This window comes from Castanea sativa, chromosome 8, assembly GCF_040712315.1.
Source record: "Castanea sativa cultivar Marrone di Chiusa Pesio chromosome 8, ASM4071231v1".
In the NCBI taxonomy this organism is placed as follows: Eukaryota; Viridiplantae; Streptophyta; class Magnoliopsida; order Fagales; family Fagaceae; genus Castanea; species Castanea sativa.
The window spans coordinates 22,229,813-22,301,901 of record NC_134020.1 but is presented as its reverse complement, the minus strand read 5'-3'; the positions used below and the strand labels follow the sequence as shown (position 1 = coordinate 22,301,901).

The window sequence follows — 72,089 nt, the reverse complement described above, 5'->3', positions numbered from 1 at the left end:
TCTCTTCCATCATAGATTAAGTATCCGTTTGGATACAGATTATTCAGCGTTGTGTTTTCTCTGCTACATTTTTTTTTCTAGGCACGCGTTTCAGGAGTTCATGCACTGTGCATGAACAGTAGCCGCAATAGTGGACCAATTTAACCGTGAACAGTGCACTGTGTATTGTTCATGGACCCACAAAATTCACTTTTCAACAACTTTTTCATTAAAAATGGGTCTCATAGTACTATTCACATATTTAAAAATTATTTTATTACAGTGTTTTCAGTTTTCAGTTTCAACAAAATAAGTTCTATCCAAACGGACCCTAAGCCCGCATACACCGAGAATTGCAGCCCACTTTAACTGGGAGGTTGTTCTTCTTGTCTATTGACTCCTCTTGATGACGTCTATCGTCTATGTTCGCTATGGACAAAGATACTTGACAAACTTATTGTAATTAATTTTTCTTCTTTTCTTTCTACTAACTTGAATCAAACTCGGCATTATAAAATTGTCAATTAATAGTAAAGGTGACCTTAAGTACGCTATTTTTATTATTAAAAAATTAATTACAATATTTTTTGTATCATATGGCGTGATTTACTTGGAATCCATTAACAAACTCAATTGAGTGGGTGCAAAATCATTTAAGAAAACGACCATTTCATATTTTAAAACCCATTTAAATTTTCTGTTATAAGACATACTGAAGTTTTAAAAATGATGGTAAAAATGATACTTGAGCATGCCACTCTTAGTTATGTTTAGAACAAATTTGATTAAAATGACTTTACAAATGAAATTAAATTTAAAATTTCTATTGAAATTTTATTTGAAAGTGTCAATTAATAATTAATATAAATTTATCAAAGTTTGATAATTGAGATCCTTTAAAAGTTTATAACATAACTCTCTTCGTCTCTACCATTAAATTTTTGCAATTTCAACCATTCATATTAAATAAGTAGTCACACCAATTCCCATAAAATAAAATAAATAAAAGTAGTCACACCAACAACTACTTTTTTTTTTATACTAGATAGTTCAGAGCAAGGAAATTTGAAGATTCTGAACGCCATAAGTTGAAATTCTCTTTTAAAAAAAGATACTGAAGTTTTAAAAACGATAGTAATATGATACTTCAGCATGCCACTCTTAATTATGTTTAGAACAAATTTAATTAAAATGACTTTACAAATGAAATTAAAATTAAAATTTCTATTGAAATATCATTTTGTTTGAAAGTGTCAATTATGAATTAATATTAATTTATTAAAATTTGATAATTGAGATCCTTTAAAAGTTTATAAAATAACTCTCTTTGGCATTTTTGCAATTTCAATCATTCATATTAAATAAGTAGTCACACCAACAACTACTTTTTTTTTTTTAATGCTACATAGTTCGGAGTAAAAGGGAATTTGCAGATTTTGAACCCTAAATATCTTTATTAGAAACATAAAAAAAATGCTAAATGAGCTACAATACTCTTGGTCACACCAACAACTACTTCATTAGTATTGTTCTATGCAGAATAATATATTGTTTTAAGTTGTTGACATAAAAAAAAAATTTAATAGTTTATTTCACATAAATTATAAAAATTTTAAGAATTTCAAAGTAAAGTGACAAAAAAACTCTAAAGACATCTGAATGAAGAAGTTTTATTTGAAATTATATGAGAAAACAAAAGCCACAATTTTAGAATATATATCATTTCCGGAAACATCTATTAAATAGAAAGTGCCCAACAAAGAGAAAAAAGAAAAGAACATACATGTACCTTGTTTTTGACACAAGTCATGTTTGTTAGATAGGGAAAACGGAACCCCAATAAAAGAGTGTGAATCTGTGCATTCTCTCTCCCTCTCAACATGCATTAATCACGTTTGATATATCTCATCTGTGTCCGTTACCAAAACGTAAGCTTGGAGTGTAGCAATTTAAAACGGATCTCATTTATAGCGCCGTTTTCCTATTGCTCTGTCCATATTATTAAACCGGCCGGACAAAGAACAGTCCGTTACCAAACCCTATGTGACGTACAGGTGCAGCTCTCATGCCTCGCGTGACCTCCATTAGTTTCCCACATGCTAAATATATATACAATCTCTTTCTAGTTTAGCGGGTTAAAAAAAGTTTACTTCTACACAGATTTAGAGCTATCTTTCTCTAATTTACTATGTGGTGATTGAAGTTTGAAGTTCTCACATCCCAAATATCCAGTCTTTTTTCGATTTAGTGGATTAAAGAAAATTTACCTCTAAACTAATTTGGAGTTATCTTTCTCTAATATATTGTGTGGCGATTATTGAAGAAACTTTAATTGAGTAATTAACAAAACATATAGAACATCACTTGAACAAAAAGCTTAAACATATGAGTTTTGTCCCAATTATAATATAATTAGTGTGGTTGTGGTTCCATTTGGACCATTCCCTGTCTCAGTCCCCCCCTTTTTGTAATCAATTGTTACAACAATAAGGAGGTGGAATTTGAATTTTGGATATCTTTGTTTGAAATATCAGAGATGTTAGTTGAGTTACAATACTCTTGACTTCTGTTAGTGAATTAGCAAGTTATGTTGTTCCATAGTTTCATCTCTTGTCTTGGCCTTCAAACAACAATTTTTTGATAGATAGGTGTTGTTATGATCATGTTGAGAAAATTTCAATGAATTGGTTGAGTGGTGCATCGTCCCTAACCTTCTTGTGGGTGGTGGGGGGGGGGGGGTTATGTTGTGGTTGATTATACCTCAAACACAATTTTTTTAATCAAATTATATCAAGGAAACTCAAAACAAAAAAAAATAACTTTTTTTTAGAGACAAACACACATATACAGAAAGGGAGTGGGAATGAGGTTTTAACATAATTGCACACCACAAACTCTACTCAAAAGTCATAATAACTTTTAAGGGAGGGTAAAACAAGTTATACTACTCGTAAAATACTCTCTATGAACATCCACATCGGTGGAGCTAAAATTTTTAGCATTTAACACTTAAAACAGCTACTTTATCTATTTTAATACACAATTTCACAACACACCCTAAATCAATGGTCTTATATTTACTATCAACCATTCACTATTCATTTTCTTATTAATTTCTTTCTCACTTCCTCTCTCTTCCTCTATGCCATGAAACCTAACTAAGTGATAAAATAATTTTTTTATGCCTTCTTGTCACAGTGAACTGCCTACAAGTGAACTACTAGTCTTGGCAGTTCACTATAGCAAGAAGGCAAAAATATTTACCTTTGGCTCCACCAATGTTGGGCACTAATTGGAGTTTGAGGTGGTAAAATAGCTAAAAAGCTATTTTACCACCACCAATGGTGATGCTCTAAGTGGATTGTTATCATTTTTTTTAGCAACAAACACACATACAAGCAACAACAATAAGCAACTTAGTACTAAAAGGAGTATTAAATTCAATTAGAATATCTTATATAAATATATCATGAGAATATTTCATGTGTATCAAAAATTTCTATTTCTTTAGGTGTATACAATCCCTTCTTCTCATATTCATTAAGTTATTACAAGAAAAAATTCTCTTGAGAGTGGCCCCAAAATTTTGATAAGAGATTTTGAATACAGATTTCATAGATACCATGAAATTTTAGGAATAACTGAACAACCCCTTGGAATTATAGATAACATTTTTTAAAACTCATATAAATATATTGTATATTACTATAGGTATAATTCTTGATTTAACGAACCCTACTAAAACAAATATTTTTAGAACAACTACTACTTCATTTGGATTATTGGTAAAAATTCCTTGAGCATGACCCTACAAAATTGATAAGAGATTTCAAACACAATATCTCATGATTTTTATTTTTTATTTTAAATTGTCACTTCTAAAATCTAAACTTAATTGTATCGTGCCGCTGTTTGCTTGGAAACCATCAACAAACTCAACTAAAAGTCTAAGACCTAACCCAAAATTAAGATCAAACACTTATTTTAAAAATAATTTAGACTAATAATTATGGTTGAACTTCTTTACTTTAAAATCCTCGAATCCCAATCTATCCCGATAAAGGATTTTTTTTTTTTTGATGTCCCCCTCTATGATGGTTTTTGTTTTGTCTTGTTATGAGAGGAGAAGATTGGATTATCCTTTGCTTCACAAGGGAGGAGATGTAAGGGACCCACCGAAAAAACCCACTAGCCACCCTCCCTCGAGGACTTGACAGTGATGGCTATTAGCTAGCTTAGAGTCTACTAGTCATTGCTAATAATATCCATTGCCAAAATCTATTGCTATCTCTATTCATTGCTACTTGTTGTTCCTAGCTTGTTCCTTTCCTCGTAAACTGTAATATTCGTCCCGTAGCCGCATTTTCTCTGCCACGTGTCCGGTCAGACATCTGGCATCTACTGTGGTCCCCAGTTTACACCGACCAAATCACTCATCCCTCTGTCCCATCCATGTTTTTTGTTTGCTACTTTGCTTTGCTTTGCTTGTCATAAACTATTACATAACTTCTTTACTACCATTATGACTTGGCAAAATCTAAGTAGTAAGGAAGAAAAAATAATAAATAGGTAATCACGCGTAACTTATCACATTTATTATGTCAAAATTGTAATAAAAAGTCGTAAAATAATTTGTGACGTGGAACAACTTGCTTTCCTTTCCTACTAGCTATTTTCTAGTCTATCTTCTCGCCCCGCTTTAGTTCACACTACTTTACACTTCACGCTTCTCATTTGTCCTTGTGTTTTATCTTCTTAGTACATTCGTACCAATAATGGAACGAAATTAAAATCCCTTATACCATTATGATCATTTCTGTAAAAAGGTTTCCAACGTTTCAGTGATATAATTGAGTCTTCGAATCACTGAACTACGAGTTTTTTGCTGTACGGGACAACAAGATCAGTATTTTTAGCTTTATTATTACTTTTTAATAAAAATTTATTTTAGCATAAATTTATAGAAGAAATCTTTCTTTTTATCTTATTCATATGACTGTTTAATGACAAGACGACAAGCATATGCTAAATTTTGTTTGTATCAAATATTATACGTCAATATGTATAAAGGTTACTCATGTTGCATGTGATACTAAAAAAATTTCCCTAAATGGGATTAGACGTCAGTGGTTTGGTTGATAATGTGCACAGTGCACTACTGCTACCAAAGTGTTTAGTTGAGGTGAAAATATAAAGGATGAAAAATATGGTGGAGAATATTATTTTCTATTATTTGGTTGAGGAAGGAAAGTAGGAGAGACGAAAAATAAGAGAGAAAGTTTTCCCTCCTGAGCCCACTTTTTTATCTTCCCAAATTGGAAGTAAAATGAAGAGGAAAAAGTGATGAGAAATTTATTCTACACAAATATCTTCTCACCTACCCCTCATATATTAGGTAATAAGAGTATAATAGTCAATTTATATAAATTACATTTTTCATCTTTCTATTTTTCTCTCTAACCAAATAAAAGAGTTTTCTACTTTTCCACTTTTCCACCCTTCCGGCCAAACACACAAGAGGGAAAACCAAATATTTTCTATCCTTCCACTTTTCCATCTACCCACAATTTTCTATCCTCCCATTTTTCCACTCCTCCAACCAAACGAACCCTTAGAGTATATGAGTGAAAACAACCAAGTTTTTAATAATATTTCTCTTGTTTTTAACGTAGAAGGTTTATGTTTAACTTGTTGTAACCTTGTTAATATTAAATATATTAGATAAGAAGTTTTTCCTACCATTTAGCAAAAATAAAATTAAAAAAATGAAAACATGGAGTCTAGTAAGAGTTTTCTACACAGCTTTTCTTATAGAGTAAACTGTAGTAAATAAAATCATCGTCCTTCACAAAATAGAATACATCATGAACTGAGGAAATATTATTCACTCACAGCAATTTTATTTTTACTGACAGGGTTTCTTTCAAAATGAGGCAAATAATTTTATCTTGGAATTCAAAGTAAAAATTATATTCCACTCCATTTGAGATTAAGTATGCACTTTAGCTAAATTTATTTACTTAAAGGTAAAATAAATAGTGAATTTAGACAAATAAGTTAGCTTATTAATAATGTATGTCATTGCCAAAGGCCTTGTAACTTAATTGGCATCTCCCCGTGTACAAAGTGCTTAGGAGTTTAGGAGGAAAATGGTTCGAGCTGCGGGATTAGCAGCATATTGTAATTATCTCTAAAAAAAAATGTATGTCATGTACTGTATTAATGTATTTAACCACCACAATGAAGCCTACATAAGAATTATACTTTTTTTTTCCCCACAATTATAATACTGCTCCAGACATGTCTTTTATTATATCTTAACGATAACTCTAGAAAAGACATTATAACCAAATTATTGAGTCTACTATTGTAGTAGACTCAAATTATTGTCTGTTTTAACCGAAGGTCATGGTTGCTACTTAGCACATGCTACATTAATATTAGTGCCCAACAACAATAAAGTACCATTATACCTCCAATCCACACTCTAATCCTTCATTTAACTATCACAAACCACACTCTAATCCTACATTGAACACAACATTGAGAAATTAATTTTTTTTATTTGTTTTAAATTTATGGGAGAGATATTAGTTGTTAGTACTAAGTATTGTTCCAAAATGTTGCCCCGTAAAATGTAAAAAAAATGCCCAGTTCGAGGATTTATGTCTGAAATCCAAATTCCTATGTGGCCAAAGAAAGATAAAAAAGAGAGACAAAATTGAGGGTTGGAACATAGTCCGAGGCTCTGAGGCAAGTCAGTGCTGGTTGAAGAACCGGCACAATCTTAGATGTGATACTAACCTCACCTCTTCTTAGATTCTGCAGAGTGGGAATTGCCAGATTCTTTTCTTCACAGAAGAGAAGATGCGCTATGCGCTATACTTATCCACCATATACTATGGAGTATGGTCCTATGGGGGCACAGCTTCCTATTCTACTTTCACTTTTCTTCCCCTATGTGTTTTTTTCTATCTTTGACTGATAATTTTTGACCAGTCAACTAACTTGACTGATCCCCATAATGTTCAAATGGCCCCCACAATTCATTCATCTTTGCCTTGGCCCACACCACAATTTTTGCGCCCAAAGTGCGGTGCTGCTCTTGATTATCACAAATTCCTCTCTTTTTACATTAATTAATTCACATTTCACACTGCAAAAACAAAACAAAATGTCGTTGTTTTCTTTTGAAATGGAAGTTGGAAGAGGAGGAGGAGCTGAGCTAATAAAGCAAAGATATTCATAGGATCCAAAGGGATCGATATGATATCAGAGTGGGATCAATCATTGTTTGTTTATTGTTCTCCTACTTCTCTCATAGACGATGACAGGTTAGAATTTTGGTTGGCAACATTGAGTTTCCCGCCAGCTACTCCAAGGATCTTGGCCCATAAATGGTAATTTTCGAAATATGCAAAATGGTGCATGGGAGTATTAGCTACTAGCCGTGTGATCCTAATATTTTTGATTGATTGGATTGATTGGCTGACCACATTATATCGAGTGGGTTGCATGTGGATTACATGTTCTTATTTTGTTGAATATTTTTTTGGGAGACATTTACCTAAAGAATGTCACGCAATGATGCGTTTTATTTTATATGTTATTAAGGTTATCTGCTGTACTAATTTTTTATTAAAGTTAGATAGACTTCAAATTATGGAAGAGAAAAGCTGTTTCCAACTGCTAAGTGACAAAGGCACTATGAATGATTAGTCAGGCCCAGAATTGGAGATATGAAAAAAGAGAGAAAAACATAGAGATCATATTCCATTTTTTACGTGACATTCAATTAATCAAACACGGCTTAATAATTATGTTGGTGGTCTTGATTAACAAAGAAGCCATCTGCATGTCTAACTTGAAATTATAATTGTCTCTCCCTAAATTCTCGTCCCAAAGATATAAATTATGATGTTTGCAAACTCTCGTGGTTGGTACTACCGTACAATAGAGATATAAGTTTGATTCTCACAATTGAGGCATTTGTCATGTTGAACATACTTTATAGTTTATATAAAAGAAAGAGAGAGATTACAACTCAATTTACTTCTAACTTAAAAAATGGGCGTGAATCATTTATATAATATATTTATCAAACAAAACTTAGATATAATAATTAAGTGTAATACGTTAGGTCAGATCTCAAAGGGAGTTTACATCTCAAATTGCTTCCAAACTGACAAATATATATATTTGGCAGGTGCTTTTTTTTTTTTTTTTGTGCGGATCTTATTTCAATGAAACTTAATGAGTTAATCCGCCTACACATCTTACTTTTATTGTTATGTCAGGAGTTACTTCATATATTGTCTGATGTAAAACAAATTGGGATTTATTTCTATCTTTTGTTGAATCTTTAGCATAGCTTGAAGGGGCGGCAAATGGGCAGGTTGGGTCATAAATGAGTTGGGTATGTAATTACCCATTTATTAATTTAGAATCCGTTTATATATAAATTAATTATCCATTATCTGCCTAACCCATTTAATTAGTAACCCACCCATTTAATCCATTTAATTTTAATATTGCCACTAACGCATTAGCACAAGTGTTGAAACACTTATCTAACTCATTTAGTGCTTATTTGGTAGGCCATTTTAAACACACTTTTGAGCATTTTAAATACACTTACACACATTTTCACACACATTTTCACCCACACGTATATCAAAAACACTCAAACAACATTACTTAAACTCATCTACCAAACACCCTCTTAAACTTTCCTTTCTCTCCTAACTTTCTTGGAATCCAAACAGAGCGTAAATTTTTAATAAAAAGAAGAAAACATGAAGACATGTGAGCTCGCCTGAAATAAAAAGAAAGGGATTTGAGCTCGCCGTCGCCGTACCTCAACTAGAGCGCGGACACAACGGCGCAGCAGCTCGAGCAGGAGGACAAGATCAACGAGCTTGAGGAGATCGAGCCGCCTCCGGCTGTCGTGCCTTTCTCCAGGCTCTTCGCTTGCGCTGACAACCTCGACTGGGCGCTCATGTTCGTCAGCTCCTTCGTCGCCGCCGCTCATGGCACCACGTCCCAAACCCCTCCCCAGACGACATCGTTGAGCGTGACTCCCTCGTCTACAGCTCATACATCACCCTCGGCAGTTACTAGCTCGTCATTCACAAGATCGACACTTCTGCTCCCACTCCTCTTCAAGCCGTCAAATCTTGCACTCTATCTCTCTTCCCCCGATAACAAGGTACCAACAATTCAGACAAATATTAGCCTCTCATCTCCACTCTTTTTGTTGCCCAATTTTAGATCTCGTGGCTTAGATTATGAATTTGATTGTTAAAAATTTGGTGTGGATTGATTGGGTGTTTTTAAGGAGTCGGCGATCTCGAGTTTGAAGGAGTGGTTGACGAATCCGACGATTGAAAGCAACCTGATTCTGAGGTTTCAAGGTCATCGGCTGTGTTTTGTTGTGTATTTTTGGTTGTCGAGAATGTGATCGTGTGCTATTTTTGGTTTTGTGTTTGTTAGGATTCTGTTTGGTTGATGAGAAAATGTGGGAAATGTCAAAGAGTAGGTGGTAAAGTGTGTTTGATTTTAGAAGGGTACAATGGGTTTTTGCGGGTTTATTTAAATTTAAATTTTAGATGAGTTTAGTGGTTATAAGTGGATTTATCCATTTAGACCCATCTAATTAAATATCTAAATGAGTCTTTACCCATTTAACCCAAATATTCAAATGAGTTGGGTTAAGACTTATCGAAATAAGGTAGGTAATGGGCAAGTTCATGGATATGGATAAAAATTGCCACCCCTAATAGCTTGATAGATAATTTAATAAGCCAATGATTTTTTTTTCTATATTTCATATATATATATATATATATATATAACTTAGGTATTGTTTAAATTTTAAGTGCAATACATTATGTTTTGTAATTAAATTTAAATATATAGTTTTATTGATAAATAAAACACAAATATTTTTCCTCTTTTTAAGGAAAATTAATTGGATAATACATAATTTTACCCTTGTTCATTAATTTCTTTTGGGATTGAGAATTGAATTAATTTGAATCTATTTATGATTGTGCACTCCTTGGTGGTTGCATTCATCACTAGGACAGGACACGTTGTCATAAACATTATACCAGCTTTTAGTGATGGATTCCTTCCTATGTGAATGCTTTATACATGTAAGTTGACGTGTTTCATTTTTGAATCGAAATACATGTATATGTTTGCTTTGAATATATATATGCATGAAATTGTGGTCTAACACAATGAAGTGATTTAAAATACTTAGTTTAACGACATACATTATAAATCCAATTTCCTACCTCCAACCCGTTTCACCATCTTTTTGTTTTGCCGGGGGTGTCACATACAAACCCAAATGTATTTGAAGTGTTACCCTTTGGCTATATAAGCTTTCGGGTTAGTCTTTACCCAACATAACCATATATTCTATGAGATTATACCTTACACCGCACTCGAAGAACACTTTAGACATAGATTTTTTTTAATAAAAAAGAAAAAAAAAAGAAAAAGAACACTTTAGACAACAACATGGTCTCAAGTCCAAAGTGACTATAGTCGAATGATTATCATTATTTTGGTTAGCAAAAATATTATATATGGGGTGTAGTGACGAGGGGCATAATGCAGATTTTTTATGAGAGCTTTTATTTTGCTTGTTTGATGTACATCTTAGTGAAAGTGAAGACTTTTTTTCGGCAGTCTTATGCTTTTTGTCATTTCATTTTCTTGGCTAGATATTCAACCCTTATGAAACACATATAAAAAGTTAGTCAATATTTTGGGGTCAAATATTTTTTCCATTCACATAATAAATAGTGAATTTCATTTTGAAGTTCACTTATGCATTCTATTTAGACAAAATTAAAGACGAGGGAAGAGAGAATTCAACACAAAGAATTTACATGGTTTAATAGTGATGATGCACAAAATCGTCAGTGAGTTGATTGTCCACGCGGACCAATGAAAATACTTGAAGAATAATAAAACGAACAACCAACAAAGAGCACCAGTGGAATGCCAGCCAAAGACTCTCTGAAGGTTAAGTCAGAGATAGAAATATTTCCAAAAAATTCAATAGTGTGAGAGTTATGAATTTTCACATACCTTAAAGAAGAGGAGGTTTGATACTTATATAGTGGCATAGAGAGAGCTGACCAAGATCCCTCGAACATGGAGGCTTTCCTTGTAGGGAAGATTTGTAGTTAAGGCACCGAGATCTTAGGGCTTCTCTTTCCATATAGGGAAGATATGAATGTGTAGTAGGGTCTTTGTACGTGTTGTGCAAGTTATTTCCATGTAGGGCCACATGAGTTGAGGATACATAAAGGCTTGTGGGACCTAGTAGATCAACCATTGGCGTGCCGGTCAGGATGATCCTCTATTCGTCGGAATACCCACCCATCCATCATGATGATCCTCCATCCGTCCATATCCGAGCAAAGGATGAAGTGCAAATTGCCCATCGGGCACATACACGAGCTACCCGATAGGTCTTCAAGAATAGCAGAATACTGAATCGTCGAGATGTTGAGGACTTTGAATAGGGAACTTATCACAACGGGTCCTTCGTTTGTGGAACCATTAGGAGTGACTTCTATCTTGATGGGTCAAAATGTACTGATGAATTTTTTTATGGATGAAAATACCCCTATCAGTATCAGGTAGTGAGCTTAACTATGTTCATGGGAGTGAGTGACTAATAATCCATTATATGAGAAAATAGGGTTGCAATAGTAATTCACTATATTGCTCTTTTCCACTCCTCATTGCGCTCCACTCCACTACACCCATAAGGTCCCCAACTTAGTGACCCAATAACAAATAGTAAAAATTTTTACTCTAAATCGATTTGAAGTTATTTTCCTCGAATTATTATATGGCTATTGAAGAAACCATTAATGTGTAATTTTAGTCACATGACTTTTTTAATGAGTCATGTCACATAAATAATTTTATAACTCGCCATGTAATAGGCTGGAAAATATAGCTCCGACTAAACTTTATCCTAACAAATATGAGTTAATACCAGTACCAATATATTATGTGAGAATAGAAAATATTTCTTAAAATAAAATTAGTCAAATTTATCCATTATTAAAAAAAAAGTCAATATTTTTGGATGAAATATTTTCTCTTTCCATATAAATGGTGATGGATGAGTTTCTTTATGAAGTTCACGTATACAACATATCATGTGAGACAAGAAAGTATTGCTCAAGATTGAGTAAATAGGTGGACATGACTAAACTCAATGATAAGAACCAGTGACCAAATGCAACAAAATGATTCAGGCATTACAGAATATGATCGTGCCGGCACACGTATCACAAAGAAACTGGTTCCTATTCCTCCCTCAGCTAGCAATGATGCAAATTATAAGATCATATTGTTGTTGTAATAGGAAGATACAAGGGAATTAAAGGGTATACATCAGCAACAGTTTATTGCATATATAAAACATTGGTATAGTAAATATTTATTGGTACACATTCCATGAGTTGGATGACATACTTTCAACTGACGTAGGAACGCACTAAATTGCAAAACAAAATGATGATGATGACTATAGACTACAGACTATAAACTATAATATTGTTTAGAAGCCGGGACTAAGTAAAGACCATATGTACACAGTACACACAAATCACAATGTTCTCAGCGGGACCACTGTCAAACCAAACCAAAGCAACTACATTCCAGCCCTGGTGGGCTATCTAGCACGTGTATGCATGTGTAACACAAACTAATGTTTTTTTTTTCTTATTTTCCCTTCCATTTTTAAGAGAGAGTATTTGGTTCTAATTGAGACATTACTTTTAATTTGGACTTTTTATAAACGCCAACTATTACAAGCAATTCTCACCATATATCAAGGTCAAAAAAAATCTTTATTGAATAAAATTATTACGTTTATTGAATGGTCCTTCGACCAATAAAATATTATCATTTATGTAAGTGTAATATCACTTTGGTGGTATTGTTTTGCATTAATTAGAAAGTTGACTTACATACTTGCATAAATAATTGCGTTTTATTAGTTGGGAAAATTATTTTAGCAATCCTCCTAATAAATTTAATAATTTCTCATTTAGTATAGAGTTATAAAAACATAATATAAGAACATGAGAGGGAAATTTGAAATTTTGCTAGCGCCGGTCTACACACTAATTGACTTCACAGAATATGTTGAACACCTACCTGCTTCATGTGGAATGCTTTAATGGGTTTTTCCAATCAATGAGGAAAGATTCAAATGATTTGAATAGCTGAACCACAATCAACGCATCTAGTTCCACAAAAAGATTATCAATCACAACGCATTTTACCATTAAAATTAATTTGACTATAAATGAATTAAGATGAATTATGTGAATAGAATTATTGAAAAATATTAAGAATCTAGAACTTGTGGGTGTAAGTAAACCCATGTAAGATAGATGAGGAACGAAGATGGTAAAGAGATCAAAGATCCTCTGTCACTGTCATAAGTGTCCCCCTGCCTGTCCTAGTCATCATTACAAGTCCACATCATCAGAACCTTCAACAACAACAACGGCAAACAAAAACCTATTGAATCAATCAACAATTTAACTTGTTCCGTGGCCCCCAACAAAACACAACAAATACAACAATACAAAACAAAAAACAGTACAGTACTGCTACTACAACTCTTTCTTTCTTCTCTACTTATTAGACCAAATCTCCGTTTATCATTCTTCGTCAAATTCTAGATTTATACTTTAAAGCAATACGTTTTTTATTTGTAAGTTTTGGGAACACGAGAATTGTGATTGTGGGCGATGTGGTTCGCAGAGGGATTAGCGAGGAATTGGGGGGTGGTGGTGGTGGAGGTGTGGGGACCTAAGGCTAAGGCCTAAGGAAGGGGAGGTGGGTGTGGGGTCCACAAAATAGTTGCATCCACGCGAGAAAGGGACCCACAAAGACAAAGACTGTGTGTGGGGGCCCTGAAGGGTTGCTGGTCTCTCATATGAAACCGTTGCAGAAAACAGATCACTTGGGAGAGAGAGAGAGAGAGAGAGAGGACTCGAATTTTCTTAAATGCTTTCTCTGCGTGCAAGGCTAAGCCAACTCTCATCTCGGCCATCCCGTACGGGAACCCCATCATTACTCTCTCTCTCTCTCTCTCTAAAGAGCTCTCTCTTTCTCTCTCTCTTGTGGTTGCTTTATATATTCAGAGTAGTGGCTCTATTTCCTCACTTTGCATGACTGCTTAATCCATCTCTCTCTCTCTCTCTCTCTTTACTCTCTACAGAGTCTACACTCTTTCTCTCTTAATCTCTCTCTCTCTCTCTCTCTCTCTCTCTCTCAAATACACACTTACAAACGCAGCCAAACACACATAGAGATACACAGATCTCTTCGAAATTCAGCAGTGGTGTTTAATTAATTGCATGGGATGGATCCTTCAAGTGGACAACACCAGGTAGGATATTAAGCAAACTAGTTTGTAACAATAACATGGCTGTTCTTTTTTCAAGTTTTTTTTTTTTTTTCTCCCCACTTAGCCTTTGCTCTCTCTTTTCCTTTTATGGTTCTTTTTTCTAATTTGGTAAGTGATTTGGGGTTCTGGGTCTTACTCTAAAAGATGTGTAGTCTTCAGTTTTGGTGTTGTTTATCAGTTTCTTTGGGTACAACTAAACTAAAGGGCTAGTAGAAAAGATTAAAAAAAAAAAAGGATTTTTTAAGCTTGATTTGTTTTCGGTTCACTGTGTTTGGTTAATTTTATGCGTACAAATGGTTTGCTTTTTTGAGTTACAAACAAGTAAACCATTCTTTCCACACTTGTCTAAACAAGAAAAGGTTTTAGTTTTGATTTTGTTCCTTTTTTTTTTCCTAAGAAGGGAAACTTGTGTGGGATTGGGGTTTAGATTTTCAATGAAAATTGTACTAATCAAGAGAATATTTCCTGTTTTCTTGTATATGATCCATTTGCTGTCAAGAAGATCAAATTAAGAGAAAACACTAAAATTTTTTTTAAAATTCCAATCTCAATTTTCATATTATCGTTTATTTTCCTCAGTTTTCTAGGAAATCAATAGCATATTCAATGCAATAAGAGTAGTAAGCAAATTTTTTTTGCTAATTCCTCAAGTGAACTAATATGGGCAGTAAGAGTTAGGGAAAATATTATAATTGTTTTCTTAAAATTAGATCAAAACAATATATGGAGGAAATAAAATAAAATAACTTTCCTTGACGTAATTAGAGATTTTGTTCTTCAAAATTTTTTGTTTGATTGTGTTTGTTCTATTGAACTGATTACTATACATAAAAAAATTGATTGACACATATCCACTATGTATTCCTTCTATGCTTTTTTATCCTAGTTTAACATGTAAAGAAAAAGAAGCACTCTTTTAAGAGATTTCTGGTTATAAGTTTATGATGTCTTTTTAAAAATATATATGTGTGTGTGTATTTAAAATCCTTTTGTTGGTCTCCTCAGGAAATGCCTGCTAATTCACTAGAAAACATGTTGGCTTGCTCAAAAGCACAGCCAGAGAGGAAACCAAGGCCTCAGCCAGAGCAAGCTCTAAAATGCCCAAGATGTGACTCCACTAACACCAAGTTCTGTTACTACAACAATTACAGTCTTTCTCAGCCAAGGTACTTCTGCAAGTCATGCAGGAGGTACTGGACAAAAGGAGGAACATTGAGGAATGTTCCAGTTGGTGGAGGGTGCAGGAAGAACAAGAGGTCATCATCTTCATCATCAAAGAGGACCCAAGATCAACCACTCACACCCAACAACAACAACCCACTCACTGGCTTCCCACCCCTAACTTATGACTCTACTAATGATCTCAGTCTTGCATTTGCTAGGCTCCAAAAACAGTCATGTGGGCAGTTGGGGTTTGATGACAATGATCTTCCTATTATGGGAAATGCTACCAGTTCCCATTGTGATATCCTTGGAAACCCTGGTCCTGGCTTTCTTGATGCCCTTAGGACTGGCTTTCTAGATAGTCAGAATAACAATTTTCACAACATGTATTATGGGGGATATGGTAATGGGAACATGGGAGGAGAGGTGGATAATGGTGGTGGTGTTGGGGTTAGTGGAGAAATGGTGCAGATGCCATATGAAGATCATCAAATGAGTAATGCAACAACAACAGCTGTGACAGTGACAACTATGAAGCAAGAATTGTGTAATGGGAGAGAAAATGATAATAGGGTCTTGTGGGGTTTCCCTTGGCAGCTCAATGGTGATGCAAACATGAGTGAGGTTGATTCAGGAAGAGAAAGCTGGAATGGACTTGCTCCATCTTGGCATGGGCTTCTTAATAGCCCTCTAATGTAGATCAGGAAGTTCTTAAGTCTGAAAGAGACAAAGAATGCATAGAATTTCCTTTCTTATTAGATTCAGTTTTAGTTCTTTGGGTTTTGCTAAGAGAGATTTGATCCACCTGAATCATCTCTAATTTTACTTGTATTTTTTTTTTTTTTTTTTTTGAAGTTCTAATTTTTTTGTTTCCTTTTATTGGTTGATAAACAAATGAAATTTCAGATTTGTTTGCTAACCAACTCACGAGGATGTTGCCTAGGTTGATAGTAGTTGATAAGATACTATTTCATTATTGGAGGAAGGGAAGAGAGAGAGAGAGAGAGAGAGAGAGAGAGAATGAGAGCGATGTTTCATGGTTTGTGCAGTCTGAACTCTGAACTCTCTGAAGTATTAAAAGGTTCATGGTGCAGGACTCCAGATTTTTAATGAGTGGTTTTTCCAAGATATTCTGCCATGATTGCATCTTATTTTCAAGTAGATTCGAAGAATATAATAATAGAATATTAAATTGGAATAATTATATGATAATGGGGTTGATGGGCTTCTCTCTTCATCCTAAGCATTAGAACTTCAGTGCAGCATGTGCACCAAATTCGGGATGGATTTTCTTTTTCTTGGCAGACAATATCCAACTTAGGATTTGAGCGTGAGAGAATAGTCAGTAATCAGTTTGAAAATTATTGTATTGTACATATGTTTATTCTTTTCTTGCTGGATCATTATCTGAATATTTTATTTACAGCAAACACTAATCAAATTTAAGAGCAACAAGGGTCAATAATTTTCATTTCTTGGTGGACAATGGTCAATAGCCAGTGAACACAGCTTGGATTTTTTATATTCAGTGACCCAGATGGTAGTTCCTCATTGGCTTATTGGCCAACTGCCTTATTCGTTTACTGCTAAAATATGACTTTTTTTCCCAAACCCAGTGTTTATTTATTCCAATTTGCCAATTCCACAAGTTATTTTTAATTTTCTTAACTGTTCCCCTGAGAATAGTTGTATGCATTATAATTTAGTTGGATGAAATGACAAATTGGGAACAATTTTGAGTGTTGTTTGCTTACTTGTGAAATGCTATGTCATTATCCATTATGCTAAAGTTCGAAACGCATGGGACTTCAGTGTATTGTTAGTCAATGTTTCAAAATATTACATTTTGTTTGTATATGGAGTATGGACATTAATGGGTATCTGATTCTCTTAGAAATTTGTCAATGTTTTTCCCTCAAAAGAAGACCTGAAATACGCCAAGTCTTCACTCTTCCATACCATCTTTGGATTTCATTTGGCATGTGTCTTCCACCGAACGAATTGTTAAATTCTTACTAATAGTGACATTTCACTTTGTTTCGAAGGGATGGTAGCAAGTATCAACTTCATGCTATATATGTTCACACTGAAGGTCTTAATTTAGAACTTTGTTTAGGCCAAGTGGTCATGCCCCCTAAAAAGTTTATTCATTTTTTAAATGGTTATATGGATGTATAAATTTTCAAATTTTGGCCAATATATATCATTGGCCCTTCAAAATTGAAACTGGTCACTTCATGATTCCTGTGGTCAGTGGTCCTTACCAAACTCATAAGTAATCCCCAAATGTTATTGGTATCAATTTTTTGGTTTTTAAAAAAAAAAAATAAAATCAGATCACTTTGTATTTTTCCTTTTGTCTTTTTACTATGACTGTGTTTGAAATTTTGGTTATTTGCTATTTGAAACCCAAACTTAGTTTGGAACTTTGAAATTTAGGTGTTGACAAATTAACAATTCATTTGAGTGTTTTTTTACTTTTTTTTTTTTTTTTAGAAGTGTTTTTTCAATACTTGAAAACACGTGGAGAGAATATTAGACATATTATAGAATATAATTTTGAATGACTGAGTAAAAAATAGTTCCTAACTTTTATTTGTGCGTGTATGTTTTAATTGAAAACACTAATAATTTTTTTTAAAAAGTTTTGGACATATAATGGAGATAGCATATAAAACATTATTTGGTTTTATAGATAATAGGAAAGTCATCTATATTATTTTTCAAAACTAAGTTTTATAATAAAATTAAAAAATGATTTTTTAACTGACACTGATAATGTGTACATTATGAGCAAAATTATTGTCAACGGCATGCATAATCAATCATAGATTATTGTTAGGATTTAAAAAACATCGAATTCTATTTTAACATATGAATAAAAATGTCGTAAAAAACATTTATTTTATGTTTTCTATTTTATGCATATTTTGTTCATACTGAATATATGTTTCTTCAGATTTTTATGTATTAATTTAGTTTTGATTTTTAAGTTTTTTTTTTTTTTTAAATTCTTAGACAGTAAAAAATTTTAGTTCATACTTTGGCGTTCCAATTCCAAAAGAACGAATTGTGATACCGTAATCACGCATTTGCCTATCAAGATTCAAGTGCAAGTTTACAGCTTCCATTTTTTTTTAATTACTTTTATCAATAACTACCTATAATATACATAAAGAATTATGATAATCACAATCATGTTAAGATTAGGTTTAACAATTTAAGACTCCAGTGGTCTTCACACCTAAAACCTAAGAATATTTGAAATTCTTAACCTCAAAAACTCGTTGTGCCTAATGAGAATTGACCTGAGACAACTTAAACATTATGAAATCACTATTCCTCCTCCTATTTGTCACTTGATGATGAGCTTTTAAGCTACACAAAAAACTGTTCACTGTAACACGTGATTCATATTCACTCGATCGATGATTCCAACCTGCAGAGACATCTGAGTCTCACCATAATGAAAATGCTACTCTCAATTGACCAGTTCTTTTCATCGGATCCGACCCATGTGATTGGTAGGACTAGGGAGGTGATCAGATTCCAACCGTCTTCCAAAAGTTAAAAATTAAACCAACTTTCATGTCAACTGAGCAGGTTTTAAATTGGTAGCTGACCAGGTCCCAATTACTGATGATGGTGTAACTCAGAAGTTCAATTCCCAGTTTCATTTTGCCAACATTTGATCAAATACCATCCCACAAAAGCCAGGACACCCTCCATTATGTACATAACTCAAACTGATGTACTGTTAAGCTACAATGTATAAAAAGTTTCCGGGTTAGGGGAAAAAAAAGTCTGTAAAATAAGGCCCAGTTATATACAGTTATAGGCTTATAGCAGTGCTATGAAAGGTTCAGCTATAGCATAGTCCTAATGAAGTTATAACACTACAGATAAACAATCAACATGATAGCATCAACTTCCCGGATCATTGCTTGCTATTTGTTTGATCTGTTGAACAGGTTGGGTCTATTAATTGGATGTGGGTTTGATCTATAGCAGGTTCAAGTTAAAAAACAAGTCATCCTATATAGGTTGTAAAACTAATGATTTTTACATAGGGTATGTTTGGTAGACTGCAATAGGAACGGTAATATAATAGTTATTTATATGGTTTAATTATTCAGTAATTTGGTTATATTTTTATTACAAATAATAGTTATTCGTTATGAATAGCTATTTTTTAAAATAAAGAATAACTATTGAGTAATGCTACAGACATAAACTATTTTACAACATTTTTACAAATGGCTATGTCGCTTTAGCATTTTCCAAATAGTTATTGTAAGTAAAAATATAATTTTAGTGATGGGCCCATATTAGAACTAATAAGAATTTGTAACATCAACAGTTTGTAAAAATGTTGTAAAATAGTTTATTTGTTGCATTACTCATAACTATTTATCTCTAAAATGGTTGTAAAAGATATTCCTTAATAGGTGTATTAAATTCTAAAATTAATATATTTCCAAATAAACAAAATTTTCATATGCATATAACAATTATGTAATAAAAAAGTCATAAAAAATTAACTAATCTCTCTTTCAAATTTAAAAAATATTATTTTTTAAGAAATATAATTATATGAGTAAGATATTTCCTAAAATATATCTTAGGTTTGATTTAAAATGCTTTCATTCCATTGTCTTTAAAGTTCTATTATTGTATATATTGTCACCAAACAAATGAATAGTAATAAGTATTAGGCGAAACTGCACTATTGGTCCCTGAAGTTTACCCTGTGTGCGCAATTGGTCTCTCAAGTTTGAAGCAAGCATAATTAGTCCCTTAAATTTTAAAACTGAGTTGTATTGATCCTTTTACTAACTATTGTTAACGGTGTTATTTATGTGGCTAACGAAACAATAACGTTGCATTTTTTTAATGACAAGGCATGTTTTTAATTAAAAATAATTTAAAAATAATTTCCACTTAGATGAAATTGAAAAGGCATTGACCTGATTAAAAAAAACAAATCTGCTATTTGTTTAAACGACAGAAAGAGAGAAGAGGAAGAGAGTGCCACAAGCCTAGCCGCCGGTGGAGACTAAACCCAAGCCTAGCCGCGCGACAGCCATGGAATGATAAGAATTTCATCATTCCGGCGACATCACAAGCCCCAGCAGCCGCCGGCGACAGCCACTAACCCGCCTCCCTCCTCCTCTTGCACAACCACTGACCGCCTTCGTCCTCCCATCTCAAGTATTATACTTTTACCTATGGTTTCTATGCATATATATCTGAAAATCAATGTCCCATTCTCTCTATCTCTCTTCTGTGAAACCCTAAAAACTGAAACTTTTCTAATTCTTTTTTTCTCTCTGAGTCTCTATAAAATTTCAGAAGCAATTTTATTCACGCAGCCCGTGTGTGTCACAACTCACAATAAATAGGTGAGAGGTATTACGGGTTTGGAGGTTACGGATTCTGATTTCTGATTGTTATGTGTATTTGGCAATTTAAAGGGAATTTCAGGAAAAGGAATTTTGGTTTTGTGTAGTAGTAGTTTTTTAGTTGAATATATACTAGTAATAGTGGTATGGCATTCAATTTATTCACAGGGTCTTATTTCGTGCGCTAAAATCAACAACCCACGTTTTTAAAAATAGAAATTATGAAGTTGGGACTCTTTTCCCTTGATTTCTATAGTGGTGGTACTTTGGTCGGCTTCCATGGCTGCCAATGTGGCTTTGGATTGAGGAGTTGGAGGAGGCTGGAGTTGGAGAGAGAATGGGTTTGTGAGACAGAGAAATGGGAAATTCTTATCATTCCATGGCTGTCGCGTGGCTAGGCTTGGGTTTGGTCTCCACTGGCGGCTAGGCTTGTGGCTCTCTCTTCCCCTTCTCTCTTTCCGTCATTTAAACAAATAGCAGATTTGTTTTTTTAATCAGGTCAATGCCTTTTCAATTTCATCTAAGTGGAAATTATTTTTAATTAAAAACATGTCATGTCATTAAAAAAATGCCACGTCATTGTTTCGTTAGCCACATAAGTAACACCGTTAACAACAGTTAATAAAAAAACCAATACAACTCAGTTTTAAAACTTAAGGGACTAATTGTGCTCTCTTCAAACTTGAGGGACCAATTGCGCACATATGGTAAACTTCAGGGACTAATAATGCAGTTTCGCCTAAGTATTACATTTCAGCGTCCTGTATTCCTTGTAATACCTATTTCTATTCCTATGTAATTACCGTTACCGTCTACCTTAGTATTTTCAGGTTCAAGTTAATCTTGTATAATTCTTCTTCTTCTTTTTCACATGCTAAAAAAATAATAATAATAAAAATAAAATGAAATTTTTTTTTTTGAGAGAGTTTTAAAATAAAATGAAACTTGATAATAGTCTTTATCTTCCTTTCAATACGAATAGCACAACAAATAATAATAAAAACACTAAAAAAAAGTTAAATAATATTTAAATTATTAAATTTACACTGTCTAAGGTTTTGTAAACTGAAGTCTTCAGGCTTTGATTTCATTAAAGAAACAATTCATGAGTGTCTATGAGTAAAAAGGAACTTTGAAAAATAAAGAAATAAAGAAAAGACAAGAAGTTAAACCATGAAACACCTTTACACAGGGTTTTAAAACAAGTCAACCCATGTGAGTTGCAAGTCGACCCAACCCGCTCTATCATTTGAATGGGTTGGGTTCATATTAAACCCCTTTTTGACAGGTCCAAAAAATTATAACCCATACCCATAGTTCTCCATTGGGTTTGAATGGTCCAAATCCAATTTACCAAGTCTACTTTTTGCATGATTGAAGGAACGTGCACCACGGACTACAGTAAAGGAGTTGACTTAACTGAGTCAGACGAACAAAACTGAAAATAACTTCTTCTTCTTCTTTTTTCTCTAGCTTACAACCAATAGCAAATGGAATTTAATTAAACTTAAGTTCTCCTCATGGAAGGAGTAAGCAATGTCACCAACCTATAATAATGCTCTTGCCTAGATGAACAAATTTAATTGAGTTTAATCAATTTAATTAGTTAGAGCATTTACATCAGCCTCCTCAGATTTTTAGCTAAATTAATCAAAAAATTTCTACTTTTTCTAGTTTAACTATTTGTGTGTTTTATTTACGCACATCAAACTCAATACTCACTTTCTTATTTTTTTTATTTTTTTTTTTAAATTCTCTCCTCTCTTCTTTCTCTCCAGTCTCCTCTCTGCTCTCTCCATCCAAAAAAATATAAATGCAAGTCTATTACCCAGTCCATTCACCAGCCAGGTAAGAATTGAAATTTAAAAGCTTAACCCAAAGAAAATGTAAGGTGCTAATGTCAATTTGACGAGACCCAAAAAATAAAAAAATAAAAAACAAAGGGGGAAACAATTAGATGCACATGGCTTGATGCTGGCCACAACCCACAATGAGTTGTTACCATCTTGCCACAATCTCCAAGATACTCTTGTCAATCATCATTTAGCTAAAGAGAGAGAAGAAAGCAACCGTTGAAGGTTGTAAATTTAGAAATATATATGTGTGTGTATATATATATATATATTAATAAGAAGAAAGCAAGCAGAGATGCAATGGGAAGAAATAGAAGAAGATGTTGATGGTAGTCGGTGAGAGACGATGATGATCATGGTGGTGCAGTCTGGTGCTTCACTAGGGGATTGTTTTGCTTGGGATTTGTGATTTGTAATTGTCTTGTTGGTATTTTTTTTTAAAACTGGATTTGTAATTTGTCTAAAGGTTTTTCAATTTTTTCAACATATCATTTCTCTTTTCAATTTCTAAATCCTTTGTATAACTATGTATACTATTCGATAATTTTTCATAATCTTATCCCCAGCTCATCGTAGTTCCACCTCTGAACATATTTGTTTCCTTCATATCCCCGAAATAATGATAACTCATCTTGAGAGCTCCAAAATTACAATGAGAGAGAAATAAGTGCTTTTTGATTTTTATTTTATTGTCTAGCAAAGGAAAAAAGCACCGCCAGTTGTGACGAGGGTACAATTCCATGTTAAAATTTTAGTTAAAATATTGAAACTGATTGGTGAGTTTTTCTTTTTTGAGCCTTTAACTATATATTTGCTAAAATATTAAAATAACTATAAAGTAAATGCTTTACCTCTCATCTCAGCCTATGCCAAAATTAGAGCTATTCTATGTCAGTTGTCAACAACCAACGCCCATGTTCCGCGAATGACCCTGGCCCACGTTCGTCCATCCCATCCCAGAGTCCCACCTTAACGACCCGACTTCATCTCATTGTCTTAGGAATTAGAATTCCGCAAAGGATTAATCCGGCAGGCGGCAGGCCCATTATTTCGAAAATGGGACAGGATCATCGGATCAAACTCCAACCACGAGCTGCCTTTATAATTTTTCGACTAGTAAGGGTGTGTATGGGTCGGATTGGGTTGAATTGAGGTATTTTTTGACCCAACCCACCATGATGGGTCAAAAAAAATTCAAACCAACCCAACCCACATGAGTAGGGTCGGGTTGAACCCATGGGTTGAAAAAAAAATTTTATTATTATTATTATTAAATTGAGTAGAAAAAAATATAAATATAAATATATTAAAAAAAACCCAAAGATTAGTATCAATGTAACTCCTTAAAGGCAAACAGTGCAAATGACTAAACAACAAAAGTAATTTATTAAGGTTTGTGTGAACTAATTAACTTTTATATAGGATAGGAATAGCTAATTATTTTAAAAATTTTATTAATTATATAATATTATAAATAAATAAATATATATATATATATATATATATATATATATATATTAAATATAGGGTAGGTCGGGTTGGGTTTGGTGGGTTTGAAATTTTATGACACAAATCCAACCCGACCCGCTATCAAAAAAAAATTTTGTAATCCAACTCACCAAGGCTTAAAAACCGACTCAACCCAGCGGGTTGAGTTGGGTCAGGTCAGTTTTGGCGAGTTAGGTTGAGTCATGTTCTCAACTCCTAATCATGGTTTTGAAATCGATCTATTATACAACTAAAATAGAATATACAAGACTTCATATTTTATGGCTAAACGGTTAAATTGTGATAATAACATAATTAATTAGAATATAAATAGATAGGTTAAATTTATAAAGCATACATGAGAGAACGATAAAAAATAAAATCCAACATGATAGTTAATAGAGCATACCTAATAATACCTCATTTATTTAGAAAAAGAAAAGAAAAGAATTCATAAACAAACATTTATAAATACAAAACAATAACATAATACTATCCAATCTATATATTTATATATATAATAACAGGTGAAGTTAAGAAAAACTCAAATTAGAATTCTAAATTAAAGTTCCAAATTAGAGTTCCAATTTTGTCCCACGTGTCCTAAATTATTTATTCTTAAAGAGTTTTATTTCTTAATTTTAGAATCAAATGTGAGACCACATCATAAATATTCATCCAAGTGAGTCATTAAGTATAAAAACATTTCCCTAAAAAAAAGTACAGAAACCTAAGAGTAAAATAAATGAATCGTAAAAAAAAAAGTGTTTCACAATAATTTTAAAAAAACTGAACAATTTACATTTTATACCTAATAATATCCTTACAAAAATTTTTAAAGAGTTAATAAAATATAAAAATGATTATCAATAGCATTTAAATTATATATATAGAAATTATATTATACATCTTATTGTATATCTTTTTAAGTATATCCATGCATATGTGTATGGTTACAAGCTACTTTTCATATAATGTAACAATGCCTTGTATCTAAGCAATACCAAAGGATAAACTGAAAAAACAGCATCTAGAAATTGATGGCATGAATTGTTTGAACCTACGAACAGTTTGTTGGACCGCTCAGTTCAATTCGACTGTTGTTCGAACAGCATGAATGTGTGCACATCATCTTATTCAGTTATTTGAGGCAACACCTTTTTCTTGTATTTTTTTTCTCTCTCTTGGAAGTACATCTAATCATCTAAATGCTATTAAGAAAAATTTACAAAAAAACTAGTATGCAGCACATTCTATATGATATCAGTGGCAACTACTTTTTTCTTGTATAATTTTTTTTTCCCTTTTTTCTTTCCCTGAAATTATATCTAAAATAAAATGATTGTTGTGACTTGTGAGTATGGATAATTTTAGTAAATATTGATAATTTTAATAGATATATTCTATTTATTTATAAAGTCATACTTACCTCAAAATTAAGAACCACTTTTTATTTTTTGGTTTCCTCAACAATTCTGTCTTTAATCCATAGATTTGAATTATTTCAGCTAACATTTACAAACAAGCGTCAAATGCATTGGAGGACACAAAATATTAAAAAAAAAAAAATCAGAACCATGATGGCATTGCAAAGAAAAAAGATACGAATTAACCACCATATCCTTCAGTTTATGATGACAAAAAAACAAATATCTAATTAATATCAAGGGAAGCTAGATTCCATTTAGAACATAAACAAGCATCTAATTTGTCTCAAGGGGGTGACACTGCTCTCTTAACTCAAAATTGGAAAACAACAGATTATATAAGTTATAGAGGAGGTGGTTTAAGACCTTGGCTTCTCCTTCTTCTCCTTGAAGAGGGCCAAAAGAGACACCCCTGATACCTTCACAACCTTAAACCTGACTCCAGGAATATCTCCAACAGCATGCCCCTTTCGTCCAAATCCTGCAATCAGCACCTCATCCTGCATACAGCAAATAGTATATAGTGAGGCCAAGATAGAAACTGTGCAATTAATTTGATTACTACAAAGCCTAGAGCGGGAAAATAATCTCACATTCTCCTCAATATAGTTTAAGCAACCATCATTTGGTACGAAAGCTGCAATCTTCTTCCCGTTCTTAATCAGCTGAACTCGAGCACATTTTCTAATAGCGGAGTTTGGCTGCTTAGCCTCAATACCACTATACAATTCAAACAGAACAACATGTTAGAAGCTATTTGAGATATTTAGACAGGATTAAGGGTAAAGCAAATCAAAAGAAAAGGCAACTAAAGATTCTGCCCAACATTTTTTCGAGAACAATGCCCTTTGCATGTGAGGATCCAGCAAAAGGTTTCTTCCATTCATTGCCAAGGTGGGACTTCTTGTATGACTTGTCAGCCCACCTTTGCCTTCTGCGGTGGGACTTAAGCTTACGACCAGCTCCCATTCCACGTGTCTTCCTGTTACCCAATCGCTTACAGATTATAAATTCATTCACTAACTTATTGTTGCAAGAGAAAAGAAAATAATAAATGTATATGAAACAAGTGAAACAGTTAATTAAGAGATAAGCATGACTATATAGAACAACTGAGTAGCACATTAGGTGCCATGGTACAAAATGTGCCATTACCATATTCCAAATGGAGCTTAAAAGTTTGTTAAAAGTTTCTATTTAACAAATCAATTTCATGGTGTAGAAAAGCATTCAACAAATGGAAATCAGAACAACCAGACAAAACTAAAATCCTCATGCCTTCCCCCGAAGGGAAACAAACACATCTTATGGAGAGCAGAGCATAAGTCAAACTAAGAGTCTCCAAAATTTCCTATTGCCAGTTTGATTTCCTTCTTCACATCAGACTATAATTATGGTAATGAATATTGATTGACAAGCGAACATACAATAGGGACTTTTCCAACCACAACAAGTCAACCACAAACCATTACAATGTGGAACAACTTCACATTGGCAACATTACAGTCTAATTGTGCTCAAGTTACACAAAATAGTTTACTGGATTTATCGACAGGACACTTTATATAGCTTAGATTTTTAACTGTAAGTTTCTTTACAGGAAATTAACGCACCTCTACTATACATATTTTTAATCAGAAACTTTAACATGAACTGAAAGTTTAAGAACAATATTCCTTATTCTGCTACTCAGTCTCGCAAAACAAGAGACAAGGTCGAAAGCAGCACATTTGTTAAAGTCCCAGTGCTAAATTTAGGATGAAAACTTATAAGTGAATGCTCAATTGACAATATGAATTTGGAAAGATTTACTAACCCACTACATTACAAATCTATAGATTTAGATTTTGGGGTTAATTACATTCCCACTGGCCCCCCTTTTTTTTTATTATAAGTAAATAAGTATTTTATTGAACAGGATTACTTCATGTACATGAATGAACACAAAGAAGTCTAAAGAATTACAAAGGTTTTGTACAGAAAGGTAATGATTCTAAAAACTGGGGAATCGAGTCACAATCAGTAAAGCCCCATGCTCGAAACCAATCAAACAATGATCTAGCAAACAGTTCAATCAACTAGATTACACTTTTCCCCCCCTTCAAAACTAAGCATTGTTCCCCCTAACTATTGTTAATAAATATTTTCTAGTTCTACCCTATCATTAGAATTTCTGTCAAAATTAATGGAAAAGTCAATTTTTTTCTAGTTAACAGAACTTTGAATTTTCCAGAGGGCAAAGTATTTATTACCAATAGTTAAAGGGGACCAGTGCTTACTGTTGTAGTTAAGGACGACATTGCAACTGCACCATAGTTAAGGAGAAGGGCATGTTTTTTGCCCTAGATTTTGGCAATGCTAATAGTTCTAAATTCTAACAAAACTTTTCTTTCTCTATATTCACGAACCAAACAGATCCTACAAGTCGTGGAATTGGAAAAATGAACATAAAAAAAAATCACTGATTTTAAGACAGAGTAAGACAATCACATTTCGCCAACCACCAGGCATCAATTTTTTACACAAATTAAGTTTGAAGAAATAAATGCATAGAAATATATTCTTCTCCAAATAACTGATGAATGTTCGAATCTAGATTATCGATAAGAACTAAAATGTAGCATAAGATAGACTAAAATTTATGCCTAAACAAACAGAGAGAGAGAGAGAGAGAGGGAGAGATAAAGTAAGAATTGAATAGAAATGGGAAGTGGAGCTCTGACCCCATGGTGACAGAACGAGGAGGCGCTTCGAATGTGAGAAAGGGCTTCGGAGCTGGGAGATGAGAGCTGCTATGGAGCTTAGGCCGCCACTACAAGAGACGTAAAACCCTAACCTTCATGGCCTTATAAACCTCACTTTAACATCCTAAGATAAATACGCCGAAACAAACCGCGTTTTTATATTTTTTTAGATATGACAACGCTGGGGGTTCTGGCGTTTTTGAACTTATCATTATACTTCTCCGTTCTTTCTTTTTCTTTTTCTTTTTAATTTTAATTATGTAAAAATAAACTTTTATATAGGAAATGCGATTTTTTAACAAATTATTTTTAGGCTAAAATGTAAATTGCCTCTTATATGTTTGACTGAAACTTACTTCTTTAGTCTTTTAATTTCATTTTCGTTCAATTGGGTTCTTCAAATTTTAAATTTATTTGATTCAAATATTTCATCCAATTTCGTTAAAAAATTGCCATTAAAGATATTTTTTTCTCACATGAAAAAAAAATCCTATAAAATTAATAAAATGCTTAAATTAAATAAATTTAAATTTAGATGATTCAATTGAATGAAAACAAACTTACAAAACTAAAATAAATTTTAATTTCTGTCAAAATTAGATTGTGCAATTTGCATTATGGTCTTATTTTTAAAATAAATATATAGTGGGAGGTGAGATAAAAATGGATTCCAAAATTGCAGACATGTGACATGGTACTACTAAAACCCCATAGTTGTAAAAATACTATACTCTTATATGTTGCACTTCCTTCAAAGTTAGGTAGATCTAAACTATCTTTTATATAGTATTTTAATTTAAATTTTCTGTATATAAGTCGGAGATGGAGGAATTCAAACCCAAATCTGCCCATGAAAGAACCGAGCATTTTTTTTTTTTTGAGAAATAAACACACGCAAGGGAAAAGAAAATGGTTCTAATACAAAGGTACACCACAAACTCAACTCAAAAGTTATGGTAATTGAGTATTTAAGCACCGAGGGAAGTCAATAAGGAGCCAAACTTAGCGGAAGTAGACTGTGGCAATGTCATGAGGATTAGAGTGAGGGTAGACAAAACCCTTCCGCTCTATAGGGGGAGAATCTTCACACTTGAAAATGGGTCGAAGAAATGGGTATCTTTTAAGTATAAGTGCCTGCCAAATGTCTGCTACTAGTGTGGCCGGTTGGATCACTTTGGCAGAGATTGTGATCGTTGGATACAGAGTGGTGGTACTCTAACTCAAAAGGATCAACAATACGGTCCTTAGTTACGAGCATCCACTTTACCCTGCATACAATAATTCGTTGGTAGTTATACCGGGATATTACGAAGCAAGGAAGAAGGATGTTGGCATTGGAAGAGAACAGAGGGGGAAAACCAACAGCTCGGATCAGAGAAGCTCCAACATGACGGCGCGAAGGGGTGCTCCAGGAGGTGGTCCGATAGATGACAAGTTCAGTGAGGTAAATGTCCCAATAATGGAGGAAAACGTTATGGACGTTGCACAACCAAGGGCTGCAACGGGTGAAAATTCAGAATTAATGTTGCTGGAAAAGGAAGCCTTAAATCAAGGGGATTGTTTTGAGAAGAATATAAATGAGATTGATTCAGATTTAAAGCAATTTGAATTGAAGAATGACTCAAATAAAGAATTTGTATTCAATGAGGAAACTGTTGCTGATTTGGAGGGTGAAACCAATAATTGTGGGGATATGCCAAGCTTATTCCAATGTGGATTGGATGCATGTGAGCAACTTAATGAGAAATCTAACCACGTGACAGAGGCTACAGCAAACCCTAGTGAGCAAGTGACTCACATGCCAGGTAACACACATGTGGTAGAAGCAAACATCAGTTCTACGTGGAAAAGGATAGTGAGAAAGGAAGCAAGTATCACCCGTATACTTACTCCTTAGAAAACTTTGAAGCACTCAGGTGATGAACTTATTGATTCCGAGTTACCTAGGAAGAAAAAACAGGTTTCTCAAGATGGTCAAGAAACAATAATTGAATTGGTGGGAGCTGAAAATCAGTCCCGCTAGGAGTCATGAATATCTTATGCTGGAACTGTCGTGGGCTTGGGAACCCACAGACAGATCAGGAGCTTGGAGATTTGATCTAGGCACAAGATCCTTTAGTCGTGTTCTTAACCGAAACATGAATTGACAGAGCTAGGCAGAACAAAATTAAGGTTAGGTATAAATTTAAAGGTTTGATCGAAGTTTCGAGAGCAAGTAGAGGAGGCGGGGTGGCTATCTTTTGGAAGGAGTGTGATTTTTCCATTGACACATACTCCTCCAACCATATGGATGCAATAGTGAATAAAGGAAATGAAGATGAATGGAGATTCACCGGCTTTTATGGAGAGCCAGACACAAGGAATTGACATGAATCTTGGGCAAAGCTGAGAAGATTAAAAAGTAAGTTCACTCTCCCGTGGTTGTGTGTGGGGGACTTTAACGAAATTGTGAAGGCAGACGAAAAATTGGGAGGAAGGTTGAAACCAAGGAGCCAATGGAAGCTTTTCGAGATGTGCTTGATGAATGTGAGTTTAAAGATTTGGGTTTTGTGGGAGGGAAATACACTTGGTGTAGGGGGACAGGAGGGGTTAACACAATATGGGAAAGATTAGATCATGCAGTCACCACCACTGATTGGATAGATATTTTCCCAACAACAAAGGTTGTACACTTAGAATGTGGATCTTCAGATCATAAGCTCTTAATTATTCGGCTAAAAGGAATTCAAATTAAACAGCGAAAACCATGGAGGTTTGAGCAAATGTGGCTTAAAGATACAAGATGTAGTGAAGTTGTTGATTTGGCATGGAGAAGAAACTTTCCAGGCAACCCGATTGATCAAGTGGAAGGTAATATAAAGGAGTGTCAAGTAAAATTAAAACAGAGGAGTCATGTTTCTTTTGGGAGTATTACTCGTTCTTTGAAGGAAAAAAAAACAACAATTACGGCAAGCGGAACAGATGGCTATTAGGGGTGGAACAATGGAAGCAGTAAATTAGTTGAAATGGGAGATTAATGGTCTATTGATCAAGGAGGAAAAGATGTGGAAACAAAGGTCAAGGGCATTGTGGCTAAAAGAGGGGGACCAAGACACAAAATTTTTCCACAATCGAGCATCCCATAGGTACGAGCGGAATAAGATTGAGGAGTTGAAAAATGAAGCAGGGGAGGAATGCAGCAATGAAGAGGAGATTTCCAACATATTGATTGATTACTATCAACAACTATTCACATTGGCATCACCATCACTCATGGAGGAAGTTCTAAGGCCAGTACCCTCTATCATCATCGAGGAACAAAATGCCATGCTAGCTGCTGAATTTGTCAAGGCCGAGGTTGATGAAGCACTAAAGCAAATGGAACCGTTAAAGGCACCAAGACCCAATGGACTACCCCCATTGTTTTACCAAAAATTCTGGCCTACAATTGGAGAGGATGTCTCAGGTGCAATCTTAAACTGCCTAAACTCAGGTTCTATCCCTCCCTCCATTAATCGCACTTTTATTACTTTAATCCCCAAAGTAAAAAGCCCTACTGTAGTTTCATAATTTCGTCCCATATCTCTTTGTAATGTCATATACAAACTAGCATCTAAGGTTGTGGCTAATAGGCTTAAAAAAGTTCTGCCATATTTGATTTTTGAGTCACAAAGTGCGTTTCAATCAAATAAGGCTATTTCAGATAATATTTTGGTGGCCTTTGAATTATTACATCATATGAAGACACAAAAATCAAAGAAAGCAGATTTCATGACCCTTAAGCTAGACATGAGTAAAGCGTATGATAGAGTGGAGTGGTGATTTTTTATTGAAATTATGAAAAAAATGAGCTTTTGTGATACTTGGTTGACCCTCATCTATGAATGCATCAACACAGTGTCCTACTCAATTTTAGTTAATGGGGACCCAAAGGTGAAATCTCTCCTACTAGGGGAATCCGTCAGGGGGACCCATTGTCACCATATCTTTTCTTATTGTGCTCAGAGGGGTTGAATAGAATGATCCAACAAACTGCAAGGGATAATCTTTTTCAGGGTTTTTCCTTATGTAAGAATGGTCCAAAGATTACACACCTATTTTTTGCAGATGATAGTTTATTATTTTGCTGAGCAAGGATGGAAGATTTGCAAGCCGTCCAACACATCCTATCATTATATGAGGGGGCATCCAGACAAAAAATAAACTGTGAAAAGACAATTCTCTTTTTTAGCAAAGCAGTGCTTGAGGAAAAGAAGGGAGAAATATTAAATTTCCTAGGAGTTCAAGAAATCAAGGAGTATGAAAAACACCTTGGTTTGCCAACTGTTGTGTAAAAAAATAAAAAGGAGAGTCTCAATTATATCAAGGAACGGGTGTGGGTGAAGCTTCAAGGTTGGAAAGAAAAACTCTTATCTCAAGCGGGGAGAGAGATTTTACTCAAGGTAGTGATACAAGCTATCCTTACATTCGCAACGAGTTGCTTCAAATTGTTGGTGGGTTTGTGCAAGGAAATCAAAATGCAAATCAGAAAATTTTGGTGTGGTGAACGTAGTAGCCAAAGAAAAATCCATTGGAAGAGTAGGGAAGTACTATGTAAACCAAAAGCGGAGGGGGGAATGGGGTTCAAAGATTTGATTAGATTCAATGAGGCCATGCTAGCCAAACAAATATGGAGGCTGCAAACTAATAAAAATTCCTTGCTGTTTAAGGTGTTTAGCACAAAATATTTGCAAACTAATAAAAATTCCTTGATGTTTAAGGTGTTCAGCACAAAATATTTCCCCTTGGATTCGGTGTTTAAAGAAAAAAGTAAGAAGGGATCTTTTGCATGGCAAAGTATACTTAAAGCAAGGCATGTCATTGAAAAAGGGATGTTATGGAGAGTTGGTGATGGGTCACGTATTCGGGTATTCAAGGATAATTGGATTCTTGGGTATTTTCCAGCCAAGGCAGTACCATTCACGCAAGATTATGAAGATGACTCTACTGTTTGTTAACTCATTGATCAGACGACAAAGGATTGGAATGGGCAAATGATTGATCAGAAAATTGCTCCCTATATGGCTCAGAGAATTAAGGCCATCCCATTATGCAGAACGGTACAAGAGGACTGTATTGTATGGCCACAGAGTCGAGATGGAAATTATTCAATAAAGACTGGTTATTAGCTATTAGGTGAGCTGGAAAATAGGGAGGCTGCTTCGGGGTCTAGTAATGCAGAGCTGAGGAATTTCTGGAAAGGAATTTGGAGTTTGCGGATTCCTAACAAAATAAAATACTTCTACTGGCGAGCTTGCATTGACTCACTCCCAACTTTGGCAAATTTATACCAGCGTAAAGTTGTAAGCTCTCCGTTGTGCAGCAAATGTGGGAAAGCAAGTGAAACTGCCTTCCACGCTCTTTGGGATTGTGACAAAGTATTGGGCTGTTGGGGTCACAAGCTTAATAAACTACAAAGCTAATACCGAGGTTCGGCGTCCTTTGCGGATTTAGTGTTTTTTGTAAGGCAACATGAGGAAAATTTTTAGCTGTTCACGGTCTTAGCATGGTGGATATGGAGCAGACACAATAAAGGTCACTTCAATGAGCCAAGCTTGCCACTTGAGAAGATTCTTAAAGCGGCTGAAGCTTTGCTAGCAGAATTCCATGAGATACCAGAAAGTATACCCGACAAGAAAAAGGCTCAGATTCAGCATTGGTCACCACCACCAGCAGGCACTTACAAGGTGAACTACGATGGAGCATACTTCACGGATGAAGAAAAAGCGGGGATTGGAGTCGTGGTAAGGAATGAATTAGGTCAAGTCATGGGCTCACTAGCAGAAAAAATAGAAATGCCGCCAACAATGGAAGTGCTTAAGGTGATGGCAGCAAGGAGAGCAATGTTATTCATGGAGGAGTTGGGCTTGAGACAGGCTATATTTGAAGGAGACTCGGAACTTGTTGTAAAAGTGTTAGTGGGTGACTGTCTAGACCGGTCTAGTATTGCTCATATTGTAAAAGACTATAAGTCTTTAATGGGTTTGTTTCAAACCTATTCTTTCTCTCATGTTAGGCGGCAGAGCAATTGGGTAGCTCATGCTTTAGCTAGGAGAGCTAGAAAGTCTTTCCCTTTAACAGTATGGATGGAATCTATTCCACCGGATATTACTTATCTAGTATGGATAGAATTTGTTCCACCAGATATTACCTATCTAGTTTATGTTGATGTAACACCATAATTTTCCACAAAGCAATAAAGTGGTTCAATATTTCTTCTAAAAAAAAAAAAAAGTTACACTCATAACTAATATTTTTCTTCTATATAAAAAATTAATAAAAAAAAAACTAATATTTTTTTCTATATATGTTATCTGTTATGATTATTAATTAGAGAAATGCTATGTCTACAGCATTTTCACAACAAATTTTAAGTAGTAGGTTGTTACTTATTAGTTGTTATTGTTGAGACAAAAAAGTAGGTTCAAATTTGAACTAATAACAATTAATCACCTCTAATTTGTTGTAACAATACTATGGATGTATCACTCCGCGCTTCTCTATTAATTATGATGGTCTAATCGAAGAATTTGCCCTTATATTATGAATAATTTATGATGTACATCTGGGCCGAGCTAAGTGGACCTCATCCTAAAAGAAAAGGCAGAGTCATCTCAGCCACACGCAAGCCTATCCTTACTCACAATTGTCAGCCCAAGTTACATTTCTCCTTAGGTGGCGTATGGACTACGGCCACGTTTGGACGTTTGTGTTTCAGGCCTTTTTTATTTTTTATTTTTTTTGACCAGCGCCTGGTGTATTGTTCATGAGACATGAACAGTGCATCAAGCATAGAAACAGTGTTTTTAATGTGAACAGTAATTGAAATTTTTTTTTTTATTGTTTTCAGTTTTAGCAAAATAAACGATATCCAAACGCACCCTTAAACTCTCTTTTTGTCTCTGGCTCTATTTCTCATTTCCTTTATTCTTCTTAGTGCTTCTATTGCTTCCGTAATTTCCTTTCATAGTATACTCTATCAGAGTCTTAGCAATGGATTCAGCTTCTTTGAGTACAATTTCAAATTTCAAATGCTACTTCAAATCTAAATGCACCAGCACCACTTTTGTAACTTCTTCTTGTCCAATATGTCAAATCTGATGACAGTCAAGTTTGATCCAAGCAATTATATTAATTGGAAGGATCATAGTAACTTCCATTCTTAGCACCTACTCACTGCTTGAGCATGTGGCTAGAACAGTGGTTCCACCTCCTCAATATCTCAAGGATTAAATGGTAATCAACTGAGTGTCTTGAATCCAGAATTTCAAATTTGAAAAGTCCAAATATCAAGAATTAATCACCCCCACTAAAACTCAACCTTGTCACCTACTGGGCTACTAGATTAGCTTTGGTGGTAGGACAGAAAACCGCAATATCAGCTCGGCTTACTCTGAAGAACAGGTACACTTTTATTCTATAATTCGTACCAGTATTCTCAAATCTTAGATTTGAGATTCACACTGTAAGAAAGGAAAATGATTCAGTTGCAAGTTACTTCTAAAAAATCAGGGAAATTAAAGATAAGCTTGGAGCTGTGGGAATTGAGATAGAAAATGAGGAAATGCTCTACATTGTGTCTAAGGGATTGCCTAAGGAATATAATCTTTTTTCCCATTCGAACTAGAAATGAAGTTCTCGCGTTTGGGCAACTTCAGGTTCTGTTAGAAGCAGAAGAAACTTCTTTGAGAGGAGTGCAAGGACCGATACACCATGGCCACGCTTGCTACAGCAGGTCATAAGCCTAAGTCTATCCTCTATTCCTCCTCCCAAGCCACACTGAAATAGAGGCAGTGGCAGAGGCTATGATAATAGTCAGAGGTTGTAGAGATATTCCACAGCAAGGCTCTCCACAGAATCATCAATTCAGTCCAGGTAATAACAGTAGCTCTCAGGCTAAGAATGAAACCCCTCAATTAGTTTGTCAAATTCGTGGCAAACTGGATACTTGGCTATTGATTGTCTCCATATAATGGACCACTCATATCAATGTAAACATCCTTCTGCTAAGCTTGCAGCCATGGCAATTTCCTATAACGTAAATCAAGCAAATGATCCTTGGCTGATACTAATCGCCTTACTGCAGATTTGAGCAACTTGACTATGCATAGACAACCTTAAGGTGTAAGTGTAACTGATCAGGTCATAGTAGGTAATGGTTCTTCTCTACTTATAACACATGTAGGTACTGGTCAATTACACACACACACACAAATTTAAGCCTACACTCATCTTTAGAGAGTTAAGAGTCCTACACATTTCTTCAAAATTTCACTCATGAGTCATGTAAAGATAATCAAATTTTTTCTCACTCAATCCAAATATGCAAAAGACATCCTACAAAGATACAATATACAAACTTGTAAACCTTGCTAATCACTCTGCTTACCAGGTCAAAGACTCAATCCTCATGAGGGCATTCCTCTCAATGATCCTGGTCCTTATTGAGGCATGGTTGGAGCACTCCAGTGTCTAACCTTTATTAGACCTTGCTTTTGCAATTCATAGTCTTTAAGTTTATGAGTGCCCTTACTAATTTTCATCTCCAAGCTTTGAAACAAATTTTTCGTTACCTTCAAGGAACTCTGCATCATGGTTTTTGTTATGCTCGTGTCCCATTGGTTCTTTTTGCATTTACTTATGCAAATTGGGCAGGTGATCCATTTGATAGGATCTCAGCCTCTGGGTTTATAATCTTTCTTGGCCAAAATCCCATTGTCTGGTCTGCAAAGAAGCAAGCCACAATGTCCCAATTTTTCACTAATGCAGAGTATTCAAATTAAGTTTGGTTTCAACTCTGATCAACTAGCTGACATCTTCACCAAGGCTTTGCCCTCCTCGTTTCCTTGATCTTCAACCCAAACTCATGGTGCCTCTCTCCATCCATTTGAGGGGGACATTAAAACAGAGGATGGTTCCCAGGTAGAGAGGATGAGTGACATGCCGTTACAAGTTTCAACTAAAGAGCCAAAGCCTTGTCAACGACGTGTGGGTCATCAATGGCTACAAAGCTTGATGTTATGTGACATACCATTTTAGAGAAAATTCTATCTACTACGTGTCATTTCCAATCGAAGATATAGCACTGCTCTTCATAGTCAGACTCAGCGACATGCCATTCATTACTAACACCTTATTCAACGACCTATCGTTTATATATGTTATGCATTTAAGTAGTTTTTTGGTTGCTAGAATTTGTTAGAGAATTAGTTTCAAGTTGTCAGATCTTATGCTAAAATTAGTTTGAAGAAATTTTCTTCAGATTGAACTCTCATTTCCTAGAAAAGGAACACTTTATACAGATCATTTTTCATGAACGAGAATCCAATACATTCTCTCTGTAACTCTCGTGTCTCGTCTCTAGCTCTGTTTGTCTCTTCCTTTATTCCTCTTGCTTCTGTAATTTCTTTTCAGTAACAAACCAAAAAGTTTAAGCATTTCCTTTGTTTCTGACACAGAATATTATAGACAGATCAATTGAGTTATGACCTGAGGTGGCATACCACCAAGGCATGATACCACAAGGAAAACCTGCCATAAAATTAAGCTTGTTGCTTTGTTACCCAATTTTTGGCCTAATTCTTCCTCTCATTGGTTCAATTCAACCTCTTGATCAAAATGATTTGCTTGGTTATATTCATCTCATTTTATGCTAAGATCCTCACGAGTTTCATTTCATAAATTCCTACCTATCTAAGATGTTTGGATTTTTTCAAAATTCCATGGGCATGGACATGGACATTAGAAGAGAAATGCTATACCCGCGGGATGCATGATATGCTTACCAAACAAGAAAGATCAGCAGAGAAAACCCAATAATTCAAGGGGTTAATAGGGTAAAAAAGAAAGAAGCTTCCAAATTTTTGAATATATACAGTCCCAACCATAAATTTACAAAGCAAGAGCCATGCTATAATAATCAAATACTCCAATGTATCCATAAAACGACTCCAAGTATATAGAACAGTAAATATGTTCTTACGGAGACAATTATATCAGGTGAAACCCATGTCTGTCATTAACTCCGTCATTGTCCTGGAGTTTGACAATATTTCCTTACAAAATTAAGAGCAGCAATTGTCACATAAACAGGATATAGGATACTACAATATATATTCATGGGTCAACACAAAATGCCCGGAAAAAACTGGGTAATTACTTCCATTTCACCACCACTGAGAGCTTTGGAAGAATGCTAACACTCAATGAAATAACTGGGTTGAACATACCACCAAACTATCTGTCACAAGAAAGATACATGCAGTTACGGAAAAAAGAACGAATATGTATAATTGGAAAAAAAAATGGCATGACCATAGCAAATACAATCAACCTGTCCCATGGTGTTCCTATTTCTGTGGCTTCTTCCACAGCACTCCAATCTTCTTCAGCATGTTACCATTTTTTTTCTTCAGAAAATCATCTTCCAAGTCTTCGGTGTAAGGTGAGCCTATCTTCCCTGCAATGGAATTATAGTTGCTGTCCAATGATGCAGTCCTCTCCATGAACTTCCCATTATTCCCAGCTGAAATCATGGCCGCAGCTGCCTCAGCAGCCTTCCTCCACTGGTCAGACTGCACCTTTAGCCTTCTCAACTCAGCCTCCATTTCTGAATTTGCTGCTTGTGCTGCCTCTAGCTGCTCAGTCACCCTCACTGCCCTCCTGTTTGACTTATCTGCCTCCTCCATCACTATTCCAAGTTTCATATGAGCCTCTCTCTCTGCAGCCTTTGCTGCCTCTACTTCTGCAACCACATGCTCATTCGCTTTACCCCTGTCCATTTCCCTTTCCTTGATTTCCAGTTTCAGCATTTCATTTTCCTCTGATATACTCTGCAATTCTGTCTCCTTATCCATCAGATTGGCCCTCAACTCTGAAACACTTTCATTTAATTTCTTCAGCTCCTTTTCCAGTTCATATTCCCTCTGGCATGACAAGCTCTTCTCAAGCTTCAAATTCAACCCCTCATTCTCCTCTGAGATACCCTGTAATTCAGTTTCTTTATCCATCAGGTTTGCTTTTAACTCCTCAACATCAGCTTTCTTTTTCTTTAGTTCTGCCTCCAGTGCAGCCTCTCTTAGAATTGATCCAGATTTCATCTGCTCCACAAGTTCATAAGCACTTCTTATCTGCACTGTGCTCCGAATTTGTTCTTCATGGTATTTGCTCTCAGCAATTTCTAAAGCAGATCTTAGTCGAGCCACCTCAGACTTCAAAGAGTGAAGTTCTGCTTTAATCTTGAATGCTTTCCCTGTCTCTTGATCTTTTCCAAGTTCAAGCTCAATGTTATGATCACCTGCAGGATTTTGAGAAACATCGCCACTAATATTTTTTTGGCCTGCCTCAAGCTTGCTAACAAGTTCTTCTAAGAAATTCACACGTGCCCTTGACTGGTCTAACTCTGAGGCAACAGAGTTGTAAGCTTCCATGGATTTCATGCTATCTGATTTGAGATCCTCTACAGTTTGTCTAGCAGTTTCCAGTTGCAGCAGAGTTTCACCAACCACTGCTTGTGCCTGAGCTTCTGATTCTTTGCAGTCCTGTAGTTGGCTTTTCATGTTAGCCACAAGAGAGAGAGTTTCTGCAAGGTTTGCTTTCAAGCTTTCAAGCTCTTCATTTGCTGATTCTTTGTTTTTGGTTTGTGCAGCCCCAGACTCAGTTACCATTCCAAGCTGGACCCTAAGTTGCTGAATCTCATTCATGGCAGAGGCCAATGCGGCTGAGTCGACTGAGTTCTGTCTCTGGACAGCCTTGAGCTCGGACTGCCATGCTCGATCCCTTTCTTTTGAGATCTTTTGTAGCTCAACAACACGGGCTTCCTCAGAAGCAGACAGCTCCTGAAGCTGCAGCTGGGACTCTTCAAGCTCTGAAGACACAGCCAATAGTTTGTTTTTGGACTCCTCAGCATCTTGCTGGGATTGCTGCTTCCATAATTCAGATGAACTCAGCTGGTCCTTTGCCTTCTTCAGTTCCTCCTGAAGATTAGAAACCTGGGTTTCCAATTCAGATATTCTGCTCGGGCGCTTCTTCTGGAGTAAGAAGGAAGTAATATGCAAGCTTAGAAATACTCAAAAACTTGCAACTCCTGTAAGTTTGTATAGAAAAACATATAGGAAATATTACGCAACATATGCACTTCCATTCCTATCATAGTAATATGTGGTGCTAAATCTATAGAAAAAGAAAAAGCAAAGGAGTTTTATGAGGTGATTGATTATGCGCTTTCTAATTTCTAACCAAGCATTTATCAAAGAGAGAGAGAGATCCGAGCCAGGGCTTGCACAAAACATCCAAACACCAAAATCCTAAATGTCTGGACTCTTACACTTTGCTTACAATTGATTTCAAAGGTATTGGAATCACTAGATTGTGTAAGTATAACTGCAACAAGGTTGGTGGATCCATTTAATGAAGTACCTCAGTCACTGGGCTTCTGGGTGACCTACGCTCAACAACTTTTGGGCTTCTATCTTTGGTTGCTCTACTAGTCTGAGCTGAAGCAGTCGCAACATCAGTCTCTATTGCAGTTGGCTTGAGTTGGCGTACAGCTCGAGGAGAAACCTTCTGAGGCACCTCTGAGGAGCCACTTCTGAGATAAAGTGACATGACAATCAGGTATATGTTATGCAGTATCAACAATCACAACCTCATATTTAAAAACACTTCTCAGTTTCAGCAACTATGCACTGATTGTTTAAGATGACATACATGAGTGACACTCCCTTTAGACTTGCATAGTTTCTGAGAGTTTACGAATAAATTTATACCATACTCTAAGTCAGCCAGCTGATTGATGGACTAGCCGACCATCACATCCTCAGAGTGATAAAACTTGAATGAAAGCATTATACTTTACCAGGAATTATATGGAAATGTAACTAGTAAGAAATATTTCAAAAAGATAGGAAAATTATAATAAAAAAAGATTAATCTAATAACAGCACAGCACTGATTAGAATAGAGAATTGAAATACTAGTTTTAACATATATTCCTACTCCCATGAAAATGAGTTCTTAAATTGGATTAATTGGGGAATTCAAATTCAAACATACATCTATATCTAAACTCTAATGAGGGAAGTCTAGGACAATCAGGTGGCTAATCAATGTTCATGGCAACTTTGGTTGTCTCTCTAAATTAAATATCAGTTATAACATGGGTTAAGCGACTAGCACTGTCCAAAGCTTATGGATATGCATGTTGGTTAGCACTTAAACCAAAAGCTTAAGCCTCTTAAGTTTTGGTCCAATCAATTTCTCACACTTGTCAGTATTTTTCAATTTAGGAGTCAAAACTTAGTCACTAAAACATGCACTCACAACACACATGAAAACTGAACCAAAAAACCTATAAAAGTATAACAAATAATAATTTTTTACATATGACTTCTTTAAACTGGATGAAGATTATGGTCTATTCTAAGAAACCTGCCATTTGCACCTTTTATATGAATTCTCGAGTCAAATGTATTCCAGACACCACCATGCTCATCATGAAAATAAAAATGATAATCAAGACTTCACTGACAGTAAATACTAATAATTCAACTTAGTGAATCTTTTGGCACATAAAAACTAAGTGACAAAAACTCTAGTGTCCAAAGAGTTAGCAATTAGAAACAATAATTTAGATCAACGGGTCCATAAGAGGCCCCATCATAATAGCCACATTTCAGGGCAGCAGACAAGGACAAATAGCATATATTTGTTTGATGTTGAAATTGCAACTTGAAAGTTGAGATTCTTACCACCATAAAAGAGGGTCCTCAGTAGTAATTTAGTTGGTGAAAGTTGCATGAACTCATAGCAAACTGGGATACGTGATGCATATGTTGATATTTTAAATGAAAAAAGACAAACCGAAGAAAAAAGTATATGAAGTGTGAAATGCTAAAATATCAAGGATCTGGCAATCACAATGTTCAAACCACAACTAAAAATCCATCGAGAACCACAAAGTTAGATGGCAATTATGCACCTCTGAGGTGCTCTTTTAGTCCTTTAGTGCAGTTTTTTTCCTACCGACCATAAATAGCAAATGGGACAACAACAATATACCATTTAGATTTGTGAAGCATTGTCTTGCCTCAAATGCCAAAACAAACCCCTTAACAAGTCACATGCCAAGGAAGGAGCTAGCTCCAAAAGAATGAGAGAAAACAAAACAGCATTTGAGGTTACCTTGCTTTTGGGGTCTGCATAATATAACTGCCTTTCTAGGAACAAAGTGAAGATGGGGTTGATGTATGAGCAACCTTACTTCAATGCTGCCTGTCCCACAAGACACTGTAACAGTACAGGAAAAAAAATAAATCACAACTGAGAAAAGAGGTATCCAATGTGAATTATGTACATGATGAAATTAATGGGTTCACGAAGAAGAGCATGTGCCCTTTACCACCGCATATGAAGCCATAATTGCATGCTATGCAAAGTTGCAAACCATAAATTTGATTGAACAGAAAAAGAATTAAAAAAATCCAAAGGAGAAACCCAAAAGGAAATTTTAAAATTTAAAGGTAAAAAAAAAGGCCCTTAATAGAAGGAGCGGATCTTATTCAGCGTTTACCAACTGCAACTCAAAACCAATTTATTCAAGTCAGAAGGGACCCACAGGCTCCAGCAACAGGACAGAGTGGACAAAATCACAGAAATATCCCTTATCTATCTTTCTATCCACATAAAATACAAACATGAAATAGTGAATTTAGTGGCACTTCTGTAAATTTAAAAAGATGAAGTAGTTTTCTTCCACCTCCATTTTTGCCGTGAATGGAGAAACACAGTGCAGTGTGGGGTTTTAGAATTTGAAGGACCCCCTCCCCCCCCCAAAAAAAAAGAGGTCTTTTAAGAAAATGCTCGTACACTCTGATTTTGTCTGCTAAAAGCCTTACCATTAATCCGTTTGTTTCTACAGAAAATACTTTCTCAGATACTTTTTCCCGTGAAAATAACTATCAGTCAATTTTGCTGAACCCCCCAAAAAAGAATCTTTGATTAACCCTCGGAAACTTTTTCCCATGAAATAAGGAAAAGTAAAAGGAGAGAGGATATAGTACATGAAGTTACATTTTCCCGCACTATTTTCCCTGGAAACAAACAAAAGCAAACAGATCTAAAGCATAAGGAAATCACCACCGAAAGAGTCAGTAAAGGCAAGCAATGCAGCAGTAGATATCAACGAGAGGACGACCTTTGGGGGGAAATATTTTATAAAGAAAATTTTAGTTTTTTCTGTTTTCAAAGAAAGTTGGAAAAATACAAACAAGCTTTTTGAGATTCGATTTTCTTTACAAAGTGTACAAAAGAACAAAAAGCCTGGAACTCTTCCAGCTCTGGAGCTCGATGAAAAAGCAAAGGTTGTAATAAATTTTCTGCATAATATGACTTCTCCATAAACTAAGATTTCATCCAAAAAGCACCTCAAAAAGAAACATCATTACAGCTGGAGAAAGCGAAGAAGAAAAAGGTGATGGAATTAAAAAAAACCCAACAACAAAAAGAACAAAAAGCATGTACTAACCTCGTTTGGTTGCCGAGAAAATGTGAGAAACCAGACTACACTACAGAACACAGTACAACAAAGTTTTGCTTTTGTTTTACTAGGATATTCTCTTACTCTAAGCTTGCCCAATGAAGAGTGTAGAGAGAGAAAAAGGAAAAAACAAAAGTAAATTATGTAGTTTGATTTGTACCTGGTGTATGTTTGAGTTTGAGACGAGGTAGGTGGGGTGAGTTTGGGAGAGAGTAGAGAAAGTAAGCTATTGCTTGAGAAGCACGGAAACAGCCATAAATATTAAGCTTAATCTTCTTCTTTCTTCTTCTTCTTCTAGGAGTTGTTGTTGTTAGCGCAGTTTCCAAGGAGCTCAGTCTTTTGGTTTTCGGAACAGTGGGATGTGAAGAGTGAGCAGAGGAGTAAGGTTTCGTGAGTGAATACAAAACGGAGACAGACAAGAGACAACACAGATGTACTGTGTACACAGCTTTGTCTTGTTCTCTGTTACACAAAAAAAAATAAATAAATAAATACTACAAATTAGTTTTAACCCTGGTTTTACGTCCGTTTTTATTTATTTTTTATATTATCCTTTGTCCAAAACTTTAGGTAGACTACTGACTTTTGTGTATTGAGTATTGACCAATGCAATTGGTGTTATGTTTTTCAAAAGCAACAAATCAAATTCAACACTGTTAGTTGTCTGTCACTACGGTTTGGCTAAAACAAATTACTATGGTTTAATTATTTGATTTATTGAACAAAGTAATAGTATAGTTGAATTTTATTAAATAACTTAACACATAACATAAAATAAAATGTACCTAAATAGTATTATGAGTATTGCTATAACCTATGAGAAAAGTTGATGGATGTATAAGGATATTAGTTTAGAAACTTTTTTAATGAGAAAAGAAAAAATAAATTATTTGTTTTAACAGTTTTTAAAAAATTTTTTTTTAAAAAGAAAAAGTGATGTCAAAACTTTTCTAAATTAGTTTATCAATAATTGTTTTAAGAGGATTCTCAAAAAAAAAAAAAAAGATTCTAAAAAAAATAATTGTTTTAAGAGCACTCGTTAACAAGACTATATACACATATTTCTTCACAAAAAAGATCATAAATTCTACGAACACAATATTTTTACAACAAATTTTACGTAACAAATTGTTAATGATAGGTAAAAATGTAATACCAAGGGTAAGCCCTAATGAAAACCAATAACAGACTGTCACCTAAAATTTGTTGTGAAATTATTGTAAAAATATTGTGAACACACCTCCAAAAAGATTCACATAGTATCTTACAAACTCATTTCTTTGTAGCCCATCACAATACAAACAATGTACAGTTCCAAAGATAGCTTTTTTAGTTTTTTTGCCGAAAGTATGAAAAAACATACTTGTACTTTGAAAAAGTGAAAAAAATAATAATAATATTCCTACTCTACATAATAAAAAATAAAAAGAGTTCTAAGGAAAAAAGAAAAAAAATTTGTTTTTAGAAAATAAAAATATTTTCTACTAAATAAATTTACTTAGTTATATATCCTTCATGAACATATAATCTAAGTAATCCTCATTTCCAAAAAAAAAAAACTAAGCAATCCTAAAATAAATGAGTTATACATGGAAAAAAAAGTGAATATTATAAGACAAAAATGAGATAATATTACTTTTTTTTTAGACAATAATACTTTAAATAAGTAATAGTATAATTTTTTTTGAATATTAAAGAAGATCATTAATACTTATATGTTTTTATGAACATATGCTTTAAATACTCATCAAATTATTGAGTTACATATGGGGGAAAACATTAGATATTAATACTGATGAGTTTTTGTACAATTTTCTTAAATATGAGGAGGGCCAATTCACTAAAATTTAAACTTTGTTTAAAAAAATATTGGAGGAAGGGGAATTTTTGAAAAAGCCAAGTGGTCAGCGCACTCCCCCCACCTACTCGGCTCCTCCATTTAAACTTTCTTATTATATACGTTACAACCTACACGTTTAGTAGCCTTTTTTGCCTAGCTTCTAACATTTTTTTCCTTTTATAACCACTATGGTGACGATAATGATATACTATGATTACAATAAAAACAAAGTTATCAGAGCAGTGAGCTTACGTGAAAGTGTGTTCACACTTTTTATTATTTTATTATATTTGTTAGCTTCTGTCTGGATATAGATTATGAATGAAAATTATTTCATTGTTTAACTTATTTTTATTACTATTTATAACTTTATTGTACTATTTTAACTAACTTTTACTTTTATTTACAGTACTTTCAGTAATAAGTTTTCAGTTTCAATAAAATAAGCGGTATCCAAATAAACTCTTGTTCACCGCCCATAAAAATTTGAATTATGTTTTTAGTTTTAATTTGGTATGTTGTAATTGATTCGATGATAGAATACTTGTTCATATGTAATAACTATTCAATTATATGGTTGCATCTTTATTATATTGAACAGTTATTCGTTAGGACATGTTTGGTATGTTGTAATAGAATATATAATGAAATAATTATTCATAAGAAATAGTTATTCGGTTATTTGGATTAGGGGTGTCCACGGGTCGGGTTTGTGCCCGACCCGAACTCAACCCGAAACTTTCAGGTTGGCGAAAACAAAACCAAAAACCGACTCAGAATGCTTGTTGGATTGTACGGTTCGAGTCTTGTTGAGTTTCGTGTTGTACAGGTGAGTTTTTGGGTTTATCGCCAGTGCTGTTATTTTGGCCGGATTTGCCGAGATCTGGCCAATACTTGGCCAGAGCCGTTGAGATCTAGCCAAATCACGATGAGATCTCGCCGAATCTGGACTAGATCTCGACGATATCTCACTGGATCTGATGGGATTTCAAGTAATCTTCACCTGAGAACTCCAAATATCGTCGGTTTTTGTAAGTTTTTATCAAAAACCCTTCGAATATCGCTGGAATTTTTTGGGTTTATGATTGGGTCGGGCTGTTCGGGTTTTGGGGGAGGAAACCCGCCAACTAACCTGAAGGTGTCGGGTTTTGTGGGCGGCGACTCGCAACCAACCGTCGGAGTGGTTGGTTCAGGCGGTTTCCGGTCAGGTTTGGGTGGGTTACTCGGGTTCGTCGGGTTCCGGGTTGGATTGGACAGTCCTAATTTGGATTGTACCTTCGTTATATAGAATAGTTATTTCTTAGTAATGACAATTCTTTAAATCAAGGAATAATTATTATTCTCTAAAAGGTTTATAATAATCATTCTTTAGTAGATACGATAATTTATAAATTTAATATATTTTGAAAAGCACAAACTTTCCATGTGCACATCAACTATTATAAATATAAAAATGTCATAAAAAAACTAATCTCCCTATTTTCAAATGCACAAACTTCTCATATTCAAGTAACAATTAATTTTATTATAATTTTACAACCAAGCATATGAATGGTTCCTCTAAAAAAAAAAAACGTATGAATGGTAATTGTTATTACATTACATCATTTTTATTACCATAATAAAGATTATCATTCATTTTGTAATATCTATTTTTAGTGAACTAAACATACCTTTAGTAATAATTATTCCTTATATTGAGGAATAGTTATTCTTTTCTAAAATGGTTATAATTGTTATTCTTTAACATATTTTATTTTCAGTAATAAATATTACTATACTTAATGTAATCTTTATTGGAACATTTTTTTTTTTTTGAGAAACTTATTGGAACATTCTTAAGTACTCTCGGAGCACGGAGAAATGGTGTTCCCTCCTCTCACATTCATAGTGGATCTCACGATAAATTTAATAAGTGAACCTCACTATGAATGTGAGAGGAGGGAGCATCATTCTATGTGCTCTGAAAGTACCTAAGAATTACTCATTTTTATTAAGCATACCAAATGTATTGTTCGTTTAAAACAACTTATCTAATTTTTTTACTGAAAGTATAGTAAATAAAAGGTAAAATTTAATAAAATAAGTAGGTGATTCATGTAGGACTTACAAATAGTAGGAAGAATAAGCAATAAGCTAACTTCTAAGTGCATCCTAAACGAGCATGTAAGGTTTCTAAACCATTACAAGGTAGATAGCAGATGTGAGCATGTCTAGTTTACTCAAATTGGAGCCTATTAGGCCATATGAATGGCAATTGAGGTATGCATCTGTTGGCATTCCCTAAGAGCATTCCCATTGATTTATGCAAAAACAAATATATTTTGCACCACTAAAACCCCCTTTATGTATTTTACATTATCACTATTATAACACACTTGATTTTCCATTCTTTATTTTGCATTCCATCACATTAAAATAATTTATAGTCTACCCACTATTTTACACCACGAGGAGACTAGAAGAGAGGAGATAATATAAAAATAATTAATTTGGTAAAAAATAATACTACAATATTGTGCAACATATAGATAATACTATGTCAAGTGTGCAAATTCAAATGTAAAATGCATCATCCAATAGAGTTGGTTTTTTGTGCATTTGTGTCATTAGTATTATGCATTTTGTATTCTCAAGAGTTTTGCATCACTCAATGTGAATGCTCTAAACATGAGATACGAGCTTTGTGGTATAGAGCGAGGAATATGGAGTCACCACTTAATTTTAATATCCAAGAATCCACTATTGGCCCCTAAGAGCATTAGCATAGGGCGTGCCAAATGCCAACAATGGCACACCAAACACACACAAAAATAAAAGGGGTTCCTCATGAGATGTGTCAAATGCCAAATAATTTTGGCATTTGTTATAGTACAATTCTACTAATGGAATTGTACGATAAAAAATTCTATAACTATTTATTATTATTTTATTAAACTTCTCTCTCTCTCTCTCTCTCTCTCTCTCTCTCTATTGCTTCTCACAGTTTCATACTTCTCTTTCATTGTCTTCCTCTCTCACCCTCTTCCTCACCCCATGCTGCCGATATGCTATGCCATGCTGCCTATCTCACCCTTTTTCTTAGTTACAAGCCACCAATCTCGCCCTCCTCCCGAACCACGCCACCTATATTTCCCTCCTCCTTATCTCTGCTACTGACTACCCTCCTCCTCAATCACACTGCCCATCTCACTTGCTTCCTATTGTTTTTATGTTGTTATTGTGGGTTGATTTTGATGGATTGTGGTAGCTGATATTAGTGGGTTGCGATGGTTATGGGCTAATTTTAGTGGTTGTGGTTATTGCGATGTGTGGTGGTTGAGTTGATTTTGGGTTTTGGTTACAATGGTTGGTGGTTGATTTTGGGTGATGTTGGGTTTGCAGTAATGGTGGGTTGTGGGTATAGGGTGGTGGTGGGGTACCAACTCAGTGGGTGGGCTATGGGTAGTGGTGGGGTTTTGATCCGGTGGGTGGGCTGTGAGTCGTGGTGGCTGTAGGTTCTGAATTTATTTATTTATTTATATTGTATGAGATTTTTAAAATTATTTTAATGTGTTGTATATATATTTTTCAATATATTGTATGAACAAAAAATAGAATATATGATGTAGGTGACGATGGAAAAATGCATGCACGCAGCGGAAAAATAACGGATCTACTTCATTCATAAATGTTAACATGCACTATGTAAGTTTCAGAAGTAGAGAATAAGAAAGCGTACCTTGGAGTGGTGAATTTCAAAACCGAAGATCAGAAGCACTTGGAAACACTTTCAGTTTTCACTCCAATTCCACTAACGCCCAAGATGTGTGGTCTCTCAATCAGTTCTAAAGGGAGAATGTCAAAAAGTGTCTAACACTTTTTACACCACTTCGCAATAGTTCTTACAAAATTTTTTACAGAAAATTATGTATATTTCTCCCTTTGTATCTAACTGATTATCTAATCGGGCTGACCTTTTGGGCCTTTCCAATTGGGCTTAAGTGTGTGGCTTGGAGTGGGACCAAAAGAGACCAATAAGATACTAGCTCTAATCGGCCTTGGGCTTTTTCTGTCAACTCTTGACAAGTCCAAAGTTACCATTAACTATATTTAATACCACTATATAAATATAGTTGCACTCTAGGCCTTATTTATAAATTATATCCTAAAACTTTATTGCACATGCAACTTCTTCATAAAATATTCGTAATAATACAAAGTCATGAAAGAAGACTGCCACTTTGTAGATTACTACATCTTAATTCCTTGAGTACCCGGTTTAATCCTTTAAGTTATTCATCATATATTTATGAAATTCAATTCTATAAATATATACTTTAGTAACTCACTAAAGTGGTTAGGCCTAACTCTCTGAATAACAAACCCATTAAACTTATCCCAATGGAATATTTTGTATCTCCGTTTAGAGACTATGAATTCCATTTTGAGAATATATATTCCATTAACACTAAATGTGATTGCCCAACATACTGAGGTTTTGACCGTAACAATAGATCTCACTCCTGATATATCAAAGCAACCTACACTTCATGATCAAGTCCATTATCCTCTCAAGATTAAGAGTTCATGCAAATACAAGTTGTGAGTTTACTATTCAATTGACAGCCTTTAGGAGAATAATAAAACTCACAGCGGTCCAGTTCAATATGTCTTAACTCTTAAAACATATCAACATACCAACTAAAAATCTACATTTCTATGATCAAGACAAATCATCTTAGTTGATATGTTATAGTCTTTGCAGATGAAATGCTCAATCTTATCACCAACTACGAACTACATTTTGAGTTTACAACGAACTTGCGATTTACATATTTTGTGACTAAATCACATACAATGCACTCATGGACTATTTAATAATGTCTCAATATTCATGTTACCATTATTTCAGATAAAATAAAACTACTTTATTAATCACAACATTAAGTCATACATAATGTCACACATAATAACATACATAGCATCATACAATAGGATTTAAGGGCACACATCCTAACAGGTGAATTGTAAAATAATGTGTTAAAATAAATAAAGTAACTGTTTTATGTGTAAAAATAAAATTCTTTTTTAGCATAATGCAATGCTCTAACGCAAAGTCATAACTAGAATTTCTAAGTTTTGAAGTTACGAGAAATTCGAGAATGTGAAACTATTAAGAACATAGGTAAAAGAGTGAATAGAGCATCAATATTTGGGCTGGTATAACTCATAATATACTATATTTTAGCATCAAAGTACAAAAATCATGCATAACCCAGGCTTCTAATTGTAAAATTTTTTACAATCTTGCTACAGTATTGTCTTACTTGTATGACATTACTGTAGCATATTGTATAATATTAAATTAATTTTTTTCCCTCTTTATCTTCTATTTAGCTCTTTGTCTCTTTTATTTTTTGCTCTCTCTCTCTCTCTCTCTCTCTCTCTCTCTCTCTCTCTCTCAAAGCTTGTTGCCACCAAAGCTAGGTTGGATTCGAAGTGGTCAAAACATGGTGAGTGGTTTCAATGGGGGTTTGGGTTGGATTTAGATTTGGATTCCGATAGGGTTGTTTGATTTTTTGTTATGGATTTTTGTCTTTTGGGTTCGGATGGGTTGGATTTTGGATTCCGATGATGTTTGGGTTGGATTTGGATTGGTTAGTTGGGTTGGCATGGTGGGCAATGAGTTGTTTGGTTGTTCTTGCTATTGTTTTGCTGGGTTTTTGGTGAGTTTTGTTTATTTGTTTTTTATTTTATTTTATTTTGGGTCTTTGGTTCCTGTGGTATTTTGGTGGGCAGTGGTGGTGTGGTGGGTATAGTGGTGGCGTGGTAGTGATTGGGTTGTTTGGTTGTTAAGAAAGTGACAAAAATTAGAAAGTGAAGAGAGATAGATAATTTATTTATTATTTTATTATACAATTTATATTATTTTAATGTGTTATATTTTAAAATAAAAATTAAAATGTTGGGTTTATTGTGAAATTGTATAATATAATAAATAAAATAATTTTTGGGCGGTAAAATAAGATATATTTTTGGATGCTAATGTTTTTTTTTTTTTGAGGAACCCAATGCTAATGCTAATGCTAATACAAGAGAAATAGACTAGCAGAAAGAAACACAAAACATCGTACGCCCTTCTCATCGCTGTTCTTTTAGACCCTAACATTGTCATGTCTCGTGAATTCTCAAAAAACCCAAGAAAGACAACACTTCATCATAAAAGAATGGCTAGAAATCAAGTGGCGTATTCTGTACATTCCAAATGAAACGATGTTTCAAAATTCAAATCCAAAATTATAGTAAACTTGATTCAATGCTGTATTTTTCAATCCAAAGTTATAAAGTCAAATATAAATTATATAATGACCGTAGAGGCTTGGAAAACAACTTAAATACCTAAAGTCTACTTAGCTCAAAAAAAAAAAAAACCTAAAGTCTACATGTTCATTAAGATTTTTTTGGATACATGCTCATTAGAAATTAAGCATAGTTAAAAATCAACCAAAAACAAAGAAGAATTAGCTTTACCACAGGGGAAATTGAGAGGCTCTGGTCTATAGGTTAGGTAGAACACAACTGCCTAGCAACTATTTGATTTGGAGCTCTTCCCTCCAAGATTCGAGGAAATTTACTCTTTGGGCCTTTTTCCCTCTCAAACTAGACCTTTCAAACCCTCAAAATAGAATGATCAATAAATCCATAAAAAAAAAAAAAAAAGGAATTCGTCAAACCAATTGAGCAACTTTAATGGGTTTTTTTAAAACAGATTTTAGTACATAAAAAGTGAGGTTTGCGAGTTACTCAAAGGTGCTTTTGAAAGGTTTTGATCCCCTTTTTATAAAGAATTGTTGGGGTTTGGCGGACATCAAAGTTCATTCCCACTCAGGGAGTGTTTTTCTGCAGTGTCCATCAACCCCTCCTTTTGTGTTTAAAACTGAACTTTTCATGATTGATGCAAGAACAAGGTACGTTGTATCTATAACGAAGTACACAGTTTACTGTTAGATAGGCAAAAATATTATATAGAAACAAGGACAATGATATGTTGTTTTTAAGCAATTTTTATATCTTGTACCCGGCATATATGCCGGGTGAGGATATACCGCCTCGTTTTTAAGGCACTTGGGTACCCCACGTATTTGCGAACTGTGGCTCTATGTTTGTCATTGGGAACCAAGGGTTCAAATTGTATATCTAGACACGTACAATAAACTTTTGGTTATTGAGTTTAGGTTAAATTTGTCACTTCATGCTTGTACAAATTATCAATTTTTCTTCTCAAAAAAAATAAAAAATCAACTTAATCCCAAACCTTCCATCAACAAAAAAAAAAAGCCCAAACTTTTTTTTTTTTTTCATTTGGTCAACTTAGCCTCCCCGGTACAAAGTTAATATTGATAGGGCTATCTTTGCACAGCAGCAAGCCTCAGGCATGGGAGCTATAATCCGAGACAATGAAGGTAGAGTTGTAGTGGCATTAAGCAAGAAGCTGCATTACCCCTTAGGTCCAACTAGAAGCTGAAGCAAAAGCTCTTAAGGAAGCTGTCGACTTTGCTTGGGATGTTGGTATTCGAGATGCACATTTTGAAAGCGACTCACTTCTATTATTCTATTTGGGGTTTGAGTTGCCCACCTGTGACCCTCTCTAATATTGTTTTTGGGATTTGCCATAAGTTACAAGTCTTTCGTTCTGTGCAAGTTTCCCATGTTAGGCCGGAAGGCAATAAGCTTGAGCATATTTTAGCCCAATATGCTTGAGTTAGATAGTTTTGTAACTTGGGTAGAGGAGGATTTACTTATCATTGAGTTGGCTTTGACTCAAGATGTATTAAATTTATCTTTATCTTAATAAAATTACAAGTCTTTTCATAAATTAAAAAAAAAAAACTTAGCCCATAACTTTTACAAATGTGAGCAATTTAATTCGTATGTCATCTGTCATTATATTAAATGGAATAAAAAAGAGCCATTTAAACTGGATTTCAATTATAAACTCTTTGTTTGTTTTAAAGTAAAATATTTTTTGAATTTTTTTCCCACTTTTAGGGGTTTGTTTGTAAATAAAATATAGTCAAACTTGTAAAATATTTTTCACTGACCGTAAAATCCTTTATGATAAATTATAAAGTGTTTTGCCTTTAAAAATTTGGTAAAACATTTTCCAAAAAAGCATAGTGGCTTCCTCTCCCCCATTTGGCTGCTAGGTCATTGGTCTGGTGGTCGAAAATACCACTCCAACAGTCCAATGTTCGAAGACTTTGCTTTGGTGATTGATGCCAGCGGTCTGGTGCTTCGACAAATGGTGTCAGTGATTCGAGATGTCACATTGCAACCGGTGCCAGATGTTTGTAATCGAAGACAGCGTTTTGTCGACTAGTGTTGGCGATCTGGTCACTAGAGATATTGCTCCAACGGTGATTGTCGGTAGTTCGGTCATTGGAGCCATCGGTCTGACTCTCGCTGTGATAGGATTTGTGTTGCTGTTTATGTTTGTGTGTGTGTGTGTGTGTGTGTGTGTTTTTTTTTTTTAAAGAATGGGTTCGATTGGGCCACGGATTAGGCTAGAAGTGGCTGAACGGGGCTCGCGAAGGCCCGACGAGATGGGTTTGGGGCTAAGGAAAAAACCTGTTTATTAAACGAGCCAAGTTCGGGTAACGAGGAAGGCCCGCGGGTTGGGTCCATGCATCAAAAAACTTGCCCCAAACCCGATCTGTTGCCACTCCTACACCCCTTTTTTATTTTATTTTGTAAGACTTCTTAAATATTGAAGTTAATTTTAAAATCATTGTAGATATTATTTTCTGCTAGTGTATCAATAGCATAAGTATCAAATTATTTCCGATTCAGGGGTGTATCAAAGGTGTAACTTGTTGTATGTTTCGTACCATTGACAGTCTTATTTGGACAATACCTTGTTAGGCTACAGTATCAGTGAATGCATTAAAGGCAATCTAAGAAGAAATTAAGGGGTGTTTGATAGAGTAGTTTGAGATGAGATTTTTGTAGTTTTTTGAAATTTGTGTGGGTGAAAAAGTATGTGAAAAAGTGTGTAAAGTTGTTTAAAATATAAAAATGTGAGTTTGAGATATAGTAACAAGCAGACCCTAAATCCCAATAAATTTTTTTCTTAGAGCTGGAAATTGATAATAGTAACACGGTCAATTAATTGTGTAGCAGCTGCAAACCACCAACTTCCATAAACACAACCAAAATTCCACACCCAAAAGTCTCTCATTCCTCTTTTTTGGATAATGTTATTCTGCTGACCAACAATAAAAAAATAATATGTGTAACTCACTTAAAATAACTATATAGAATCTTTCTCAAAAAAATAACTATATAGAATCACGTAAGTGTTGTTTAGTAAATCTAATTTTCTTATTGTTGTTATAACCAAAATTTGTAACTAAATTTTAATTTTTTCCCCTTTCTTTGTGTTTTTTTTTTGAGATACCTTTTTTTGTGTTAGAGCTAAATTTTTAGCTTTTTAGCTACACAAAAAGTTACTTTATCTATTTTACCTTCTCACATCCTACAACAATGAAGCTATTTTAGCTTTTAATATAATAAAATAATATTTCATTCAACCATCAACACACAACCACAACTACCATCAAACCCATAAAAATCACTGCACAACCACAACCCCGTTGTGCCCATCAAAACCAATAAAGATGAACAAAAAAAGAAAGCAGAAAAATCAACACAGCCAAACCAAAACCCATGCTTGAAACAAAAACCCAGTCCGAAACACAAACCTGAAACATAAGCATAGCCCGAAACACAAGCACAACCCGAAACACAAAGCCAAAACACAAGCACAGCCCGAAACACAAAGCCGAAATGCCGAAAATAGAGAAGAGAGGCTGAAATGGGTTAGGTCGGCGGTGATGGTTTTGTGGTGGTTGGGCTCGTGCAGATCGGCGGTGGTTCTGTGGAGGAAGAAAGAAGAGATGGAGAGGCGGTGAGGGGAGAGACACGGAGAAAGGAGAATAAAAGCAAGAAAGAATAAAAGAAAAAAAAAAGTGTGAACACAAAATAAGTTTTTTTTTTTTTGTTTAAATTTTTAACTACAGTGCACAACCATATATAATTATGTAGCTCCATTACTATAGTGTGGATTTTTATGTTTTAATATACCTAATATAGCTATATAACTATTTAGCTACACTGCTCTGAATGCTGAGACGCGCACACCCTCTAAAAAGCTACAGATTGGCCACCACGCACGCAATCAGGCAGCTGGAAGTGTCAGCTTTAAATTGATTATTATAAATAAATTTTGCACTTCCTGAACAACCAAAAAAGAGTAGTTTACTTTTATCCTAAAAAAAATAAAAATAAAGAGGGAGTAGTTTGCTCTGTTACTATGTGCTATGGAAATCCCATTTCATTGAATGCTATTCTGAAGTTTGGTCGCTACCCAAAAAAAAAAGAGTTTCTCTGTCTCAATGAAATAATTCAGAAGGAGAAATATGGAATTTACTAATAAAACTCTCTAAATTTTTTTAATAAATAATTAAAATGCTCGGATCTACAATACTAATTTATAAAAGTCGTAGTAGAATGGTTAAGAAACCTTAGAAAACCCTAATTCATGTTAAGCACGAGATTTTAGAAAAATAGAAAACAAATTGTTTTTTTAAATGTTTTAAGGCCTGAATTAAACACATAAAATGCCGCAAATTTGTAGAATGATAACTAATAGTTTTAAAGAAAAAAAATATTTATGGGTTTACATTCTTTCCTTATTTTCAAGAATGCCCTCAAAATATTGAGTCAATAGAATCCAACACCAACACTATTGAAACTCTATATTGCTTCACAAAAAAATAAAAATAAATAAAAATTATGAATGTACTAAATAATTATTGCAAATCATTAATTCTCCTAACAACTTGTAAAAGTCACACTAATAAAACCTAAATATAATTGACAATACTCAATTGGCTAGTGCTCAATAATTGACCAATTATTTGTTCATTGACACATCAAAACATTACATCAGTAGGCTAGTGCTATTACAATGCAAATTTATTAACACTATCGCCATAACTATCTCTACTAACCAATTAACTACTTCAGGGCAACAACCTCGGTCTCTTCACTCCAAAGAACTCAATTGAGCCAAAATACAAAAACAACAACATAACAATAACAAAAAAGATCCATGACAAAATACATGCAAACTTTCACATTCTCTGCTTCTCTTCAGCAAACACGACTTTTTTCTTAGTTTTTGCACAGACAGCTTGAGCCTTTCTCTCCCTCTCCTTGGCTTTGGCTTCCTCTTCAAGAGCCTTTTCTGCCATTTGCCTAGCTTCTTCTGCCGTTTCCAGAGTTGTCCTTTCCCTCTCATTGGCAAGTTGGAGAGCACTCTGAAGCCTAGACATCCTCTCTAGAGCCAAAGGTGCAGTTTCATTCCCACGAGGACAAGTTAGGTTATCAAGTCAAATAAAGAAAGGACACTTAGGACCAACCTTATAACGGCTACAACCCAAGAACCTTCTCCCAAAATTGTACAAACTAAAACTTGTTCTCAAAACACAAGTCTACTCATTGCACATATGCCCACATGAACCCGAGAAATTACCACTTAATGAAGATATATTAACAAAACACGATTCCTGGGAAGCCCAAATTTAGAGTTTCACACAATAAGTTAGCACTTAAACAAAATTTGAAACCCTAAATCGAGAATAGACACAAATACCTTAATTTTCTTTACCGAAACTACCTTCCTTAGCTTCGATGTTGTGAAATTTGTGTTTTCTCCCCCTCTAGACACTCCAAACCACGAAGAACACGTTGATCTCACCATAGGTCACTCTCTCGAAAAAGTTTTTGAGTTTTGTGTGTTTTTATCCGCGTTATGTTGTGTTTTGGGGTTAAGAGGTGTTTTTGTAACGGCTGGGACTAAGGTGGGTTACGAAGATTGACGAAAACATACCACAAGTGGGTTAAGTGATACTTTTCAAACCATGGGTAGGTAAAGTGATTTTTGCCCAAACCACAGGTGGGTTATGTGTAATTACCCCAAAAAAGAATTTTTCACCTTAAGGGTCAAAATGTATTGAGCCAGCCCTAAACAATTATGTCACCAAATTTCGCGCAATTATGTCTTTGACCCCGTTGATTTTTAATGGTGCCCTTTACTTTTCCAACTTCTTGTAGATTGACTTGAGTTTTGATTTTTAACTTCTGCTTTATAAATGCAAATTTGAAAAATGCATTCTAGGCTAAATGATTTTTACAAATTCTCAGTAGTCCAATTAAACACCTCAAATTTGTTTCAAACTGCAATGCTTAGAAATACGTGGAAATCCAATTTTTTTGATCAATCCAAACTCTGCCTAATGGTCTCCATGTTCAGTGAAAATTTGTGGTATCTGTTCTACATCATATTGTCTTATCTTTGACAATGCAGGTTGATTTGAGACTACATATTGCATGGAACCCATTTCTCGTTATCCTTAGATGTTGAGGTTAGTAGCCACTTTCCTTCACAAATTACTACAAGTTCTGTCGAACAGTTTCAAAGAGAGAACTCAATTAGTCACAGGCAAATCTGTAAGAGCATTAGCATTAATGGGGTAAAAAATTTAGTAATTTGGCACTATAAAAAACTATTTTATCTATTTTATCATTTTATTTTACAAAACACCCAACATCAATGGTTTTACTTTTGCATTCAACACAATAAAATAATATAAACAATATAATAAAATAATATATTTACTACAATAAACAACAACCACAATATATTATTTTTGGTGAGAGAATAAGAAAGAAAGAGAAAATAAAAATTTAAATAGTTCTGGAGGCTTGCAACGGGGAAATAAGAAAGGAAGAGAAAAAAAATTTATTTAAATAATTTGTGAGCTACCGTGGAACTTTTTTTTTTGCTAATGTGAGCTACCGTGGAACTTAATTAAATGTTTTTGTTTTTTTAACATTTGAACTACAGTACAACCATCTTTGGCCAAAAAATTTAACTTTTGCTCCACTGATGCAACCCACTTTCATTTTATTTGGTTAGTAAATTTTGCATTTTAGCATTTTGCCTCCACAATACTACTGTCCTAGTCTCATGGCAAAGAAATGGAAAACTGAAGAGTCGACTAGATTTTTTTATTATATTTTATGAGAAACCAGTAAACAACTTATCATTAAGATGGCAAAAAATCCCTGTCAAGTATTACAAAGTTTGTTACATTGAGATGGATATCCTCTAACCATATTTGTGGTTCATACAATTTTTTCGCTAGCTTAGCGAGTTTGTCTGCAACAGTGTTTCCCTTGCGCTTGACGTGTGAGAAAGAAACCTTCCTCAACCTTGTTGATAGGGAGCGGGAATCCTCAATTATGTGCCCAAATGCAGCCATGCAAGGCTGATCAGCAATGAGCTGTTTGAAGATTACCTCTGAAATCTGAATCACCTTCGAACACAACATCCTGGAGCCCGATTTCAATTGCAAAGGAAATGGCTCTCCTGCAAGCCATTGCTTCCAAGTCTTCCACAGTGGGTGGTAAGTGGATTCGTTCTGATAGAGCTGCGATAACCATTCCATCCAAGTCATAAGCCACCACTCCCAGTCCTGCCGAGACCGTGTCCTGAAATGTTGCTCCGTCGAACTTGCCTCATTGTACATTCCTGCGACATTTGAAACTCTTGCAAGCGTTCAACGGTGTCGCTAAATATTTTCCCCATTGGCAGTGATGCTGTCCTCAACCTCCTCGCATTCCGGTTGTGCCATATGCTCCACCCGATAAATGCAAGCAGAGAGGTGCTACGTCCACAACATTTTTACAACAAATCATAGGTGGTTAGTTGTTATTGGTTCAAATTTGAACCTAACACTAAGATTACTTTTTTGCCCCAACAATAACAACCAGTAACATCCTGCCACTTAGGATTTATTGTAAAAATGTTGTGAACATATCATTTCTCATGCAAAAAACTTAGCCAGATTTGGAATTTTTTGTGCAAGAATTCCTTGGAACAAATCACGAAAACTGGCAAATTTTTCGATCAATAAATGTTTGCATCTTTCCAGCTCACACCAAATTTGTTTAACCATTTGGCAACCCCATATTGCGTGAATAGTGTCTTCAATTTCATCACCACGGCGTTCACAGGTAGAGTCTGGCGTGACTTTCCATTTTTGCAAGTTCATTTTTGTGGGAAGGGAATCATTGGCAGCTCGCCATAAGAAGTGGCGAATTTTGTTTGGCACATTCAGGGACCAGAGCTCCACCTAGAACTGCTTGTGCATGCGCCGCTGGGTTTGCTGTGCTGGGTACTGAAGCTGCTGCCTCTTTAGATAGAAGTTGATAGGCTTAAGGTCCGTTTAGATACCGGTTATTTTTCTGAAAACTGAAAACACTATAACAAAATAATTTTTAAATATGTGAATAGTGCCGTAAGACCCATTTTTAATGAAAAAGTTGTTGAATAAAAAAATTACAGTGCATGAAACCCACTAATAGACACTCCTACATGAAATGTGCACATCAATAAAAAAAGAAAAAAAGAAGAAGAAAACGCAGGACGCCAATCCAAACGCATACTTAGTGGTGTAATACCCGTTCTTTATTTCAACCCAGATAAGCCTGTCCTCAGTGTCGTTAAAACTCAGAAGAGATAGGCTGATGATTGCTTTTGCTTCACGTGGAAAAAAATTCCTCTCACATTTGGTCTTCTATCCAACAACTGTTTTCCTCATCAATGAGAGCATAGACTCGAGTATTGTTGGGGAAAGTTTTTTGAGGCGAAACCACTCGGCTAGAATACAAGTCAGGTAGCCATTTGTCACCACGGATCATGACAGATTTGCCATCTCCAATTCTCCATTTTGAACCCAACCGAACCACCCTGCGTACTTTTAACATGCTTTGCCAAGCATATGATCCCTTCACATTCACCCCCTCCTCCAAAATAGAGCAACTAGGAAAATATTTTGATTTAAAGACCTTGCAGAAAAGAGTCTTTATTGTGGAGCAACCCCCATACCTGCTTACCCAACATGGCTATATTGAAATTTTCAATATCCTTGAATCCTAAACCTCCTTGGCACTTCGGCTTGCACAATTTTTTCCATCCCACCCAATGAATTTTCCTTACTTCCCCCTTGTATCCCCACCAAAACTTCTGAATTAAAGATTCAATGTCCTTGCATAAGCTTTTTGGGAGTTTGAAGCATCCCATGGTGTAAGTGGGCATTGCTTGAAGGTCCGCCTTTATCAACACTTCTCTAGTGCCTTGTGACAATAGTCTTTCTTTTCAACCTTGCATTTTATGCCAAATCCGTTGCCTAATATAACTGAAACTTTGATTTTTTCCTCTACTAACAAAAGAGGGTAGACCATGATATTTTTCATAATTGGAAGTGGCCGTAACACCTAATAGATTTTTGATGTCCTCTTGCATGTATGGATCAATATTGGGGCTGAAGAATAGTTGAGTTTTGTCTAGGTTAATTTGCTATCTTGATGCTTCTTTATATTGTTTCAAAATATATAGAATACTGCTACACTCTTAGGGATTTGCCCGACAAAACAACAAGTTGTTATCGGCAAAGAACAAGTGCGAAACCATTGGACCTGCACTACAAAGAGAAACTCCTTTGATTAAGCTTGAAATTTCAGCTTGTGAGTGAATGTATCCCCTTTGCATACAAGAGAAACAAATAAGGTGATAACAGATCTCCTTAGCGGAGACCCTTGTTAGGAGTGAAGTTTCCCCTGCATGTATAGAAAGAGACTTGTTAAATAAAAAAAATTATATATCGGTGTAACATGTTAAAATGTAACAACAATTTAGGAAAGGATCACATTGTTCACAATTTTAAATTGAACAAATCTAAAAGCTTGGGACCAAATTGACAATCACTACAAATTTAGAGGCCAAATCGTAGTGTAGTCTTGATTTTCTTGATTTTTATCCTTATATTTAAACATAATAATGTATAATGGTAAGGCTATTATTATTGTGGGTGCCTGAGGACCGAGGATAAAGATGAGGAGTCGTAGTGTGGGGGGGGGGGGGGAATTCCACAGGTCACAGGCCCGAGGAGGAAGGTTGCTCGAGGAGGAGAAGAGATGAGTCAAAAAGACTCTGAGGCGTTCCAAGTAGGAAGGAAGGATCTGATGAGAGAGAATCAAAAATCATAGGGGAAGTTTCTAGTTTGTGGTAGCCTATAGCCTCTGCATTAAATGGTGGATAACAACTTTATCAACTGTATTAATGAGGAAGTGATCTGAACAATGCGTGTCACAGCTAAGTAGACTCCTTCCACCACCTTCTTCAAATGTGGAAAGAGACAAGTGTCATGAGAGGAGGCTGGTTAGGAAGGGATGGATGATCAAGATGTGAAGTAGGGGAGAGTATATAAGGAAATGAAGGTTTCCAAGGAAAAAGGCTGGACAAAAAAAAAATATCATTGAGAAAAGAACATTGAGAGAAGAACATAGGAAGAAGAACATGAATGGTGTATTTTTTTGTGTAATTTTGGCCTCCTCGGGCAAGCTTGTATCAATACACTGACTTACATATTTTACAAAACGAGGTCTTCCTCCCTTATTCTCACCCTGGGGCTAAGCCCTCTTTTGTTGTTTGTTTTCTTCTCTTACAAATTTCTTGATTTGGGCCTAAGTTGAACCCTACAAGCTCACTATTCTAAGTGGGTCTGGGTTGATAGAATTATTGGTCCTCACAATTATGTTTTCTTTTCCTTATATTTAAACATCTAGTTTTTCCTATAAATATACATACCTGTTTTTTTTTTTTGTAAAATTTATTTAAAAGATAGAGAAAATGGAATGAATTAAGATTATGAAACTGTTTGCTCACTCCCAAGTACAGGAAATCGTAGTAATATAATTCTCGGAGTACCGAGGTCAAATCACAAAGATCAAGGTAAATTCAAAGACAATATAATTAAATAACAATTTGGGTGAAGAAGAAACGTACTTTTGTTTGGTGATTGTTAACAAGAATAATAATAAAAGCCGATCTAAATCAATAATGTAAATACAAGGGCATCAGGGTATTTCCCTATATTGATATGAAATTCTTTGTGATCTAAGAAATTATATATTTCATAATTGATTGTTCTTATAAAATTAAATACTTATGATTCGGTTGAACTGAGACAATTTAAGAACGCATGATAACCTAGATTAATAATGCAGTTATAAAAGTTTTCAAAAAAAAACTCATTTACTTTAAAACCTGATTTCTATTTGAAACTATTAGAAATTCGTCTAAACAATAAGAAAAACATGATTGAACTTATTGAAAGCATGGAAGAACTAATACGTCAAAAGAAATCTAATTGAACAATCAAATATGTTGTTGCCAAAATCCAAGAAAGATTCACATTGAATATTTATACCGTATAGAAGAAACATAACCCCTAGTCCTAGCAAAGAATTTAGGCTGCCATTAGAGAAAAGAAAAATACAAGATTTTCTCTGCCAAAATTCGTTCTACACTGCCTCCCTTCCAAACCCTAATGTTGAAGTGTCCAAAGAAAATAAAACTTTTACTATTTTAATTTCAGTCCAAGTTTACAGCAGTAATTTGTGAGTTAATTTCGGCCTTCAAAAATTGAGAATTTTGAAAAACTCAAAACTGAAAAGTTGTAGATATTTAAGTCACGGTTCCAACCCATCTAGTCTTGTGTCAATTGGATTTTTGAGGAGATAGATACGTACAAAATACTGATCAGTGCTCAAATCAGATTTTTCCTTTTCAGATTCTGCCTCTTTAATTTCTTTCCTTATTTGAAGCTTCCAATCATGGTAGATGATCCAAGCACTCCAGCTGCACCTTCTTAGACCTTTAATCATGGTAGATGATCCAAGCATGGTCCTGTAGCTCCACTTTAATTCTAGTTTGGCCTCTATTCTCTCACAAATTCCTGTAAACTTATATTTCTCACATGATTTCTTGAAAGTAGAAAATTACACACAATGAATAGCATCTTATTCAATAAATTATGTAAAGATAAATAATAGGGGCTAATGCAAATCATGACTTAATTATACAAATTTAACATAGTAATAAGGAGATAACGCTCATATAAATATATAACAAGTATACATTTTAAGGCATTATCATAAACACATATTCCATTTATTTTGACCCTACATACCTCTTTTTTATTAAGAGAAAATTACAATTTTACCGAATTTAAAGAAAATAAACGAAAAGGCGCATGGTAATAATTTTTTTCTTTTCATATATTGAAATGTTTGCAAAACTTTAGAGACTGGTTTAATTAGTTTTTTTTAGAATTTTTAAATTTAGCTATTTAGGGACTAAAACTATATTTTAACCTAAAATTTTAGGCACACCACACATTATTTATTATTGTTATTTAGGATGCGTTTGAATACCGTTTATTTTGCTGAAAACTGAAAATAATAATAAAAAATTTTCGGTTACTGTTCACAAATGAAAACACTATTCATTTGTTAATGTACTGTTCATGTCCCATGAATAGTGAAGAGGCGCTAGTAAAAAAAAAAGGCAAAACACTAAACATGGACGCGTAGATGCAATCCAAACGCTACTTTAGTATCATTCTATCTTAATTTACTCTCTACTTTATATAAATAAATAAATATATATATATATATACACACACACATTAATTTTCGTTTCTATACTTTCAAAACGCAATCTTAGGGCATGTGACTTCTTGTAATGTTTCTCAAAAAAGAAAAAAAGAAAAATGATGTTTTCTGTCTAATTATTACAAGATTGGAGATTTGTACCACAAACGACACAAATCCATATATCTATTTATTTTGGGAATGATTTTGAGGATCTTGTAGTCCAATATGAACGACGTATTTAGAACCGAGCTCATTAAGCTTATTGCTTTGAAGCAATTTATAGACTGGACATGAAAGATCTAGATTATTTATGACCAGCGCCATTAATTAGATCTTAGCCCTGTTCATTGCAATCATATTGTTGGTTGATAAATTGATAATTACATGTGATTCTTCAAAAGGATAAAGCAGAAATGGATGGTTCCTATTACCAATTGGTAATTTGGATCATTACGAATTTACCAAGTTTTTCGACCAGTAAAACGTTGACGACCACCATTTGCCACTAAAAATCATTACTTATCTACAATCGCTATCACTATGACCGTCTAAATTAGATTAACCTTCCATTAAGCATCATTGACATTAATTACTGATGGATGGCAAACTTCGCCCGCAAGTTTTCTTTTTTATTATTTTGGGCAAATTACAATTTGACCGCATGTGGTTAATTGAAATTTAGGGGCTGTCTGGTAACGTTACTGTTCTAGTAACGGTATTTGTATTTTTTGAAAATACGTGTGTGTGAAAAAGTGTATGAAAATACATGTAATGTTGTTTAGAAATTAAAAACACGTTATTAAATTACTATACCAAACGGGGCCTTAAGTTGCCTACCTGTGGTTTAAATTTGATATATTATTCACATGAGATTTGACCAAAATTTAAGTTATTTACCTGTGGTTTGAAATCTCATGATGCAGGTGCTCTGCCGGATTCTTTTTGATCTTATATTTTTATATTTTTTGAGGAGAGAAAGGTAAACGTGAAACAAAATCACATATTTAGTCATATTTTTAACGGATGTGGGTTAAGGAATTCTAATTAAACTAACTTCAGGTGGGTAAAATGTCAAATTTCAAACCGCATGTAAGTAACTTAAATTTCAATCAAATTACATGTGGATAAGTTATAATTTACCATATTATTTATTATAATAATTTGATAGTTAGAGGGAGGGAATTTGATATTTAGATGTTTTTGTTAAAAAATTATGAATGAGTGTTGGTTGAGTTATAAAACGCCAAAGTTGCAAATTTTATTTTGAATTTATTTTTCTTCCCGAACAATTTTATTTGTAGTCAACCAGTCATTAGTAACAGTTTGGTGCAGGTCTTCTTTGGCATTTGCTGTATCCCAGAATCAACAGTGAATCATATTTGGGCTTGTCCATCTATTGCAACATTGCAAGATTGCCCCTGTACTTACCTTGAGCTAGAGACTTTGTAAGATTATAGATGGGCCTTATAATCCTTAGCTCCAATTTCAGAATAGAGCCAACACAGCCCGATAAAAAGAAAAGAAATGAAAAGAGATAAAGTGCATTGTTCATTGTTCATTCACTAATTTTCTGATTTTTTTCATGACACCCCAGATTCAAATTTATCTCTTATTAGGCAAATTCGAGAGTGCAGTATACTGCAAAAGTATTATGTTATGGATGGTTCAGAGTCATGAGTGGTTATATCGTAAGCCAAATTCAATGCAGTTGATAAACAATATAATAGGAAAGGCAAATGGGTGAACTGGAGTAGGGATGTGTAAAATAATATTAGATTCAACTCAGTTTACTTCTTGCTGGAGTTGGAAATCAATATTATTAGGTTAGTACTTAGTCGGAACATGTCCATGTCAATGCATTCAGCAAAAAAAAAAAAAAAGTCCACGTCAATGCAACAAAACGTGTGTGAGATTCTGTCAATTCATCTTTTATCTACCTTTTTTTTTTTTGGTAAAAGGGAAAATTCATTAAAAGCTAAACAGCAAACAAACGCTCTGGGCAGAGCCTGGTAACATACAGACCATTGGCCTCAGCCTCTAATAAACTTGATAAGTCCATAGGAGGACTAGGAAATACAACAAAATCACTCTCAAGCACAGTACCTAATCTAGCCAGGAAGTCTGCGCACTTATTAGCCTCCCTGTACACATGTCTGCATACCTTCTGAGGAATTTGGGTAGCCATGTGTCTGCAATCATCCATGATAGCGGATACAATTGTATTAGAGTAATTATGGGAGTTAAAGGCATCCACAATGGCCTTAGCATCTAACTCAATTGTAACAGACTAAATATGAAGTTGTAAACACAGCTGTAAACCATCACGGAGAGCCCATTATTTTGCCATGAAACAAGTTGTGCCTTCAATCCTCCTTGCAAAACCCGTTACCCAATCACCCTTTTCATCTCTAATGAGTCCACCTCCACCCGCTGATCCAGAGTTACTTGCTACCGAGCCATCTGTATTCAAGGTGTGCTAGCCAGCTCTCGGCTTCTCCCATCTGATGCTCCTTGGAATAGTCTGCTTAATAACTAGCGAATTGCTTGCACAAAAAAAATACTCCGAAGCACGCTCCACAATTTCTTTGCCCAAGCTGGGATTTGGATTTTTGTTTCCAAAGGTACAAAGGTTTCTATCTTTCCAAATCAGCCATGTACCAAAGAGAAACACATGATTCCAAGGCAAAGGACCAGACTTATAATGGAGCGTTGATATAACATTAGTGTTTAGCCAATCCTACAGGCTCAAGGTGAAGAAATTAGAATTGTCTACCTGCTTGCCTAGATGGAGCCACACAGCTTTACTTAAAGGACAGTCACGCAACATGTGGAGAATGGATTCTTCTTCACGATGACATCTAGGGCAGCTTGCCTCCACTTGCATCCCTCTAACCAATAAACATTGGTTGACTCCAAGACTATGATGCATACATTTCCAGACAAAGATTTGAATCCTAGGCAGTGTCTTCAACTTCCAAATCCACTTACGTACACAAGCAACAAGTCTGACTTCTCTTTCTCTCTCTCCTTCTAAGGCCCATTTAGCCTATTATTATATACCATCAATCAAGATGTACTTCTCCCATCCATCCCTGGTAAAATTGGGCTCAATTCACAGACTTATGTGCCCTTACCTGCTGAGCCAACCACAAACTGAAGTAAAGCTAGATGTATACCATATTTGATTATTATCACACCCTACTACAAGCTAAGGCACCTTTCAATGTACTACTCTCGCATCTCACTGTAGAAAGACATTTACAAAATTAGGACCAAGGGAAGACTGAAGACTAATCATATTATAATATGGCTACTCAATATCAATATGATACTCCAGATTTAGCCAACGGTGATTAATTGGCTTCTGCTTCGAGAGAATAACGATCACTTTTTGGCAAAGGGGTGAGGGTGATGCTGATGCTGATGCTGATGATTGAGCAGGAACTGGAAGGGGGTAAATCCGTAAATGCATTTTAAAGTTAGGCAGTTTGTCTTTGTGGCGGCTAATCTCACATCGGAAAGAAGTAAGAAAAATAACGTATGGGTGCTACTATATATAGAAAAACACTAGCACAGAGCAACATACTTACCTGGACGGGGTGAATGGGTGATCCAAAAGGCCCATGGCCTAGGTCAGTGACCTCCATTGCACTTTAGGAGGGGTGCGGACTTAAGGTCTGCCCAAGTGGCAGAGCCTGCGTCATAATTTGTTGTAGCGGGGGGCCAGCGTTCGCGCGGCCCTCTTTCCAACTCAGATCTAAAACCTTTTATTTCTGGGACTATTGTAACTGGCCCATGACATATATTTGGCAAATAATATAGGTTAGAAAGCTTACATCTATTGGGCTCAACAGTTGACGCATATAATTCCATAATTGCAAATGATTTATAAGGTGGACACGCATATTTCACAATATAAAGTTGATTGGCACTGTGCATCGAACTTGAACCCTTTAATCCAAAGGCAGTGGGAGGGTTCCACACCTCATGTGCTCTGTGAGCTTTGGCAAAGGAATATGTTCATTTGATTCCTTAGACCATGGTCCACAGGTCACAGCCATGATCACGCCTACACTCAATAATTTTCTCACTCAACCGTATTCGATATCTCATATTCTCACCCAAAACTTGGGCTTCGAATGTTTTATTCTAAATATTAATCCGAAGTATGTAAATATTTTTGGAGATGAGAGGCCCAATAGACATGAGAAAATAAGTACAAACTGATCCAAAAATATACTAATTCAATGCACCCTTTGTAGAATCTGTCAAATGATTTGGGTCGGTATGGGTCAAAGTGGGTTCAGGTAAACACTAAAACGGGTTGTTATTTTACGACTGTGATCTCTGATGGGGTTGGATTAACCCAGAATGATCCGTACTTTTTTCACTTAATAAATAAAGAGATAAATAAATTATAATTGTGCACATATTCCTTTTAAGTAATTCTACGTATACAAATTATTTTACAAACTTTTGATGTGATGTGGCTTTAGTAATTTTTAAATAATCATTGGTAAACATAATTGTGATGTTAGTGGTGAACTCATATTAGAACTAATAAGAATTTTTCATATCAATAGTTTGTAAAAATATTGTAAAATAGTTTGTAGCTGTAGCATTACTCTATTCTTTTTATATTTCTATCAATATAAACGAGAGTAAATAAATGGAATTACTAAAAAATAAAGGTTATAAAAAAAGGGTTATGCTAACGAGTGCCCTTAGGGCATTGATTAACAATTCATATTAGGAACATTTTGACATCACTTTATGGGAAATGAAAAAAACTGTCAAAATATTAATTGCTTATTTATTTATTTATTTCCCCATCAAAACTTTATTTAAATGGATTATTAAACAATGACTTAAGGGCATTCATTAACATTTCTCATAAAAAAAAATACATAATTTTCAAGTTAATTTACAATCCAATAAATTTTTTTTTGAGAGAGAAGACACCTTACTGGTTTTATTCATTATTCCACAATGTAAATATCAGTAGTTACAAAATCGATAATGTCTGGCGAAACAGACTCCATCCAAGCAGAAAAAGGAAAAAATAATCTTGCTCTTTGGGCTAAAGCATGTGCTACCGTACCACTTTGCCTTACAATATGAGCGAAAGAAAAACTCCGCATGAAGCTAACATGAAATAAAATGTCTCTAAACAAATGCCCTATCCCCCCATCAGCCCTTTAATGTCTGTTTCTGAATCACCTTCAAAGTAGGATTGTTGTAACCCAATTTCTTTTGCAAAAATCACGGCGCGGCTTGTTGCCAACGCCTCAAGACACTCCATAGAATGCGGCTTGATTATTTTTTCTGCCATTGCCGCCACAACTAATCCACTTGAGTCACGTACCATAATGCCCAAACCTGCTTCCTCACATTCATTAAACAATGCTCCATCAAAATTTACTTTATACTCACCTGGCTTTGGAGGTATCCAATTGCAACGTCTCTGCTTCTTAATACTAACAAGTGGGTCCCGGCAAGACTGAAACAGTTGCAGAAAATTGCGGACTGCTTCTCCAATACCATTGAGTGGAGTTGTTTTTTCATTCAGCCTAGACTTGTTTCTATGTACCCATACAAACCATGTTGTAGTTGCAAAGACTTCCCTCACTCTTGGTTTTGACATGACCTTCTCAACCAAGTCTTGAAATGAGCCATGTGCAGCTTCAAATCTGTTCACCCAATTGAAGTCACGATCCCATACCTACTTGACAGCCTTACATCCCCACAAAGCATGGAGCGTATCTTCATTTGCTTGGCCACACAGATGGCAGACCGGATCACTCAAGATCTTCCTCTTCATCAGATTGATTTTTGTTGGCAAGCTATCTGTATAGGCTCTCCAAAGGAAATGTTTAACTTTCCCCGGCACCCCCAGCTTCCATACTTTCGACCAAACCCAGCTACCAACCCCGAATTTGAACTTGAAGCTTCACCACTCCTTTCTTCCTCACAGAAAACACGGTACCTAGATTTAACTGAATAGACTCCATTCTTTTCACAAGCCCAATATAGCATATCCGGTTGTGGTAAGTCAGATAGAGGGATTGCCTTAATCCTTGTTACAACCGAAGGCATAAAGCACGAATCAATTAAATGATTTTTCCAGCATCTCAATCTAGCATCAATCAAGTTAGCCACTTTCATGTTTTCATCCACTCCTTGTACCGTACCAATCACCCACCCACCCTAAGCATCAGGCAACCACTTGTCTTTGAAAACGTTTATGGACAACCCATCCCCAACTCTCCATTTTGCTCCCATGGAAATTGCTTTTCTAGACTTCAAGATACTCTTCCAAGCAAATGACCCCGAGGATTGTTTAGCATAAAAAATGATACCATTTGGAAAATATTTCGACTTAAACACATGATAAAATAAGGAGTGTTTATCATGGATAAGTCTCTATACCTGTTTTGCCAACATTGCATCATTGAACTTTGCTAGCTCCTTAAAACCCAACCCACCTTCTTTCTTTGGTTTACGAAGTATATCCCACTTTTTCCAATGAATTTTCCTTCTTTCTCCCTTTGACCCCACCAAAATTTCTAAATAAGCATCTCAATATTCCTACATAATTCCATCGGAAGCTTGAAACACCCCATTGCAAAAGTAGGTATAGCTTGTACCACTGCCTTTAATAACACTACTTTTCCGGCTTGAGATAAGAGTTTTTCCTTCCACCCTTGCAATTTGTTCCAAACTCAATCTTTTATGTAATTCAAGCTTGCTCTTCTATTTTTCCCAACAATTGCTGGTAGACTCAAATATTTTTCATATTGTTTTATCTCTGGTACCTAAGGAGTTCTTTCACTGAATTCTTTACCCCTTCACTAACAGATTTGCCAAAGAACAAAGTGGTTTTCTCCTTATTTATTTGTTGACCAGATGCAAATTCATACACCTCCAAAATATTTTGAATGGTTGTGACATCCTCCAAACTCGCTCTACAAAATAGCAAGCTGTCATCTGCAAAAAACAAGTGAGATATCTTTGGACAATTTCTACAAAGAGAGTAACCCTGAACTTTTCCTCCATTCACCGCATTATTAATCAACCCATTAATGAAGGAAAAATTCTGGTTTTGTATCTCATACAAAACACATAGCGGAAGCAACAAACAAGGATCTATTTCATTCATGATTGATAACGTGCACTATGTAAATTTCAGAATTTAAGAACAAGATGACGTACCTTGGTGTGGAGAAATTCAAAACAAAAATTAGAAGTATTTGGGAACACTTTTAATCTTCACTCCAATTCCACTTTACGCCCAAGATGTGTGGTCTCTTAATCAGTTTTTCAAGGGAGAATGAAAGTGTGTCTCACACTCTCTCACACACCGTTTCTTATTTTTCTTTTCTTTCTCACTAATAAAAATTCTGTATGTTTCTCCCTTTATAACTAACTGATTATCTAATTGGGCTGGCCTATTGGGCCTTTCCAATTGGGCTTTAGTGTGTGGCTTGGAGTGGGACCAATAAGACACTAGCTCCAATGGGTCTTGGGCTTTTCCGTCAACTCTTGACAAGTTCAAAGTTATCATTA

The 72,089-nt window shown here is 34.8% G+C and overlaps 3 protein-coding genes and 1 non-coding gene across 8 annotated transcripts; 2 read left to right on the top strand and 2 right to left on the bottom strand.

Moving 5' to 3' along the window:
* The first annotated feature begins 14,129 nt into the window (after positions 1-14,129).
* LOC142605546 (dof zinc finger protein DOF2.1-like) lies at positions 14,130-16,530 on the top strand. Its single transcript, XM_075776948.1, has 2 exons — positions 14,130-14,425; positions 15,449-16,530. The coding sequence occupies exons 1-2, from the start codon at positions 14,399-14,401 to the stop codon at positions 16,304-16,306; spliced, it is 885 nt and encodes a 294-aa protein (XP_075633063.1). The 5' UTR covers positions 14,130-14,398; the 3' UTR covers positions 16,307-16,530.
* Positions 16,531-25,931: 9,401 nt separating this feature from the next.
* Positions 25,932-28,661, bottom strand: LOC142607289 (small ribosomal subunit protein uS12). Its single transcript, XM_075778732.1, has 4 exons — positions 28,501-28,661; positions 26,604-26,759; positions 26,371-26,497; positions 25,932-26,277 (listed from the first exon to the last, which is right to left on the bottom strand). The coding sequence occupies exons 1-4, from the start codon at positions 28,503-28,505 to the stop codon at positions 26,137-26,139; spliced, it is 429 nt and encodes a 142-aa protein (XP_075634847.1). The 5' UTR covers positions 28,506-28,661; the 3' UTR covers positions 25,932-26,136.
* Positions 28,662-38,429: 9,768 nt separating this feature from the next.
* Positions 38,430-44,554, bottom strand: LOC142607739 (interactor of constitutive active ROPs 3). Of its 5 annotated transcripts, XM_075779348.1 has the most exons (6): positions 44,235-44,502; positions 44,063-44,102; positions 42,721-42,825; positions 40,957-41,128; positions 38,873-40,568; positions 38,430-38,779 (listed from the first exon to the last, which is right to left on the bottom strand). In XM_075779348.1, the coding sequence occupies exons 3-5, from the start codon at positions 42,738-42,740 to the stop codon at positions 38,889-38,891; spliced, it is 1,872 nt and encodes a 623-aa protein (XP_075635463.1). In that variant the 5' UTR covers positions 42,741-42,825; positions 44,063-44,102; positions 44,235-44,502; the 3' UTR covers positions 38,430-38,779; positions 38,873-38,888. The 5 variants fall into 5 exon arrangements, with proteins under 5 accessions (XP_075635463.1, XP_075635461.1, XP_075635465.1 ...); XM_075779346.1 differs by lacking the exon at positions 44,063-44,102 and having other exon boundaries at positions 44,235-44,554; XM_075779350.1 differs by having other exon boundaries at positions 38,430-38,775; positions 44,063-44,503.
* A 23,551-nt stretch (positions 44,555-68,105) lies between these two features.
* Positions 68,106-68,268, top strand: LOC142608480 (U1 spliceosomal RNA). Its single transcript, XR_012839510.1, has one exon. It is a non-coding gene; the product is annotated as a U1 spliceosomal RNA (small nuclear RNA).
* The last annotated feature ends 3,821 nt before the right edge of the window (positions 68,269-72,089 follow it).

Excerpts from the sequence above, each read along its gene's own strand:
- LOC142605546 (XM_075776948.1), top strand. The coding sequence starts at position 14,399 with ATGGATCCTTCAAGTGGACAACACCAG. Across the intron at positions 14,426-15,448 it reads CTTCAAGTGGACAACACCAG|GAAATGCCTGCTAATTCACT; the intron begins GTAGGATATTAA and ends TGGTCTCCTCAG.
- LOC142607289 (XM_075778732.1), bottom strand. Across the intron at positions 26,498-26,603 it reads GGCATTGTTCTCGAAAAAAT|TGGTATTGAGGCTAAGCAGC; the intron begins GTTGGGCAGAAT and ends TGAATTGTATAG. Across the intron at positions 26,278-26,370 it reads TAAACTATATTGAGGAGAAT|GATGAGGTGCTGATTGCAGG; the intron begins GTGAGATTATTT and ends TGCTGTATGCAG.
- LOC142607739 (XM_075779346.1), bottom strand. The coding sequence starts at position 42,740 with ATGCAGACCCCAAAAGCAAG. Across the intron at positions 41,129-42,720 it reads ATGCAGACCCCAAAAGCAAG|AAGTGGCTCCTCAGAGGTGC; the intron begins GTAACCTCAAAT and ends ACTTTATCTCAG. Across the intron at positions 40,569-40,956 it reads CCAGAAGCCCAGTGACTGAG|AAGAAGCGCCCGAGCAGAAT; the intron begins GTACTTCATTAA and ends TTCTTACTCCAG.